The 66,281-nt window shown below is 36.2% G+C and overlaps 5 protein-coding genes across 7 annotated transcripts; 1 reads left to right on the forward strand and 4 right to left on the reverse strand.

Annotated features, from left to right (window-relative positions):
- Positions 1-17,863: 17,863 nt before the first annotated feature.
- LOC140928140 (uncharacterized) lies at positions 17,864-38,682 on the reverse strand. 2 transcript variants are annotated; one of them, XM_073377852.1, is made up of 4 exons: positions 20,254-20,316; positions 19,487-19,618; positions 18,720-19,046; positions 17,864-18,378 (listed from the first exon to the last, which is right to left on the reverse strand). In XM_073377852.1, the coding sequence occupies exons 2-4, from the start codon at positions 19,589-19,591 to the stop codon at positions 18,151-18,153; spliced, it is 660 nt and encodes a 219-aa protein (XP_073233953.1). In that variant the 5' UTR covers positions 19,592-19,618; positions 20,254-20,316; the 3' UTR covers positions 17,864-18,150. The 2 variants fall into 2 exon arrangements, with proteins under 2 accessions (XP_073233953.1, XP_073233954.1); XM_073377853.1 differs by lacking the exons at positions 18,720-19,046; positions 19,487-19,618; positions 20,254-20,316 and adding exons at positions 38,006-38,332; positions 38,419-38,682.
- Positions 30,219-31,655, reverse strand: LOC140927894 (uncharacterized). Its single transcript, XM_073377594.1, has one exon. It carries the CDS (start codon positions 31,653-31,655, stop codon positions 30,219-30,221), a length of 1,437 nt encoding a protein of 478 aa, XP_073233695.1.
- An 8,571-nt stretch (positions 38,683-47,253) lies between the features above and the next one.
- LOC140927910 (uncharacterized) lies at positions 47,254-49,680 on the forward strand. Its single transcript, XM_073377614.1, has 2 exons — positions 47,254-48,488; positions 48,626-49,680. The coding sequence occupies exons 1-2, from the start codon at positions 47,321-47,323 to the stop codon at positions 49,678-49,680; spliced, it is 2,223 nt and encodes a 740-aa protein (XP_073233715.1). The 5' UTR covers positions 47,254-47,320.
- Positions 49,681-53,476: 3,796 nt separating this feature from the next.
- LOC140928139 (collagen triple helix repeat-containing protein 1-like) lies at positions 53,477-60,561 on the reverse strand. Of its 2 annotated transcripts, none has more exons than XM_073377850.1 (4): positions 60,520-60,561; positions 54,842-54,973; positions 54,006-54,335; positions 53,477-53,893 (listed from the first exon to the last, which is right to left on the reverse strand). In XM_073377850.1, the coding sequence occupies exons 2-4, from the start codon at positions 54,929-54,931 to the stop codon at positions 53,546-53,548; spliced, it is 768 nt and encodes a 255-aa protein (XP_073233951.1). In that variant the 5' UTR covers positions 54,932-54,973; positions 60,520-60,561; the 3' UTR covers positions 53,477-53,545. The 2 variants fall into 2 exon arrangements, with proteins under 2 accessions (XP_073233951.1, XP_073233952.1); XM_073377851.1 differs by lacking the exon at positions 60,520-60,561 and adding an exon at positions 59,740-59,885.
- Positions 60,562-63,152: 2,591 nt separating this feature from the next.
- Positions 63,153-64,220, reverse strand: LOC140928141 (collagen triple helix repeat-containing protein 1-like). Its single transcript, XM_073377854.1, has 2 exons — positions 63,898-64,220; positions 63,153-63,547 (listed from the first exon to the last, which is right to left on the reverse strand). Exons 1-2 carry the CDS (start codon positions 64,177-64,179, stop codon positions 63,191-63,193), a joined length of 639 nt encoding a protein of 212 aa, XP_073233955.1. The 5' UTR covers positions 64,180-64,220; the 3' UTR covers positions 63,153-63,190.
- Positions 64,221-66,281: the final 2,061 nt, after the last annotated feature.

A 66,281-nucleotide genomic window follows, 5' to 3' on the forward strand; every position in this document is an offset into this window, starting at 1 on the left:
GATGTGCTATTTGAGAAAACTCGGGTATTACACCATTATTTCCAGCAAGAATTGAACCACCTAGTAATTCAAGTCTGTCTAGAAGTTGAAGTGGGTTGTTAAAGTAAATCATTCCTTCTCCCATTTGATACTCAAGCGAACCTAAATAAAGTTTAAGAATGTTTTTGTATTTATGTAGAAAATCTTTTTGCATTTTAATCCTTTCTATTTCTTCTTTATCTTCTTCTGTTTTATGTTTTTTTCTATTCAAACCAGCTATTTCTCCTGTAAAAACTTTTACATCATTTTTTACTTCATCAAGTATTTCTTTAAGTCTTTCAGGGTTAGTATCAAAAAAATCATTTGGCCTTGGATATTCCACCATTTTTAATATTTCTAAGTCAACATTATCAAGATTTTTTTCAATGTTATAACGTGTAGGTGATTTTGGTTTAGATGATGTTGGTTCTTCATAATCACCTTCCAAAGCTGGTAATTCTCTCATTTCAGCCAATCTTAAATTAGTTTCATTAATTTTTTCCAATCCTGATGTTAATGCAAGTTGATTAGCTTTAAGTTGTGCTATAGTTGCGTTTTGCTGCTCATCAATACTTTTTTTAATGCTATCCTGTGATTTAATAAGTGGTTTAAAAGTTTCTTTAAAACCCTCTCTCATATTTTGTTTTTGCCATTTTGTTATTTTTATGACATCTCTCACTTGTTTAGTCAAAGCATCAGCTTCAATTTTATTTCTTGCAAGTTTTTTGTATTCCTCAACATCCATTTTATTTAATCAGTAGATAAATGGAAATACCAAACTATGATAGTAGTAACAATCCAGATAAAAAATATAAACAGTTATTTTCTTACATGCCATCAGACACATTTCGGATGTTAATCTGTGGAAACAGTGGAAGTGGTAAGACTAATTTGTTGTATCATATGATAATTAAACCACTAATACACTATGATGAGATTTATCTTTACGCGCGTAATATAGAACAGGATAAGTATCAAAAGCTAATTCAAAAAATGAGAGAGTTAAGTCATAAAGTTGGATATGAAATTCTTCATGTGAGTAATGAAGAAATAACCCCAGTGACAGAAATGGATTATGAAGACAATCAAAAACTTGTGATATTCGATGATTATGTTTGTGATAAAAACCAGAGACAACTGATTGATTATTTCATTCAAGGACGACATAAAAATTGTTCGGTGGTGTACCTCAGTCAATCGTTTTATAAAACACCAAAGGATATTCGGCTGAATTGTTCTCATTACTGTTTATATGAATTTCCATCATCTAGGGAATCCAATAGGATATCATCTGAGTTGGGAGTCAGTAAAGAAGATTATAAAGCAGCAACTAAAAAACCGTATTCATTTCTATACGTTGATAAACCAAGAAAACGTATTGCAAAAAACTTTACTGGTAATCTAACCAATAATTAAAATGGGAATATTTAACGAACAATCTCTTGATCATCCCTTTGCTAGGGGAATTCAAGGTGCACCAGGAGTTGGATTTAATCTCACTTCAAGTGGGGATTATGATATGATAAATAAAAAACTAAGAAATGTTGGTGCACCTAGTGCTAATACTGATGCTGCTACAAAGAAATATGTTGATGATAATTCTAGTGGACCAGCTGATGGTAGTGGCTTTTTAAAACAAGATGGGTCAAGAAAAATGACTGGAAATCTAGATATGGACAACAATCGAATATATAATCTTCCTGCTCCAGATGGTCCCAATCAACCAACAATATTAGCTTTCACAGATTTAAAGTATCTTCACGTTGGTGGAACAAATAAAATGACTAATAATCTAAACATGGATAATAAGGGTATAATTCATTTAAAAACGCCAACAAATGACACAGACGGCGCAACCAAAAAGTATGTAGATGACTCAATACCTGATACTAGTTCTTTTATAAAAAAAGATGGAAGTGTATCAATGACTAATAACCTAAATCTTGGAAACAAAAAAATAGTTGGTCTTGCAACTCCAGTGTCAAACACAGACGCCGCAACAAAGAAATATGTGGATGATAACACAGTTGCTCCAGATTTAAGTGATTATTTGAAAAAAGATGGTACCGTCACTATGACTGGAGAACTTAATGTTGGTAATAATAAAATAGTTGGCCTCGCAACTCCAACATCAAATACAGATGCTGCAACCAAAAAATATGTGGATGATAATGCTGGAAGTCCAGATTTGAGTAATTACTTGGAAAAAGATGGTACCATCACTATGACTGGTAACCTTAATCTTGGAAATAATAAAATAGTTGGTCTCGCAACTCCAGTGTCAAACACAGATGCTGCAACCAAAAAGTATGTTGATGATAATGCTGGAAGTCCAGATTTAAGTAATTATTTGAAAAAAGATGGTAGCGTTGCTATGACTAGTAACCTAAATCTTGGAAACAAAAAAATAGTTGATCTCGCTACTCCAACGTTAAATACGGATGCTGCAACCAAAAAGTATGTTGATGATAACACAACTGCCCCAGATTTAAGTGATTACTTGGAAAAAGATGGTAGCGTTGCTATGACTGGAGAACTTAATGGTGGTGGTAATAAAATAATAAATATTGGTAAACCACTCCAAAATAGTGATGCTGCAACCAAAGATTATGTTGATAAACTAGTTCATCATACTGCAGTTCAACCAAGTCATTACAAAAACCAGTTTGCTTTTCTTATGTCAAGTGGGTCTCAATGGACTGATGAAATAGATAGTGGAAATAGTTTTATTTTAAATAGGATAGATGACTTACCACCAAACAAAGGCAACTTTCACGATTATAATCACAAAGTAATTTACTTATATATAGTTAAAAATAAACAACAATATAAGTATAAGATGGGAATTAATTTTTACAGAATACCTGCAAATACTGATTACACGTTGTGTTTGGAAATACTCAACACAGATTATACTCTTTGGAATAAGACTCAAATAAGTGTTGACAAAGGAACTTCAACAGGATTATCAATTGGAAATGTAGGTATAAGAAAACTATCCCATAGGTATACTAATCCAAAAGGGCAAACACAAACTATGTACTACCATAAAATAATAGTTAATTTCCGGAAGTTGTCATCTGGTAATAAGTTCTTTCTTCACATTCTTGTTGATATTTCAAGAAGAGGATATAATATTTATAAATATCCGATAATTTTTCAAGGGGTTTACATCATTGCTTATGGAATTGTGGGTACATTTAGCAATATCGACCCAGATAAAGTTTACGACTATCACACCGCATTTGATATTAAACCAACAGAAGTGACGTATAATGTTGATATTAATGCAAATAATAAAAAAATATTAAACATTAATCTCGATAGAAACAGTAACAATAGTGCTGCAACAGTTGCATTCGTAAAAGATTTAATTCCTTTTACTAAAAATGCTTTGTACAAAAAATACTTTAGTGAATTCTATGACTTTGCTGATGCAGATAATTACGGAATAAATATAGATTCATCTGGAGTTGTTATTAATTCTTTAATTCCTAATATTACATTACCTCCTAATAAAGACCTAAGTGAAATAGGATATAGAGGATTACATGTTAATGGTTATGATGTTACTTTTTCTCCTTCATATTCCCCGATAGATACTTTATGTATTGTTTTTACTCATTGGAGAAATAGGAGTTTTACACTAACTAAATATTTATCAACAAACAATAATATTTTAGTAAAATTGGATTATAATAAATCAAACAATAAAGTAACTTTAACTGTCAATAAAACAACTCAAAATTTTACCATGCTAAGTAGTTTTAATGGAAAAATAATTATTTTATGGCTGGCAGAAGATTTTCATTCAAATGTTACAAAAGTTTCAATAAGTAACTACAGCTCAACATTAACTATACCATCCATTCAATACAATGCTAATCAACGTTGGAAGTTTACAACTGAAGATGGAATAATAAAAAGGTTAATGTATTCTCCAAACTTTTACGACACTGACTCTGAGCAATATCACAAAGCAATGCTTCAAGAAAAGTTAAATGGAAGTTATGTATTATAGGGAACCTATGGTTCCCCCTATGACCCCCTCCCTTGGCTACACCGCACTAATGTAAACAAAAGAATAAATGAAAAGAAATAGTAGTAAAAGAAAAGTATTTTTGAATTTAATCATATAGACAAATATTTATCAGAAGAGCAAAGAGAAACTATAACAAACCTTTATAAACATTACCATAAGAAACAATGGTGTTATAAGAAATCTCATAAATCTTATAAATTTTTAGATAATTTTTTTTTATTTCTAGTTTATCTCTTATTGCTGTTGGCACTATAACAGGAGGACTAACACTCAACCCAATTATTCTTGGAGTAATAAATGGAGCAGGAGTAATTGTGGTTGGAATTACAAAAAAGAAGGATTTTAAGAAAAAAATAGAAACAACAAGGTTAGCTTATACTACTTATGAAAAAGTGCTTGTTGAATTAAGATCAGCACTTAGAGGAGATGAGTGGAATAAACAAGAATTTATAGATCGTATTAAAATATTAGATGAAATGATAATTGATCAATGTCCATCAAGTGCTGATAACTTTGCGGAAAAGTATAAAAATAAATTTAATATGTAGATTAAATACTAATATATAATCTTAATTCCTAATTGTTTATTTTTAAAAGTTTTTTCTATCATTTTTAATAACTAATCTAATTATCTAAATGTGTATTTAGATGTTTTCAATATTTATCTAAATATTGAAAACTAATCTAGGTATCTAAAGGTATACTTATGCCCATTTTTCTTAGATGTCGCTTTTTTAAATTCTCCCTTACAAATTTTAGAAATAAGTGAACTAAAAATATCTAATTCAATTGAGGCATTTTTAATAGAAATAAATCTTTTTTTATCTCCAGTTTCAATACAGATAGAAATTATTGGTTTATTATTTGATTTATTTTTATTTTGGCATGGTGTTAATAATTGTAAATTTTTAATCCGATTATCATTTCTTATCCCGTTTCGGTGATCAATCTCCATTATGCTTGGAATCGTACCTTTAAATACCTCATAAACAAAACGATGTTGATAATAATTCTTTTTTTCTTCTAATTTTTCATTACACAAACAAAAAATTAAATAACCATTACCATTACTTTTCTTTTTACTTAATTTTTTTTTCTTTTTATATTAATTATATTTCCTTTTTTAGAAGCTGCATAATTATCAAACACTGGATGTTTGTAGTATTTTTTCCCATTTATTATAACTTTTCGGGATTGTTTATTATCAAACATTTTATAATATCCATATTTTCTTATAGAAGGTAATACCTTTAAAAAACCCACTCACGAAACATTTTTGCAGCAGGTAATCTAGATCTAAAAACAAGTTCGTAAAAACCTGCTTCATCAATAAAATAAGTCATAGAGCAACCCGTTGAATCGACGGGTTGGTTCAAAATAACTTTTCTTTTGTGAGTGTCTGATACATGTTTTCGAATAGCTTGATTAGTATCTTGATAACCTAAAATAGTAGCTACTTCTTTTGCTTTAAACCAAACACAACACTCTTCATCAATGTAAGAATTAAATTTGATTGCAAGATGACTATTAATAAAAACTTTTTCTATCATCATTTTTTATATTACTTTACTCTTTTCTTTAAACCATAATTAATTTTCTATTTAAATTAAATAGAAAATATTGTAAACCCCATTATTTAATCAAAAATAAAAATATAATTATAATAATTTTAACATAATTTTAATAATTTCTCTTTCAGGTTCTCTTTTTAATCGAGAAACCACATCTTCATTTGTTTTTCCTGTTTTACTATAGATAAATAAAAAAAGTAAAGTATTTAAATTTATATTATATTGATTAAAATATTTTACTTTTCCTACTCTAAATTCATCATCTCTTTTTTTATTATTGTCATATTCTATTTTATAAAGATTATATATTTTTATAATATCTTCTCTTTCTTCCTCCTTAGAAAAATTAGATAAAAAATCATTTATAGAAAGAAGTTTATTTCCCATTACTTTATATCTAAGCATTATATAAAAAAATGATCAAATCAATTGTAGAATATGTTAATCTTTACTTTCCAACTTATAAAACACAATTTTATCCGGATAACTTCATTAAAGTTTGTCTAGTTTATCAGTTTCTCTACGCAAAGTATTTTTCACAAAAACTAGGTATAGACCAAATTATTTACAGGTTGACAGAAGCAAGACACTACCTAAATTCAGATTCAAATATTATTACCAATCATCTAATATTCAGTCTCGCTTTCAAATCTTTCTGGAAACATTATAGAATTGGAAGAGGATGTGTATATACAATCAACACTCCGTTTAAAGAATGTGAAGTACTTGGTTATCTAACTGGAATTATTTACTGGATTTTTCATAAAGGATTAAAATAATATAATCTATAAATAAAATGGCAGCTGTTATTATTAGACAAAAAGATGTAAAACGTCTTGCTAGAACATTACTAAAAGAAATGTTTAGTTTTTTACATGACGAATATATACTCAAAGAATTTAAAGAAATGAAAGAAGTACAAGAAGAATTCCTAAATAATCTTTGTTTTAAAGATATTGAAACATTGCACAAACAGAATAAAATAACAAAAGAGCAAAGAGAATTATTAGTTAAACCATTCCTAGATAATTTATTTATAATTGATGAAAAAAATATTAAAGTTATATATAATTCAAAACTTGTAGAAGATGCTATGAAAGACAATGGAATAGATACAGAAGGAATATATTTTACTCTTAATAACTTAAAATTAGATATGGAAATAGATGAAGATTTGCATTACAAAACAAAGGCATTTTTAGATATTTTTAGAGTATTTTAAAGTGGATATAGTTACTTAGAAGATTAAATTTTATATTTTTACAAAATATAAAACTATTTATTGGGTAAACCTAACAATCTTCTAGCTTCTTCTCTTTTTAATTTGTAAAACTCTTTTTCTAATTCTTTAAGATAATCTTCTTTTGATATACCATCTGGTGGAATAGCATCTTCAAAAAAATATTCAAATAAATCTCCATCATCAATTGAATCAATCAATTGTTTTGCTTCAAATTTAGTCGATCCAACAACTCTCTTACTCATTTTATTTAAACATTTATTTCTTTAAACTATTATATAGATCCCACCACTTTTCATAATTCTCTAAAGTTTGGGGGCTAATCTTTAGATAAACTAGTTTGTACTTTTCACATCCCATTTCTTCCAAAAGTTTTTTAATTAAATAAAAAATGCTTATCATTCTTTTCCGACAAAATTGTTTGTTTAGTATTTCCATTACATGATTATCTATTGCCATTAGTTTACTATATAATTCATACTTTTCATCCTCAGTTAGACGTAGTCTTCTAGAAATTTGATCAACCTTTTTCTCATAGTGATACTTTCTCTGATAAATACTCTTCTTCCGAAAATGAAATCGATCGTATTCTTTCAAGTCAAAATAACCCAAAACATGACCATTAGTTGTACCACAGGAATCGCAAATATTATAACCTGATTCAACTAAGAAACTATTACTTTGACAATTACTACATCTAACTTTTTTACTTACATCCACATTTTTTTTATTATAATTATGTAATATTTCTAAATATTTTTTATTTGATCTTCTGTATATGTCATTTTGATTTTTTATATCTTATTATCTTAAAGCAATAGTTTCTACTTTGTCCTCTAAGACCTCTCTTTTGTCATCTTCACTACTCAAAGCTATTTTATTTACTTCCTTTGAGTAAATGTCATGATTTTCACTTCTTATAATTTTCATAGTTCTCATTTGCTTTTCACCGGTAAATAAGCACTCAACATAATTTTCAAATTCTATTCCCTTTTTTACAACATTCTTCTTTATACCTTTACACTTTTTGGTTAAAACTCCATCCTCTACCTTAAAACTATAAAGCTTCGGACGAAGACCAACAAATCTTGTAATCTGTCTACCAGCTACTTCATCTTTAAACATTCCTATTACTTTTTTGTTTACTCCTGTTAGTATTCCAGATGGATAGTTTGGTGGATAATCAGAAGTGTCAAACTTGTCTTCTATATTGTAAGAAATATCACGATAAAAATCATCCGTATGAATTTGGTATAAAAGTGAGTCAGTATCTGTAAACAATAACTCAGCTTTGTCTTTATATTTCTTTTTAATGTAGTTGTAATGAAAATCAAACATTAATGTTTTTGATAAATCTAGAATTGCTTGACCAACATATACTGGTTTGTTAAAATACACTTCTGTTTTTTTCATATGAACTGCAATAAGATTATGATCAAATATTGTTGCTCTATCAAAGTTTGGTCGACTTGTAAGTTTAGAAGGATTTTTACGATCATCAATAAGAATTATATTCTGTCTTTTTCTTATGTTTTCTATTGTTTTTCCAAAAACAGAATTATTCATTGTTAGCTGCTGTTTTTCGAAGTTCTGTATTTTTTCTTATGTAAGGCTCCATCCAAGAACTTTGATAAAATGATATTCCTCTATGAACAGCAGTAAGCCTCATTCCCATCTCAAGATATTGTCTAAGATTACGATAATGTACAACATAGTTTTTTCGGGGTTTAAAATGGCATATAAGTTTTTCAACACCATTAACAATCATCTTTTCAGGTGCTAAAGGATAGTCATTATGTGATTTCCATAGTTTTTTAGGATATTCCAAATCAACTTCAAATATATATCCTTTTCTTCCACGATTTGACATACTATGATTTGCCTTATCTAAAATATCCATTACTTTTTCTTTTGTAATATTTTTCATCCAAATAAATCCATGTGTAGGAAGCGATTGTGACATTGCCCATCCGTAAAGATTGTTTGCATCAAGATATTGAATATAAGTAGACTCTTTATCAGGATTATAATCTTTCATATATTTGTTATTTGCTTCTGCATATCTTTTTGATATATGGGATATTCCTCCACGAATACCACGCTCAAACATCATTAACTTATCGTAATCATGTAATAACTGTAATTTTTGACCTGTCTCTTTGAGACATGCATCCCAAGTTAGCCCAGGAGATGTGTAATAATGTGCTGGATCTAAGCTGTAATGTTTGAGACAAGTTTTTCTAAAGTTTTCAAATACATCTGCCAAAAGTAGAACATCAGACTTTAGGTAAAGATCATGGTAATCTCTAATTGTTTTACACTCAAAAGTATTCCAAACATTAATAGCGTGTTGATAATCATCATCACTTATATCTTCATCATTCAATTTTGAATAGAATTCCTCTTTTGGTGGAAGTTGTGTTTCAGATAATTTTTCAAGTGATGAAACATAGTCATACGGATAAACTCCCTTACGAGTTAATAATTTTACATCCTTCTTAAATATTTTTTTTGTATTATAAAAATCATCTGGTTGTAAATTTGAAACAAGATTGGCAAGTGATGTTTGAAGAAACTTGAATGAATCTATAAATCTTCTTTCAAAATTTATTGGTAAAATCATTCCAGTATATTTATCTTTATACTCACCAACTTTAATCTTTTTTTGAAAAGGAAATATATTTTTCTTCCGTAGATGGAATACAATTTTTTTAATTCTTTACTACAAATATGACAAATTTCAGCTTTATCAAATGATTTTTGTTCCTCTTTATCTAATCTAAGTGGTTTTGGACAGCGATAAAAATCATTATATATACTATTTGTTACTTCTGCAAGTTTGTTAACAAATATCTCAGCTACATTATCACTATCATTAGTCTTTGTGTAAATAATTGGTTTAAATGATATATTAGGGTCTATCCCTTTAATGTAAAAACAAAATCCTGATGGTTCATGCTTTTGATAGTTGTAACTATAAGATTCTTTTGGATTAGGAATACAAGTATTTATTGGTTTAGTAAAGCATTCAAAATCTGCATAAACTACAAAAGGAATTGGAAGTTGATTGTCGTAATTTTTGAAATATAGCATTGTACCTTCTTCTGGCATTTTTACAGAAACTGTTTCATTATTTGAACAGTATAAGATATGTTTTTGCAATAATTCTTCTTTAGTGTAATGCGTAAAACATCTTTTACAAATAAATATTTTACCATTAAGACTTTTAGTTTTCTGTGACTTAATCAAACGATGAAAATTTTTGATTAGTGTGTAATGCGAAACACCATCTTCTTCATATAAAAATAAATCAATAGTATTTAAACAATCTTTCTCTGCCATTCTCAAAGGATAAAAAATATAATTATCAGCTGAAAAAACATTTATTCCTGGAAGTTCTGGATTAAGTTTTTCAAATTTTGTAATGTCTTTTAATTTCATAGGAAAAGTAATTCCTTTAGTATTAAGAGAATTTTCATACTTTTTCAAATCTTTTAATCGTGAATCATTATCTTCTCTTGGGTGAAGATATCTAAGTATACACCAAAGAAAGCATTTCTCATCTTTGTTTTGAATATTAACAATTGCTTTTTTGTTTGATATCCAATCTGGAAGAGGAATGTAAGATGACCCCTTTGCTGGGTTAAACTCAACAGTATGAATTTCAAGTTGAACTACATGAACAAAATACCATCCACTTCCATTTTCTTGGTAAGCATCTATATCGTTAAGAATATTTTTATAACAAAGATTAATTAATTCTTTTACATCTGTTGATTTTAAATTTTTTCGAATTCCTGATGTAAAGTAAGCCTTACTTTGATTCAATCCTATAACTCCTTTATCTTTACTAAGTAATTGCTGTTCCATTAAACAAACCAAAAGCATATTAAATTTAATGTTTCTGTGATATGTAAAAAATTCTTCTAAAGTACTATAAATTTTATTTAAAAAATCAACTGGAATTAATCCAGGTTCTCCTTTAATAACATATTTGTTAGCAAAGTTTTCCAAAGATGATTTTTCTTTAATAAGTCCTTGATTGTATTCCCTAAGAGCTCTCTCAAGAGCTTCACGTAAATAAGAAGGAGTATCTGGGGGAACTGTTTTATTTTTTATACATTCCTCAAAATACTCTTCAAAAGTTTTTATCTTTTTCTTTTCTTTCTTCTCTCTTTTTTTCATAAATTCTTTTTTTATATCAATACCTTTTTGAACTTTTTCATTAAGTTTATCTATTTTTCTAATATCACGTATTATTTTTTCTTTTTCACTTAATTGTTTATAATTACTACTGAGCTCTTTTTTCTTTTGACTTAAAACATATTTTAATTGTTCCAAAGATAAACTATTATATTCTTTATCTGTTATAAAAGGTTGAGAAACCTTAAAACCATTTGTTTGGTTAGACATGATAGTCTTATAATCTTATTATTAGATTAGAAGAATTTAAGCCATTATTCAATCACTATCAGATAATATAATATCAAGAACATCACTATCAAATCCATCACTATCACTATCACTATCACTATCATCTTCAATATCACTATCACTATAACTACCCAAATAATTACTACTATTTTTAATAATTATTTCTTCTATTTTTAATTTATTCTTAAATTTAGTAAAACTTTCAAAAAACTCTTTATAACCTGTATCATCATTTTCATACTTTTCCTTATCAAACTCATAACTACCTGGAATTAAAAATAAATCACCATAATCATCTAACTCTATTTCTAACCAATCTATAAATTTAACATCTTCTTCTTTTAAATGTAAATGACTAATATCTTTAATTTTACCTCTCTCCTGACACTTTACAAATCTCTTAAAAAAATAAATCATTTTTTTAGCATAAGACGAACTAAATATTTTTTCATCTTCATCTTCAAATTTCTTTACAAATCTTTCACATTCCTTATTAATACCTCTTATATAAAGCCATTCTTTTTTGAAATTTTTTGCATATTCAGGAATTTTATTTGAGTAAGAAATACTTTTTTGGAAATTCGAAAAGTGAGCTAGGACAACCATTTCTATAACTACTCATATAAGGAATAAGTTCCTGGATATATTAGGTCCGGAAATATCTTTGTATAATAATCTGCCCAAAGAAATTCAAGTTTACCCACAATGTGTTTGAAGTCACTGAACTTTGTCGCTCTCGAGCTGATATTTTAAAATTCACGCTCGATCGGGCACTTCTAGCTTCGCAGATCAATAAAACATAAACAAAATCCTCAATGTGGAGGTTTTGACGTTGATATGTGGGCAGAAAAAGAGTTAACCTTTATCTAGTAAATCTTCCCCAAGACCGGTTTCAAAGCAACCATAGTTTTTTAAACTTGATCGTTTCGCGCAGATTAATTTTGCTTTGTCAAGTTGAACATGCATAACACCTGTCAAAAACCTACGCGTAAGTAAGATTTCCTTCAAAAAAAGTTAAAGTTACATTATAGCAAAAACTTCTTTCCAATTATGTATAAGATTTAATTATCGATTGAGGTCACTTTAAGGACCATAGACTCCACTTTAAGCTGGCAAAGAGATACGACAAGCAAAGAACAATTCCATCATGCATCCAGCTTAAGTGAACTAAAAAAAAGCTTCAATAAGGTTGCAAAACAACAAATTTTAATTTAAAAAACGTAAGGCTTAAGGCTCTTATACCTGCTGACAAAGAAGAAGTGAATTTTCTGTACGGAAACAACCTACCTAAAGATCTTGAAAGCAAAAGATCAGTTGCAAGCTTCGCAGCCGAGCCATGATTCCGACTACTTTTAACTGGTCCATGCGAGGGTCTTCATTCAAGAAAATTAAACTCAGCAAACTTAATCATTAGAAAATACAGTAAACTGCACATAAGGACTTGTTTTGCTCGCTTCAGTCAAATCCAGCTCCAGCAATCGTTTACGGGCAAAGAGTCGATTGTTTTGGAGTCACTGCTGGCAGTTGTCGTTCTCCGCTACTTCACAGCGAGTGAAAGGAAAATTTGCGTACAGAAAGATAACAAAACTACGTAATTGAAACTGAAAAAACTAAAGGAAAAAAACTCTTACTATTATTACTTGAGTAAGCTTTTCTTATCGAGTAGGCTTGCTGGCGTTCTAAAGTTCGGAGAAAGTTTTTAAAACTTAAAAACTTAAAAGCGCACAAGGTTGTTCACTCTCATGCGTTGGCCGTTACAGTTCTTTGAGCTTAAATACAGGCGTTTAGTATTTGATTGTAAAACTCCCTGAAGAAGTCTACGTTAGTTAGACGAAACGCGTAGGAGAATAAACAAGTTTTACAGCAACAGTTCGCAGAGTGCTGCTCACTAGTTTAGTTTTAAAAATTTGGTTCATTTGACCTTTAATTTTCTTTCGACGTCCTATTGTTTTGTGTTTTAAGGCTATATCTCAGTGCTCTTACAGATCTACATATTTGCTTTTGTCAACGGTGTTGCCCCTCCCAAACCCACATATTCCGCAGTGCATAGTACTTCGCCATTTAAGGTTGAGGTGAGTGCTCAAAACGGAGCGAAGAATACATTTTGGGCATTTTGTAGGCGCATGCGTCAGTATGGTCTGTTGAAGTGCATCAGACATTTTCCGTGAATTATTTACGTTCAATACCAGTATTTGCAGGCTGTTTTTTGGAGCTGAATGACACATATATGGGGTGCTACGTTCTACAAACGTGTTCTTTAAGGTATCGAGGCATTTCTACGTTGAAAGTGAGTTTATTGTAGCCTCACTGTCACCCTGGAGAGGACAGTCTTTCCTTTCGTAAAATAGCACATCGAAGACAAGATAGCGACTGAATGTTGTTACGACCTTACATTTTGCGCACATTTTTTGAGCAGCATGAAAAGGTTAGTATAATAATTTTTCGCCAAACAATTATCCTATAGATATTTAATTCTTCTTAACAGTATAACTCTAAAATCGAGCTTATTCGTTTCAGGAATACGGTGGCTAATTAAGTGTCCATTTTGCAGTGAAACTGCATTTCACCCTTTCGCTGGCTTGTTTATCTCAAAATCTTGCCTTTCTCCCCACATTAAGTTAATGATAAATGAAACTAAGAATACTTCCGCGAATGAATGGTGCCTTAATGGAGGCTGTGAAAAATCACCTTCTGCAGTAACTTTATTAGCTTTCTTCACCGTTACGTCTTCGTTGACAAATAAAATACTGTGAAAGGTTTGAACCCAGCAGCCAACCTACTTTTGAAATAAAATACTCGCAATTTAACTAAAAATATATAGAGAATAATACATGGTCGCGCGGAGATATGGAATTTATCTTCGAGTGTTCACATCGATATCGAACTAGTGAGCGCAGCGAACGAGTGAGATATCGAATGTGAACACGAGAAGATAAATTCCATATCTCCAAGCGTCCATGTATTATTCTGTTTATTATATAAACATACTGATGACGGCGTTTTTGATGATTTTCCGAAGATTTCCGACCACCTTCCGAAGATCTCCGAAGATTTTTCAAATTGTCCCGAAGACCAGACGAACGTTCCCGAACATTTTCCGAGAATTTCCGAAAATTTCCGAAGATGTCCGAAGATTTCCGATTGCCGAGCACTTTCGAGGAAGACCCGAAGATGTTTCGATGATACACCAACGAATTTAAGTACAATTTAAGAGACAAACCTGATGTCAGTGAAATTATCGATATCTTCACATGTAAAAATATCGTATTTTTACGTGTGTTCAGATACCACATTTCTCGGTGGTAGAAATCCTTGTAAAACACTGCAGTTTATATAATAAAATTCAATATAATGATGCCAGTAAGATTGTGTTTTGAAAATAAGAAAATTCTACTATTTAGTTGTACACAGGAAAAAAATTACAGCAATCGGTATGGAGTCTGATTTTTTCCACCTTATTTTGATGGCACACTGCTTGTTTACATTTCATTATGCAAATAAATATAAAATTTAAGCATCTTAAAGAAAATCTAGCCTAACTCCCCAACCCCAAAATAGCACGAAATAAAACTTGATAAATACACCTTTTAAATAAATCCTGGCTTTGTTACAAAAAAATTGCATTTATTCGTAAATAATACCATTTTGTGGATACTACTTTGTTGATAGGCTAATTTGTGAAACATTTCGATTCATTCACAAAGGATGTTTAGTGAGACCAGATTCTCCTCTGTATTGAACCAAATTCTTGTTTAATGCATCAGTATCTGCTTGATAATTCTTCCCTTAAGGTTCTATGTAGGTTCATCTGGATACTGTAAAACAGACAAATTCACCCATCCATTTGTGTCATGTTTGCTGTCGCATCCCAATTCATTTGGGTCCTTCAGCAGTAGCCTCTCTTTTGAGGACACAGCATTATATGCACCCCTCTAACAAACTTCCCGTGTCTTATGTTTTAACAGGATTTGAAGGTGAACAAACATCGTCAGTAAGATTTATGGAGTGATGCCCATTCTCTGTTTTGAATGCATCACTACCGTCAGATCAAATATAAATTAATAATTAGAAATCGATTGTGGAACACGGTAGCCGTTACTCAAGAGTTGCTTCAAAATAGTTGCTTAGGAAAAATCTCTGTATCTTTTAGAGTTAAAGATGAATAAAAGTATCGTTCGTTTTTGCGGGGTGCATTTGTTTTGTCTGCAAGTGAGCTTATGAAATGCTCAAGTGATAATGTAGTACATAATCACTTGTAATTGTTGCTGTCTCAGACTCAATCCATTCTTCATTTCCTGTAGAATATTTTTTTATGTATTTTTCCTCGAAAACTGTCGAAAAAATGTAAAAAAATACCCATAGATTTCATGTTTTAGTGGCATATATAAACGCGTGTCTCCGCGATCAGTTTAACATGACACATCGCGCTAATAAGTAAACCTCACGTAGTAAATTTTTTTTCGCTTTTCTTAAAGTAGCTGAACATAGCTACGATGCATGTCTTCGTTGATAAGTAAAACCATGAGTTTGGAAATCAAACCATTGAAAAGCATTGTTTTGCCAGTGGAACTCAGATCTGATACACTAACAGGTACAGTGAGTTTTGATGTTGAGTATCGATTGAGTATTTTAAGTCTTTAAAGGTCCAAAAAACCTACCCTAAAAAATCTAAACCTGAAACCCCGCGTAGAAAACGTCCGATTTTTGTCAAGGATAATTTTTTTATAGGGAAGTACGGTATTCAAAGCACCAACGAAATGGCTTTTAAAAGGACTTTAACTTTAAGCGCGAGTTTTTGATTTCCCGCCATCAGATTTGATGCACCCACGCTATCGTCGTTCTGCGGATAAATAAATAAATAAATAAATAAATAACGATTTGCAGGTAGCACATCCATATAGTGGTTCTTCGTCTACCTGATTCCTGGTCGAATTGGAATTTGGAAATGTTGGTTTTTGAGGAGAGGGGAAAACCGGAGTACCCGGAGAAAATGCCCTCCTGTTATAGATGACAACGCTTCTGAGCATACTTCTTGAGTGACTCCTTCGGAAAGCGTATGGACCTTATTAGGAGGCTAATGAAGATAATGATTTGAATTATATGAAAAAAGATCATCGCAGTTATAGACGTAACTTTTGCAGTTTCGAAAAGAAAGCCTGAAAAACAATCAGGCTTGTACCGGACTCGAACCCTTGACCTCTGCGATACTGGTGCAGCGCTCTACCTATTGAGCTTACAAGCCAAGTGGGAGCAGGTCGTTGAATTGGTTCGTTATAAACTCGTGAAAGGATGGTGATGACGTTATGAAAATATGAAAATCATATATGAGAAATGCGGGGTGAAGAATTACATACAATGTATGAAAGAAGATCATCGCATCATATAATTCATATTATCATTCGAAGCAAATTTTTCTTTCTTTTCATTGGCCGACAGCCCACCACGTGACCTGCAAGTAACGGCCTACAAATAATGGTCTGCTTATGTGCAATGCCGTCCAACGGTGTTTGGCTGCAAATAATATTCTGCTTATGCGTGAAGGAAACCTTGCTTTTCTCCTTCTTGCGATCACTCTTGCGTGAAAATGGCAGATCGCTTCGATTCCCAAGGATATTCATTAAAAAAACAAACTCGGTGATCGAATGATAAAACAATTATTGAACTCGTTTACCGCAAAATATCGTGATTTGTCAGTGTGTCTCGCAGATCAATTATTTGCCGAAGCCCAGACAAATCACGATATTTTGCTCAACCTCGTCCAATAATTGTTAAATAATTCTTCACCCCGCAGTTCTCATAAATTATATGATTTCCATATATTCATCACTTCATGATGATTTAAATTGAGGAAGTACAAAAATTTCAAAAATTAACATAATGATCGTAGCAGTTGTGATAGTTCATTTGAAATTGTATTGCTTTAATCTACTGTAGTTGCTATCACAACTGCTACGATTGTACCTTCAATAAAGCCAGGATAACAGCATTTATTTTTCCAGGCCTAAAATATGCTGTGTTCACATTTGAGTGTTGTTTGAAAGGATCCATCATTTTGTGGGCTGCCCTTTATATGAAATAGCAAGGAGCTATGTTACAATTGTTTGGGACTCTTGTAACAGCTTGCATTGAAAAGAAAGAAAACCCTAAAATAACGTCTCAGAACCGGCCTAAAAAATATTAAAGTGGATACCTTTACCTAAATCATTGTACTGTCGAAAAATTAAAGTGGGAAAAATGATAATCATACTTTGTCGTTTTTCCCATGAAAAAATCGCCAGATATACTATGTATATTTTTTAGAGTTCCAAGTATGAGAAAAGAAGTAAAAGATGACCAAGGATACTTAGTTTCAATTTCACCTCATCTATTGACCCGATATAATGGTGGTGGTGACCCTTTAAAGGCTTTAGTTCAGAATCAAAAGCGAAACTTAATGGAATGTTCAGATGGACGAATTAGGGTAGTTAAAGAGAAAGGCAGTTTATAATCCCACTAAAGGTACTGTGTTGTTAAGACTCATTAGGGAAAATGAGTGAGGCAATTATGACATTAAACCAATTGAAAATAACAGTGGATGCTCCTGGACTTTATTTCTAGCTGATACAGACTTGATAACAAACTTTGCTTTACACACCTCATTACCCATGTCAAGACATAACACAAGTCTAACACGCTTCTATTTTAAAAAGTCCAGCTCGGCATCATATGACACGTGCTTACTGCTGAGATTTCGGTACTTCTTCAATGAAGATACGATTAATTGAATGCCAACCAGTGTGGGCGTCAGCAAGCTTATGTCCTGTAACGCATTTTCCAACCAAGAATCCCACTCGCACCTTTCCTTTCTAAATGTTATTGCAGTGACCTTCAATGTGGCGGTGACGGTGAAGATCGTGATTTCTGCCTGTTCGCATGTAGAATGCACCGTCAATAGTTCCAGGAGAGCTGCACTCGGCTCCATTGAAGGTGAAATACCAGCGACTACAGCAGCCGTCACAAAAGGCAACCCTGAGAATACCAGCATAGTAGACATGGAGGGAAGTGTCCGCGTATTTCTTCACAAAGTCACAGTTCTAAAAGAGATATAAAGAAGCAGCATCCGTATTGTATTTCATTTTTGTTTACTCCAGTCTACAAAAAAATAAGACATCAGTTGTACAATATTAATTAATTCAAGGTGTTTCGACAAAAATTAGCGAAAAAATTAATAATAGAGAAGAACACAGTGTAATAAAACCGATTATCGCCCGGCCTTAACACAAAACCACGTAGCTTCAAAAGACGCAGCCATCACCATCGCTAACCGCGCGCTGACCAAAGAATTATAGCAATCAATCATTTCAGTAAAAATTAATTGCTTTGAGCTAATAGAATATTATTTAACTTGGTTAACAAAGTGACGATCCGCACTTACATATATCAGTCCTGAATCTGTGCCGTGTCCCTTTTTCCAAGCGCACTCCTTCCAGTTCAAATGTGAAGCCAGTCGTGGCGTTCCACTGTCGCCTTTATCCCCTCGCTCCCCTTTTTGTCCGGCGGCACCCTGGATCCCAGTCTCTCCCTTTGCTCCTTTCTTTCCGTCAGCACCACGTGGTCCCTGGGTCCCAGTTTTCCCCGGGCTGCCCAGGTCTCCTTTGACTCCATCTTGACCAGGTGCCCCAGGGGCTCCTGGGATACATGTCATGTATGTCCACATCCCGGTTTGTCCACCATTATTACAAGATGGACAAGATTGAACAGGCTGCCAAAGAGAGAAAAAGTCAGTGACAAACTGCTAGTAGCGCTTCGCAATTTCACCTGTACTCTAGCATTTCAATCCAGGCCAGGAAGCAGTTCCTTAATTTTCCAAGTTTTCATTGGGGTTTTTCAATGTAATCGCCAATTGGGATTTTGGAAAAAGAAATCTATTTTCCAGTAAAGAAGCTGTTTTGGTAAAAATGTTAATTTTGATTCTTTAAAACGTTAAAATGTTGTCTTTCTTCTCAAAATAGTGATCGAGGTTGTACAAGTAACCATACCATCTTAATTTTTTGTTTGAATTTGGTAGTCTTCTTAATCAACCTTCAGACTGATTTAGTTAAATTAACATATAATACATCATTCCTGGTTTCCTCTATAAACTAACGTTATTTAACTGTAATAAAAACATGTGTCCTGGCAATATCTGATATATATAGTTACCTTGGTGTCTGGTGGTTTGTTGTCCTTAGCAGAGCAGAAACCAGCCCTGAGCGAAAAAATCAGTACAAACAACATGGTGTTCTCTTTAACTCGTGATCGCATCATCAAGGTCCTCTAACTTGTTCACTAGAACTGAAGTTTGATCATGATATGAAATATCTTAAGTAGGTCAAACGACAACACAATGAACATGATTAAGACTTAGCAATTATTGAATGTGGCTGGGTAGGATCTGAAGAATTATGTAGATCGAGGAGGATGTTATCAACCGAGGATGAAGGCTCTAATCCCCTTGCTCCCCCCCCCCCCCCCCCAATTCTTCATAACCATCTCGCGCTTACCATATTTTGTATATTGGAATAAAGGCTTCTAGGACTAGACCATCATTGCCAAGCTGCCAAGCTGTTTTTTCACGAGTGAACTAAAACAAATGGCGTTTACGGCTAACCAGGGACGAAATAGCTGATTTCTAACTAAATCTCAGTGAACAGAAGTAATACAAGAATGCGCTAAACATATCGCTTGATGAATTTTATGTACTTTCTGAGGAGTATCTGCAACGGACAAACATCTGTTTTTGAAACCGTACCGAGAAATTGGCCAAAGGTTTGAAAAAGTCTACCATGAGGTAATCTTGTTCAGAACTCAAGGATATTTTGAATGAATAATAATATACTTTATGTTTAAGATATGCCTTGGAATGAATGTACCGCTTAAATGCAATGGAATCTCGATGACTGTTACAGCGTCTTTTGAAGTTAACTTACCTTCGTTTTACGATTGCCAAAGCCAAATGATAGCAATGATTATCGTTACGGGTTAATTTATTTCCGCTCTTGCAATAATTACTTACCTTTTCATGTTTTTAAAACAAGTTTTAACGAAATCCGATCCCCCAATCATTACATCTCACGTCTAAAAGACGTCGAGCATTTTGATTGGTTCTTTTGCCTTTACGTGAGAAATTCTTGTTTTGTGTTTTTCAGGAACTGAGTTCCTGTGCATGCAAATCATGCTTTTGTTTCATGGTCGAGAATCTACCAACCACAACATCATTTATTATATTTTATATATATATATATTTTTAAGTGTAAGATCTATCTCTTGGTATAGCTCAATTTTGTCCTTTAACAGCCGGGTATATATTTTGTACCGGTGTTATACCTTCACAAGGATGGCCGTCACCTCATCACCTTTTGGTGCATTGGCAGAAAAATTAAACCGAGAACAATTTGCAAGACTGAATCTTAGCATAATCTGTCGTTGTCTAAATTAGGGTATTTTTATACTATATTACTGTAAACCCAAGCGAAGTACAAGTTATTAGAAGTTACTGAAAAACAAGACAAAAGAAATTACAATAATTATTACAAGTTCTTCCGTCGGTCATTTCCGTATCCAGAATAAAGCACAGAATTTATCCACATCCAAGCTTGAAAATTCTCTCTGCGGAAGTCAACACAACAGTATATCCAAATAAGCAAAGTTGAAATGATTCTGAACTATAATCAGAATTGTTTGATAAAGACGCTTAACATGAATCATGTTTGATACTATCATTGGACTCTGAAAATCCTTTTTTTTTACCATGGTAAATGATTGTTAAATACTGCTTATTAACATTTTACCCGCTTAAATTGTTCTGTGCATTATACATTGAAAAGTCATTCCTAATCTGATCCGTGACAAATTACTATGGGCCGAAGGTGATATAGAAAGCGTGGCGCATATATGATTTACCTTGTTTGCCATATGTTTTCATTCCTCATCTGGTGATCTGTCTTCATGAAGGTTATGAGAACTGGAAGAAAGAAGAAATAAAGAAACATTGAATCAAAAGCATAATTTAAATAAAGCTAGAGAAAAACAAGAAGGCTTCGAGCACTGTACATACCAACACTCTGCTAGGGATTGAATCATAGAATTTTCTTGTTTGAATACGTTTCTCGGCGTCAAAACATGCTCACTAAACAGCCTACGTATGTATTCTAATTTCCATTAAACAAATTCATTTGCCTGCGGAAATATTAGGTTGCTAAGTAACCAATTCACCCGACGAAAGGCCTCTTTTCATAATTTTTGAACTACTGTACACATTTGTTTCTTACAACATCATTTTAACCTACAGTGTACAACTTTTACTAGAAATAAATTGATGTTGTACTTGGATTTTTTTTTAATCCAAGTGCGATTATTCATATATAACCCAAAGTATAACTGTACAATTGAAAGAAAAGTTGCAGTCTGGGATATCGCTAGATGATATCACTCTTATAGAAATTATTTCCCTAAACTGACCTCGAATTGAAAGAGTGGTAAATTGTTGTACTCATTTTCCTTCTTAGTAGCCATTATCCATTCTGGTCCGTTCTTATTCCATCCAGTAATTAATCTTAGTGTAATCAGTTAACTTTAGTGATCTTACACAGTCGCTCGATGATTCACCATTTGTTAAGCACCGCGGTTCATGCTTGACTTTTTTATTTCTTTAGACGCACTAAATAATATAGCGGTCCCCTCAGAAAACAAACAGTTTCTGTATTTTCAAAATCCTTAACTCAAGTATTCTGTTAGTTTTTGCTTGTCTTTGAACAACTTTATGGTCAGTTAAGAAACAAGAGCGGCTTTTTCTTTACGAAGAGTGTGATCTAAACAGGTGCACCCAACGACTGTTTTCTTTAAAGTATCTGTTCGGAGAAGGAAATATTGTCTAGAATGTTCTATTACTTTAGGACGGCTAAAAATTTATAAGTGAACGTTGCATTCATGCACAATTTTCGAAGCTTATCTAATAAATTCCCTACGGCTTTTTTGAAGTTTATTTTTTCACATTTCACTTCCTAGGTTAGGACTTTTTTTCGTAGAAAAAAGGAAACCTAAAACTTTCGGATTAGAAAATGTGATGGAGAGAGGAATCAGAAAAATTATCATTTCGGTCAATGCGTTAAACTGCCTCTAAAATTTTTGGGAAAATAATACTGAAGCCCTTGTAATTTTAAAAAGGTTCAAGTTCCCATACGATGAGCGAACAGATACACAAACTTTCGTAGCCCTGCATAGAATGCAGTACTCTGGATAGCCTAAAAAGTTTTCAGTCTCAATGGATTTAGGAGGAAATCGTCGTTTGGTGCCCCTCTGTGTAAAGAACCATTATAGTTTGTGGAAAATATTAATTAAATTTCCTTTGTAAGCATACGACAAATGATTTAACAAAAAAGTCGATTTTGGTTTTGTAGTTCGATAAATTAACAAGCTTGTCGAACTGTAAAAATGAATAAAGCTTAGTTTCAAATCGCTGTATTACTCTACACGTCACTTTTGATTACGGAGCTTATATATGTCGCTGTGTTGAACACATTTTTTATTATTATTTTATTGGTCGTGTTAATAATTAGTAGTTGTAGATATCAATTATTTTATTGGCCGTGTTAATAATCAGTAATTGTAGATATCAATTTTCTTTAAATTTACTATTTCGAATTTATCATTCACGATCACCATTATAACCGTTTGCCTGATTAACGATACTGTTGGTTTTGTTGGGCCGCAGAGTTTATTATCCTTTTAAAACTATAATTTTATGACTCAAGTTCGCACAGACGGCTCTGACTCGATACGGCGGCGGTGATTCTCACCTGCCCTACCGAATAGTCCTCGATGTTTGAGATGTGTGTCATTTAGCATTACTCGTAAACCTCTACTGTCCATGGTCATACATGTATCTAGCAAACAAAAATTGAACAAAATTTGTGGAAAGGATTATCCATACTGAAGCTAGAGTAGATATACATGTTACTAATATACATGTAAGATGAGATGATTCCAAAGCAGAAAGTTCCAAACGATCCTATAGATCAGATTTGAGTTTGGGATTCTTTTTTCGCCTATTCACTGTTCTTTTATAAATGGTGAAAAACTGGAACTTTTCTCCGATCCTCAGAAAATTCCATGTTCGCTTGGGACAACCATACTAAACATGTTCTTCTTTTGCCTTACTGTTAGCAGAATCATTCTTCGGCACTGGATATATTGACTACTGTTAATTTCTCGCTTACCGTTTGAAATCATGAATGAAAGCCTTAGTTTTGGATTTGGAAAATGACTTCATTTAGTTGCCTATTCATTGTTCGTCTTATTGAATCAACTGTATGAGTTAGCTTTGTAATAGTATTTCACTCTTAATTTTTTAATATTAAGTTCTACAGGTAAACAATTGTGAGAGCTTTAGCACAACGAAAAAAAATATCTCAGTCTGTCTGTATTTTCTTCCAGAAATTGTGTCCTAAAGTAAGGAGCTGTTCATTGAAAGCTAATACGCATAACAGACCGAAATTTTCAAACTTCTAGTGGGAAAGCTATGTTTTTGAATTTTGTAGCCTAAAAAATAATGAGCTCGAAAATTGCTTTGTAAATTCAATCTAACAATTACTGACAGAAATATCTAGACAATTTCATCAGTGTATACTGATTTCGAGCTGTGAAAGTGCTTTCACCGGTAAATTTTTTTCACCGGTAAATTTGAAACCGTGACTCGTAGGCTGAAATTTACTGTCCTTTTATGCTTCCAAATAATTTGGAAGCATAAAATTACAGTAAATTGGTGAGTACACTGAAACCAAAACTATTATGGAAATCGCCTTGGGATTCCACGAAACATTGAATATTCACAGACGATTTACTGAGTTATGTATAGGAACTCTTAGCTTGTTTAATACAGCTGTAACAATATTAACGGGAATCTGGTTAATGTATTTGCGACCAAACTAGAAAAACGTAACCGATTCGACATAAAATATAAAAACATTTTACAGTTCACCCCGAATGGTAAGTACATGTAAATAAAATGATAATTTGAATTTCGCTTTACGGTACATTGTTGAATAAAATTAGAACGGCAAAGATGATAAAGGTATTAGTTTTGTCAAAAAAAAAAATGTTCTTACCTGTAAAGTTGATGTTAGTCGTCTTTTTTGACAGTATAAACCGCAATATCCCATAGAAAATAATTCTTTCATTCATCCAAAATTTTCAGTGGAGTTTTCTTAATTTGTTCTTGTTTTGTCCAGTTTACCTTGATTAATATTCGATATCTTAAACTATAGTGGCTATTGTTAGCTTATTGTTCATCAATGAAACTTTTTTAAATGAAGCTCATCCTCTTAGCAAACAGAAATGCCACTTTTGTTTGTATTTCTTGTGTTCAGGGAAATTTACTAAACAGTGAAGCATTGTTCGCAAATTTAAAATTTGAATTGTTTAATATCATCAATCCTACGCTATTTAGTATCATTCATCCATTCAGATTCTGGTATCTACTCTGTTTACGAATCAATAATAACATTGTTTTGTAAGTGACTACTCCACTGCATTCATTGGTGAGCCTTGGCTTTTTTTAAAGACAAGGCAAATCTAAATGTGGATATTCGTTAACATGATTATGGAAATCGACGTTTGATTAGTTAATAAAAACAGGCCAGTCATATACCGGCGGCCTTCTAGTGTCTCAAAAGTTTCACGTATATCGAGGGAGTCTTTATTACCAATTCTAAACTTAAACGCGTTCATTTGTCCTTATTTCTTACATTTCCGTTATTGACTGACATCTGCTTCAAAAATCGATCGCCAAGTTTTAATTTTCAGTGAAGTGTTCAAGACTTTTTATATTTCTATCAGTACTAGGCGGAAGAATTCTTTCAGTAGAGCCCATCTTTAAACTTCGAAACTTGTCCTTTATTTGGGCTTTATTTGATTCTTGACAAATTTCCGTCTATGAGCTTCAAAGATCCGTCCCTGGTCATCAAATTCAATTATTTCAGTTCCTAATTCTAATGGATAATAAGTATCAGTAACAAAACATTAAAAGTTCGATTCTTTGCTCTTGTGGTAGAAATGGGTCACGCAAAGCAGAAAATGCGCAAACAACACGTGTTAAAAATGTGGATCAGTGATTTGGATTTTTAAACGTTTTTTCTTTCAGTTAAAGTAAAAAAAAAACACATTTTCTCGATGAGTACATCTGTATAGCGACATTTGTAGAAGTTGTGTAAATTTAACTTCAAGTATTCGCTGTAACATCCCTTCACTAGTACGTGTATGGCAGAGCTTGTATATGTAATGGTAGCATGGGAATTTTGATTGTCTAGAGTGAAATCTGGATCATTCTTAGGCGCTACTGTTTGACGAAGAATTATCATCGTTGATGCCAGGTTTAGAGACATAAATAGATTAGTCCTGTTTCGTTTGGTGGAAAAATGAGTACAAGTTTTCGACGAGGAGAGTAGTAAAGCTAAAACTCTGCTGAAAATCAAGAAAGCTGTTGTTAGCTGTGCGCCTTATGATCAAAGGCTCAAGATCACATTGCCCTGAACGAATTAATAGACACACGTCAACATTTGGACATTGGAGTCAAATCTGATATCTTGAACCAAAGCAACCGATATCAAGACATCTTCCTGAATGCGCTTTAAGGGATAAGTTTCGACAAATACTGTTTCTTTATTAAAGGGTATTTAGAGAGCGGGATGACAAGGAGCGGCATCAGTGACATTTCCAGGATGAACGCGGAAGAACAATTTACTGATTTGACGATTTCAAGTTTCTTAAAACTCTCTATTATCTCTTTTATATTTCACGGACATGGTCAAAGCGGAATACTGCAAACTCCTTCAAATGTATAATTTTTTTTTCGGCGGTGATTGTCAAAGAGGAGCAAATCAGTTAAATATATTGTTAGTTTAATATAAGTTTGTAATTCTACCGAAACCGGACTGTGCCTAACTTCTTCTGATCAGTCCTCTGACTGCAGTGTAGTAAGCAACTTGAAACTGTAGTAACTAAGTCTTTCCTTCAGGAATCTTTTTCTACTCTCTAATCGCCTAAACGGGTTTATTTTGTTATATCGATCCAAACTAAATGGATCAAAACGTTGATTTCAAAACATTTTATTAGATAGTAAAGTACCTTATTTCTCGTAAAGGGTACAGGAAAAAAACGGGAAACTAGACTCCAGTTTCTTTTCTCAGCTTAAGTTTGCTCAAAACACCTCTTCTGAGGCAAAAGGAGGACAATGTACCGCTACAGACGAATCAAACAATAAATACAGTACATTTACCATAACATTACATCGGTTACACAAACAGCAATCATGAAAAAATCACTTGCTGTTCAAAAACAGATTGTGTGGTTTCCCTATGGAACACCTGGGAAAGACCCTGGGAAAGAGTTCTTGATACTTGGTCCCAGTGTCCCCTCTGCGCCTGACTGATTTCAACTTGTTCAAAAATCGCGGTCGGCACTTCAATGTGAAGCGTATTCGACATTTTCATCAATGTTGCATTGGCCAGAAAACGTTGTAATACCTTTGGAAGGTGTTCTGGTGGTATTGATGTCCATAATGATTTGAAAACATCTTCAAAGTGGACTGGAATTTCCCAAATTATGAAGAAGGATTCCGACTCTCGTTCTAGTTCTAGTGGAGGCTCATGCTTCCCCGCTACAAAAGAAAACAAAACTACACACTATGCTGCATATTTTACTACCTGCTCTTTAACAGGAACGGAAGGGAAGGTGGTTAGCCCAATACATGTGAGTAATATTTTGAAGAGAACATTCATAATGAAAAAAGAAAAAACTTGCACATTTAGGTATGCTCGTACATTTTGGACAGCAAAATGGGGACATTGACCGTCTGTTAATTTGCCGTGTCAGAATTTAGCTTTGTTGACTTACATGTAAATGCATTTTATAATGAAATATAGTGCATAAATACATGTACACTTAGGTCCAGTTCAAACGTCGATCTTTTCATGTACCTATTTAGGTCGACCCAAATATAATGAAATAAGTTCGATGGTTGATTCGGACGTCGAACTTAATTAGTCGGACTCAATAGACCTTGTCACGGTTTTCGACGCCATTTTGACGAGTAGGCAAGGAAATTTTGGCGCGGCTACCAAGCTTCATACAAATCTCTTAAAATTTTTGTCACGCGCCCGACTCACCGGCAATTCTCAGCGTTTTTTTCGTACTTTGTCGCACTAAGAGATTTTTCCTTTTCGGGATCTTGAAGGTAAGTAGATTTTCTAGCTCTGTGGTAAAAACTATTCCGATCGCTCATCAAATAAGTCCGTTTTGGCACAAAAAGCACAGAAGCGCGTGGATCGTACGATGCGTGCAAAACAAAACAAACATGGCATAATGTAGGCTTTTCAAGATCGACTAAAAACACATTTATTTCGTCTATCGATACAAAGGTCCCCTCTAAGCTTTTCTGAAAAGTCACTGAAATCAATTTAGTGCCTTAGAAAATCGCATCTCATTGCGTTTTAAATATATATTTTTTAACTTAAAGTGATTAACTCTGATGTCATAGTCAGGTTGTAGTTCGTGGATCGTGTTTTACTGTGCTATAAACATTGTCCTAATTGCGTTCAATGCTTCATTCAGATGGAAGTGTATGAAGATTTTCTGGATTTGTCCATGGGAAACCTCAAGGACTATCTAAGTTTAAGGGGATTGTCGACAACTGGCCGGAAGGTAGAAGTAGTCGCAAGAGCTTTTTCTGCCTTTGAAATGAAGCTTCCAGTCCAAGTTTCCCAAGAGCAACACTTGGCCAGTTTGCAAAGGGAATTCCAGGACAGACTACGCAAGTACGATCTATCAGATCCTAAATCCAGTGACACTACATGGGTGGATGACATGACAAAATGGCCACCAGTCGACCTTGGCAAGATATTTGCTTATATTCTGTCAAACGAAGAGTTTGACTCAGATTACATTGGGAAATATAAGGATGAAAAAGCTTATTCCTACTGGAAAAGTAACTTTGTGGGTACCATCCTCTTTGCAGACAACAAGGATGGAAAGTGTGTGTTGCAATGCAAGGTAACTCCATCGCAGCGCATCAGAGAGGACCCAAGAGAAGTCTGGGTAGCCCTCAAGAAAGATGGAACTGTCTTGTGTGGTTGGTGCACATGCATTGCTGGCACGAGTGCAACATGCAGCCACATAATTGCATCGCTTTACAAGATGGAATATGCATTCACCCATGGTTATACAGATCCATCATGTACATCAGTCCCTTGCGGATGGAATGTATCAACCAGGAGAGATGTGCAGCCAGGAAAGATAATGGACATGCGAATCAGAAAAGACAAGAGAACAACTGAAAATGAAGAAAATGAAGGAATTATTATAAATGAATGGAGACATTTTGATCCAAGGAAAGAGGGGGAAAGGAATGTGACTGATGAGCAGAAAAAGGGATTCTTGGATGGGTACAAACAGATCAGGCCCAATGCACAAATTTTCAAAAGTGTAGAGTCAGAAAAGCACAATCAAATGGACAGACCTTTAGAACTGACTAAATTTGCAGAGAATTTTACTGCATCATTAGATGGTAGTGAGAGTGATCAGGACATTGTAAATAAATTTTTGGAAGCTATCCCCTTAAGTGCAATGGAGGTTTCCCAAATTGAGCGAGAAACCAAGGGCCAAAGTGACTCATTTTCTTGGATCAGGCACAGAAAAGGACGGATAACTGCATCGAACTTTAAAGATGTATGCACAAAAGTTGACTCCCTTGCAAAAGCTCGAGGTTCCGTCAAACCACCAACAACTCCTCTTGTTTCAAAACTAGTTCTTGGATCGCAGAACATTGACCACATCCCATCAGTCAGGTGGGGCAAAGAAAAAGAAAACGAGGCATATAATGAATTTTATGCGCGGGCTCTTTCACAGCACCAAAACTGCAAGTTAACAAAGAGTGGACTTTGTGTTCTTAAAGACAAACCCTACATTGGGGCCAGTCCTGATGGGATTATGACATGTTCATGCTGTGGTACAACTGCATTGGAAATTAAGTGCCCATATTCCATTCGGGACTTGTGTGTCAGTGAGGCCTGGGAACAAACAGATTTCCTGGAGCAGAGGGATGGAGTGATTCAGCTGAAAAGAAGTCACAAGTATTTCTTTCAAGTGACTGGTGTTATGGCTGCCAAATCGTTATCAAAGTTGAACTTCGTTGTGTGGACAACAAAGGAACTACATGTAGAACTGATACATTTTGATGATTCATTTTGGGACAACATCATTCTAAAGCTTGATGTATTTTTTAAGTCTTACATGGCCAAGGTCCTATTAGGCTTGAGGAATATATATTTTTGCCCCAAATGTGAGAAAGTCATTTTAGAGGGAGAGGAGCTCCCAGAGAATTCCCCTGACAATAGCATATGCTGTGACCATTGTGGAGCATGGTTCCATTTTGTGTGTGCACAGATCACTCACATCGAGGATGATCCAGAGTGGTTTTGCCAAGCTTGCCTTTTAGATTTTGTGGATAGGGAGCTTGATCTAACCTCTCTTGTGGATCCTTGATGACCTATTAGCATTCATTTTCATGGTTACCAGGGACATTTAGGCAGATGCTCACCTTAATGTTTCACATTAGATAGTAGACTAGCCTAACAACTCCACACCATGATTTACCTTTACTTGATCTTTAAGATAAAAGTCATTTAATTCTGTTGAGGGCAGAAAACAGTAGCATCAATAGTTGCGTTTGGCCTAGAAAATGGACACTAACCCTAAAATTGATTTTACTGTATCTTAATTCTTGCCATGTTGTTAAAGTTGTATGGCTTTGTCACCGAGTTTTAACTAAAAATACCACAAGGGTATTAAACAAGATGAACTAATTCTCAGTGTCTTTTACAGTACATGTATCACAGCCCACTCACACACACAGTGGGTCTTGTAAGCATGTAAGTGCACAAACAACTTGCACTAAGTCATCACATAATGGGAGACAGTTGATTGGGAGTTCATTCTTGAGGATATTGAACCTTTTCAATCGCCCAATTGCCTGCTCAACATATATCCTAACATTGGCTATCCTAGATGTTTCCTGTACTTCTCTTGGGACCATTTGTGAACCAGCTTTGGTACTGGGTGGAATGCAAAGGTAAGCATTGCGCATCAACAGTTCATCTTTTATCTTGAAACCCCTATCAGCCATAATCTGGTCATATGGTTCCACAAAATTTAAGAAACCACAGTCTTTAACAATAAATTTATCAGTTGCCCTTCCTCCGTAGCATGGTGACACATAGCACGGTGCTCCGTTTGGAGTGACTGCAACCAGAAACTTCATTGTTGAATGATGTTTATAATCAGACCAGAGTGTAGCTTGGATGTCAAGAGCACTTGGGGTTTCTGTAAAAACTTCAGTGCAATCAATAATGCACCGAACTTTGGGATAGATTTTTCGAAAGGCCTCTGGAAGCTCCAACTGAATTTGTCCTCTGCTTGGCCACATAATCATCCAGTTTAGCTCTCGTGACATAAACCTAACCCAGGTAGAAAAAATTTGAGTGACTAAGGAATGAGAAACCTTGAATCTAACGGCCAAATCTTCAACAAAAAGTCCAAGTCTGAGCCTCATTAAAGTCAAAAGAAGTTCCTCTTCTAACTGAAGCTTCCTCTTTGGTCCTCTCTTTACAGAGGGTGTCTCCTCACCAGCTCTCTTAAATTCATCAAACATAGCTGCAAGAGACCTGGCAGCATTGTTACTTTGCCTCTCTTTTCGGACCTGAGCTTCACCTTTCCAGTAATTCATATTTTTTGCCTTTGGTCTAAGATAATCATAGAGCAACTCAAAAGTCCTCGAGTCTGGAAGTCCTGTATAAAAACTGACCATTCCCTCTGTCGCAACAATTTCAAACGTAAAATCTGGATGTGCAGTTTCAGGCTCTGATTCAGAACCTTCAGATAAGTAATGGAAATCCAGATCAGAAAGCTCCTCTTCTGATTGAAATGTCTCTGAAGCTGGAGTTGTCCTCTCAGCTGGTTTTTTCCTTTTCTTTGGTGTGCTTCCATGTTCATTTGACAGTTTTGTCATAAATTCTGTTGGATGAGGATTTTCAGGAGTTGGCTTACCATCTTTAAAATGATTTGCACAAATGAAAGTTCCAGGTTTGGGATCAAAAAAGTCTAGTCGACCTTTTTGAACATTCCTTATCCATATAACTCGTTTTGAAGCAGATGTGGTAAAATTGAAAAACTCCATAGTTGTCACATGTGAGTGATACTTATAGTTATCAGGATACCGGTCATCATTATTACATCCTCCAACACAGCAATGGGCTTTCTTGGGTTTCTTTCCTTTTGGCATACTCTTGGACGAAAGAAAGGCTGTATTAGGAAACATTAAGGGTAGAATAACAGCTGGGAACATCACAAGAGATCACTTCAAAAGCGACAAAACGAAAAATTCCTATTCAGTTTTCAATATACAGAATTCTATCGATTTGAGAAACAACTTTTTTTTTGCGTTATTTGGTTTGTATAAACTTTACTGAAAGATAATCAAAACACGGCACGATGATCAGACCCTTTTTTAGGCCAATTTAATAATCATCACCTAAATTATGCCAAGTTTGTTTTGTTTGCACGCATCGTACGATCCACGCGCTTCTGTGCTTTTTGTGCCAAAACGGACTTATTTGATGAGCGATCGGGATAGTTTTTACCACAGAGCTAGAAAATCTACTTACCTTCAAGATCCCGAAAAGGAAAAATCTCTTAGTGCAACGAAGTACGAAAAAAACGCTGAGAATTGCCGGTGAGTCGGGCGCGTGACAAAAATTTTAAGAGATTTGTATGAAGCTTGGTAGCCGCGCCAAAATTTCCTTGCCTACTCGTCAAAATGGCGTCGAAAACCGTGACAAGGTCTATTCAGTTTCACGATGTTCAATGGTCTAATATGGGGGGCGAGTCTCCCCTCGTTTTTTTTTTTGTGAATTTTTCTCTCGCGCCCTACTATCTGAATGCCTGGAACAGGCTAGTAAACTGCAGCTTATAAGCCCTCGGCTTAAAAAATCTTTGCAAGGGGTGATGTTCTAAGGGCTGAGTAACTAGAACAGAAAAAAACAGCTTTAAAACAAGCTACAGGTATAGCAGTGCTGATCAAAATACTTTTACTTTTTATATATTTATTTTTTGTTTACAGAGAGGTGGGCCTATGGCTTGGGGGGGGGGGGGGTAGGGGGCGGTTTATCAGTGTGGGAGCTTGGAAATCTTAGAAGCATCTGTTTACGTTAAGTGGCCTATTTTATTTTCTGCATTCAATATGATGAGTGATTGAATCAGCTGGTTCAATTTCACTGAGGGTGTTAAAGGCTTTCACTGTTGATTTTTGATGATTGTCTTCCATGGACTTGCTGGCATTTCTTTACTGAGTTTTGCAACCGCTATGACAAGCCAAAGTGTAACAGTGTTCACTATTTACATAATTCAGTAGCCAATTTAGTCCTCATTTTAGTAAATTCTCTTTTATTGTATTTATTCAATTTAGTCCAGCTATGTTCATTCAGTTCAATCCATGAAAAGTCGGGCAACCCTAAAATGTGGAATCTGCAAATCAAATCCAGAATCTGAATTATGAAAACAGGATTGGAAATGGAAACCAGAATAAAACAGAACTGTTCCTCAAAGGTAAAGATAATAAGAACACTAAGTTCAGGCACCATTTGTGTTCTGTGTGTGTGTGTGTGTGTGTGTTTTTTTTTTGCCGTAAATCTTCACCTCTATATCTGTGCTTTGCAATAAGCATTTCACTAGGGTCAAACAAGAGAGATTTTACTTTTTAAACCTAGGAAAATGATGTTGAAGAAAAGATTACATTGGACCTTTAAAATATTGACATATTTTCCACTATGCTGTTAATTTGTTTAACTTTTAGAGAGTTTCTTATAGAGTTTTTCACTGTCATTGCTGTTTTCGAGCATAATTTTGTTCTGCATGAAGCGTTTCCCGAAGCTTTTGGTTCAACTCAAGAGAGCTAAGGTTGGTCGCACTGACTTAGGAATCCTTTACTTTAGTTGTAATAAATCAGTTATGGACTATGAGGTACCGGTCTTTCACTACAGTTTTCCTAAATATTTAATGCAAGCATTAGAACGTGTACAGAAGAGAGCAATGGCCATCATCTTCCCTGGTCATAGCTGTCATGAGGCCCTCGATATTACTGTCAACCTTTAAGGAATTAGCCACCCATCATAACGAAATATGTGAGACACTTTTTGACACAATGATTGAGATTGACACCGTTTTAAGAATAATTTTATTATTTATGTCTTAAAGCGAACACAGTTTAGAGTATCAATATTAGTATTGATACTATACGGTATTAGTTTCTTAACTTGTTTCTTTTTAATAATTTTTTGAGCATTTTTATCATTTTTAATTGAATACACAGATTAAAATTAAGCAATAGAAAACGTTTTCCGTGTTTTTATAGCCTGATATATTAAAACACGAGAGGGGTTGGGAGAATTCGAGACAGTTATGCAAACCCGAGACGAAGTCGAGGGTTTGCATAACCGTCGAGAATTCTCCTAACCCCTCTCGTGTTTTAATACATCAGGCTATGCAAACACAGGGAAAAAGTTTTCTATTGCTTTTATAAAATAACTTTTCGAGAAAAAACGCAAAAATCTTTGTATGGCACTGATTAAAAGAGAAATTCTTACCAGTCGGAAAGTCTTGTCCACGAAGTCTTGCACGCGTAATCAGTTCTTGTTTTGCAAAAAGATGCTTCCCAAAATACTGATTTTCTTAGCTTAAAATGTCACCTTAAGCGAAAAAAAATTGACACACCTTCTTTGTAACGATTTTCTAAGTTTCAGCCAACGACGGAATGGGCAAATAAAGTAAACTTGTCGAGTTTTGAACTCGAAAACTTTTTCAAATTTGGTGCTTGTATGATTAGCGCGCGAAAAGCAAAACATCTTGACGCCACAACCATGTTTACATACTCTCATGCAAACACTCCCCTCGGCCAATCAGAGCGCGCGTACTATCTTAGTTATTTTATAATAGTTAATAGCTAGACCTGTGTAACTTTATTTATGTAACGTACATACGCAATACAGTTCTCGAACTGCTATGTATTTATGAATATATAAACTTCAAACTTTTCAAACTCATGACTTTGATACTTAAATTAAAAATATGTAAAATTAAGCCCATGTTTGGAACTAACTAATGGTAAATGAAATACCTTTAAAAAAGAAAAAGGAAAATGCCTCAGTTTTAGCATGGTATAATAATATAAAACTCTGGCCAGGAAAATTTCTTTATTATTTTACAATATACTTCTCTTTTTCTCTACTTTATTCTAAACAATATTTCCTCAGAAGCCTCTTTCAAGGATTACGGATTCCCTTTCAGTTTCCTTGATTCTGTTTCTGTGATTCCATGTTATAGGGCTGTCCTGAAAAAAACATTCAAAGTTAGATTCAATAGGCCATTTCCGAGTTCCAAAAAAACTCACTTTCAAAGCGAGGCTAAGTGCGAAGCCATTGATGTAAAAATGATTTTTAATTATGATGAAATAAATCTCATTTTCACAACAAAGGTTTCGCACTTAACCTCGTTTTGAAAGTGAGAGTTTTTGGAACTCGGAAATGGCCAATTCAATTTTCTCTTAATCATTCCGCAGCTATTTATTCAATGGTTGCATTCATTATTTGTTGAATCTTGGTAATGGGACAAAGATTAAAATTTTGGGGCACATATTTTCCAACAAGGCTCGTGGAATTTTATACGGCGACTGCAGTGCATTCAAACTGTTCAAGAAATATTTCAATTCATTCAGAAAAAATCAGTCTTTTATCATCTAAAGGTAATAAAATCAGTGGCATTTGTGACTATCCTTACCACTTGAGCGGGAACTCTTTAAAATTATGGTTCTCCCCAGCAAATCAACATGGTTATGGTGTATAATGTTCAGTGACGATTGCGTTTTGATCAAGAACTTTTAAAACTTGAAGATCCCTCTTCATCCCTTTAACGGGTTGAGATGAACTCAACAAATTGACCTGCGTATGGGTCTTCATAGCTCAAATGGCAGAACACTTTAGTGCTTTAGGCAAGGTTGCTAATGTCTACTGGGCTTTTACATAAGCGCAGCCAACTCGTTCAGGCTCATGTGTTCGAAGCGGTGTGGTGAGTTCCTTGGCCGTTTGTCCCGGATACGCCACTAACAACTGCACGGTTATTTCGTGCAACTAGAGTGTACTTCGTCCTTAATAATGGTGTTATACAGGATACAGCTAAGGGGTTGAAGGAGGCGGGCAGGAGAGGGGTGGGGGGGGGGGGTACAAACAGGTTAGCGCTTCAGTTATTCATGTCCTTTACATATTTCCTTTTTTTCCTTTTTACTCTACGAAATAGATTAAAAATCAACAAATGAGCCAAAATTATTATTCAGGCATATAGAAATATGTACGATGTAAGGTCAACATTAATTTTCTTTCGACGTCCTATTGTTTTGTGCTCTAAGGTTATTTCTTTTAAATGCTTCTGTTACAGATCTACATGATTGCTTTTGTCACAGCGTTTGCCTCTCCCAAACCCACATATTCCACAGTAAATAGTACTTCGCCATTAAAGGTTGAGGTGCGAGCTCAAAACGTAGCGAAAAATACATTTAGTCTATAGATGACAACGCTTCTGAGCATACTTGTTGGGTGACTCCTTCGGAAAGCGTATGGACCTTATAAGGATTCCAATGAAGATAATGATTTGAATTATATAAAAGAAGATTATCGCAGTAATAGACGCAACTTATGCAGTTGCAAAAAGAAAGCCTGAAAAAAAAAAAATTAGGCTTGTACGGGATTCGAACCCTTGACCTTTGTGATACTTGTGCAGCGCTCTGGAAGCAGGTCGTTGAATTGGTTCGTTATAAACCAGTGAAAGGATGATGATGACGTTATGAATATATGAAAATCGTACATGAGAACTGCGGGGTGAAGAATTATATGAAAGAAAATCATCGCATCATATAATTCATATAATTCTTCACCCCGCAGTTGTCTCTCATATTTGATTTTCATATATTCATAACTTCGTGATGATTTAAATTGAAGAAGTTCAAAAATTTTAAAAATGAACAAAATGATCGTCGCAGTTGTGATAGGTCATTTGAAATTGCATTCCTTTAATCTACTGTAGTTGCTATCACAACTGCTACGATCACACCTTTAATAAAGCCAGAAAACAGCCTATTTTTCCAGACCCGATATATGCTGTGGTCACATTTGAGTGTTGTTTGAAAGGATCCATCATTTTGTGGGCTGCCCTTTAGGTGGTTTCTGAATTTAAGAAATTTCAAGAAGCTATGTTACAATTGTTTGAGACTCTAGGAACAGCGTGCACTGAAAAAAAAAAAAACCCTGAAATAACGGTTCAGAACCGGCCTCAAAAATATTTTAATATTTAAAAAGTGGATAACAGACGCTTTACCTAAATTATTGTTCTGTCGAAAAATTAAAGAGGCATTCTTTCCCCCCCGACAAATTCGCTAGATATATCATATATTTTTTAGAGTTCCAATTATGAGGAAAAAAGTAAAAGATGACCAAGGATACTTTGTTTCAATTTCACCTCATCTATTGACCCGATAAAATTGTGGTGGTGACCCCTAAAATGTTTTAGTTCAGAATTGAGAGCGAAACGTAATGACCGGATGTTCAGATGGACGAGTTAAGGGAGTTGAAGAGAAAGGCAGCTTATAATGTTACGAAACTTACTGTGTTGTTAAGACTCAATAGAGAAAATGAGTGAGGCAAGTATAACATTAAACAAATTGAAGACAACAGTGGATGCTCCTGGACTTTATTTTTAGCTAGTACAGACTTGATGGCAAACTTTGCTCTACACACCTCATTACCCAGTCAAGACATAACACAAGTCTAACACGCTTCTATTTTAAAAAGTCCAGCTCATCATATGACGCGTGCTTACTGCTGAGCTTTCGGTACTTCTTCAATGAAGATACGATTCATTGAATGCCAACCAGTGTAGGCGTCAGCAAGCTTATGGCCTGTGACGCACTTTCCAACCCAGAATCCCACTCGCACCTTTCCTTTCTGAATGTTATTGCAGTGACCTTCAATGTGGCGGTGACGGTGAAGATGGTGGTTTCTGCCTGTATGCATGTAGAATGCTCCGTCAATAGTTCCAGGAGAGCTGCGCTCGGCTCCATTGAAGTTGAAATACCATCGACTACAGCATCGGTCACATCCGCCAACTCTGAGGTTACCAGTATAGTAGACATGGAGGGAAGAGTCAGTGTATTTCTTTACAAAGTCACAGTTCTAAACGAGAAATAAAGAAACAGCATCCATGTTGTATTGTATTTGTATTTACTCCATTCTATAAAAAAAATACATCAGTTGAACGATATTAATTAATGTAAGGTGTTTGGACACAAAAAAAATCTGCATGTTCATAAGGTTAGCAAAGAAATTAAGAATAAAGAAAGGCACAGTATAATAAAACTAAAAATGGCCGCACTTTTAACACAAAACTACGTAGTTTCAAAAGACGCGGCCTTCATTATCGCTGACTGCTGACCAAAGCATTATGGCAGTCAATCGTTTTAGTGAAAATTACTTGCTTTGAGCTAACGGAGTATTATTTAACTCGGTTAACAAAGTGACGATCCGCACTTACATATATCAATCCTGAATCTGTGCCGTATTCCTTTTTCCAAGCGCACTCCTTCCAGTTCATGTGTGAAGCCAGTCGTGGCTTTCCATTGTCACCTTTGTCCCCTCGCTGTACTTTTGGTCCGGCGGAACCCTGGATCCCAGGCTCTCCCTTTGCTCCTTTCTTTCCGTCAGGACCACGTGGTCCCTGGGTCCCAGTTTTCCCCGGGTTGCCCAGTTCTCCTTTGGCTCCATCTCGACCCGGTGCCCCAGGGGCTCCTGGGATACATGTCATGTATGTCCACATCCCGGTTTGTCCACCATGATTACAAGATGGACAAGATTGAACAGGCTGCCAAAAATAGTTTTCTCTATAAACTAGCGTTATTTAACTGTAATAAAAAAAATGTGTAGTGGCAATATCTGATATATAGTTACCTTGGTGTCTGGTGATTTGTTGTTCTTAGCAGAGCAGAAACCAGCCGTGAGCGAAAAAATTAGTACAAACAACATGGTGTTCTCTTTAACTCGTGATCGCATCATCAAGGTCCTCTAACTTGTGCACTAGAACTGAAGTTTAATCATGATATGAAATATCTTGAGTAGGTCAAACGAAAACCCAATGAACGTGATTAACACTTAGCAATTATTGAATGTGGCTGGGTAGGATCTGAAGAATTATGCAGATCGAGGCTGAAGGCTCTAATCCCCCCTGAACAACTGATGTTGTTCGCGGATATTTTTAATCCAAGTGCGATTATTCATATATAACCCAGGGTCTGAGACATCGCGAGATGATATCACTCTTATAGAAATTATTTCCCTAAACTGACCTCGAATTGAAAGAGTGGTACATTGTTATCCTCATTTTCCGTCCCAGTTGCCATTTTCCTTTCTTTTCTATTTTAATTCCATCCAGTAAATAATCTTAGTGTAACCAGTTAACTTAAGTGGTCTTACACAGTCTTACACAGTGGCTTGTAGCACCGGTTCATGCTTCGGGCTTGTTCATGGTCAAGAATTTGCTTGACTTTTTTATTTCTGCAGACGCACTAAATAATATAGCTGTCCTCTCAGAAAACAAACAGTTTCTTTATTTTCAAAATCCTCAACTCAAGTATTCTGTCAGTTTTTGCTTGTCTTTGAACAACTGTATGGTCGGTTAAGAAACAAGTGCGGCTTTTTTCTGTACGAAGAGTGTGATCTAAACAGGGGCATCCAACGACTGTTTTCTTTAAAATATCTGTTTGGAGAAGCAAATATTGCCTAGAATTTTGTATAACTTGAGGACGGCTAAAATGTTTTACTCGTGCACAATTTTTAAAGCTTATCTAATAAATTTCCTACGGTTTTCTGAAGTTTAATTTTTCACATTTCACTTCCTAGGTTAGGCTATTTTTCGTAGAAAAAGGAAACCTAAAATTTTCAGATTGAAAATATGATGGAGATCGCAATTAGAAAAATTCCATTTTTGAAATACGTTAAATTGCCTCTAAAATTTTCGGGAAAATAATACTGAAGCCCTTGTAATTTCAAAAAGACTCAAGTTCCCCCACGACGATGAGCGAACAGATACATAAATTTTTATAGCCCGCTTAGAATGCAGTACTCTGGATAACCTTAAACGTGTTCAGTTTCAATGTAGTTAGGAAGAAACCGTCGTTGGGTGCCAATGTATTAAGAACCATTATATTTGTGGAACATATTTGTTAAGTTTCATCTGTAAGTAAGCGAGAAATGATTTTGAAAAGTAGAGTTTGGTTTTGTAGCTCGATAATTAACAAGCTTGTCGAGCTGTAAAAATAAATAAAGCTTGGTATCAAATCCCTGTGTTACTCCACACTTCACTTACTTTTGATTACGGAGCTTACATGTACATGTGTGACTGTGTTGAACACAATTTTTTATTATTATTTTATTGGTCGTGTTAATAATCAGTAGTTGTAGATATCAATTTTCTTTAAATTGACTACTTAGAATTTATCAGTCACGACCACCATTATAACCGTTTGCCTGATTAACGATACTCACCTGTTGGTTCTGTTGGTCCGCAGAGTTTAATATCCTATTAAAACTATAATTTTATGACTCACGTTCGGTTAATTCGCTCTGGCTCGATACGGCGGCGGTGATTCGATCTCTACTTGCCCTGCAAACTAGTCCTTGACGTTTGCAAAGTGTTTGATTTAGCCTAGCTCGTAAACCTCTTCTGTCCATGGTCATACATGTATCTAGCAAACAAAAATTGAACAAAATTTGTGAAAAGGATTATCCATTAGCTAGAGTAGACATACATGCTTCCTATACATGCAAGATGAGATTATTCTAAAGAAGGGAATTCGAAACGATCCTGTTTATCATATTTGAGTTTGGGATTTCTTTTTCGCCTATTCACTGTTCTTTAATAAATACTGAAAAGTCTCAATTTCATGGAATTTTTCTTCGATCTTCCAAAAATCGAGGTTCGCTTGAAAACATGAAAAGAAAGATGGCAAAAAAATCATGTTCTCTTGCCAAACTGTGAGCAGAATCTTTCTTCGGAAGATTTTTCCACTGGATGTATAGTACTGTTTTAACGATAAGAAAGAAATTAAAATTTCTCGCTTACCGTTTGAAATCATGAATAAAAGCGTTCACTTTTGGATTTGGGAAATGACTTAATTCAGTTGGCTATTCATTGTTCTTCTTATTGAATTAACTGTCAGTTAGCTTTGTAATAGTATTTCGCTCTTGTTTGATATTAAACCTTACTATTTTTTTCTACAGCTAATCAATTTTGAGAGCTTTAACACAACGAAATATCTCTGTATTTTCTTCGAGAAATTGTGCCCTAATTTGAAGAGCTCTTCATTGAAAGTTTACGCATAAGAGACTGAAATTTTGGCAAAATTTGAACAAGTTTACGTTTTCGCGCATTAGGTCGCCAATTAGGCTTGGGATTTTAATTAGTGCAGAAGCTATCCTTTGAAATTATGTAGCCTAAAAAAATAATGAGTTTGAAAATTGCTTACTAAATTCAATCTAACAAGCAAATACTGAAATATCTAGAAAATTTCATCACTGTATACTGATTTCGAGCTGTGAAAGTGTTTTCACGGGTAAAATTTGAAACCGTGACTCGCCGTAGGCGGAAATTTACGATAGAACGAGTCAGAACTATTTTGGAAATCGCCTTGGGATTCCACGAGACATCGAATGTTCACACACGATTTACTGAGTTATGTATAGAAACTCTTAGCTTGTTTAATCTGAGTAACAATATCAACGTGAGTCTGGCTAATGTATTAGCGACCAAATCAGAAAAACTTTTTATTACCGATTCGACATATAAAAACATTTTGCAGTTCACCCCAAATGGTAAGTAAATAAAATGATAATTTGAATTTTGGTCTACGCTACTTTGTTGAATAAAATTAGAACGGCAATGATGATAAAGATATCAGTTTTGTCAAAAAAAATGTTCTTACCGGTAAAATTGATGTCAGTCGTCTTTTTGACGGTATTAACCGCAATATTTCATAGAAAATAATTATTTGGTTCATCCAAAATTTTCAGTGGAGTTTCCTTAATTTGTTCTTGTTTTGTCCAGTTTACCTTGATTAATGTTCGATATCTTAAAATGGCTATTGTTAGCTTTTAATATTGTTCATCAATGACACTTTTGTAAATGAAGCTCATCCTCTTAACAAACAGAAATGTCACTTTTCTTTGTCTTTCTTGTGTTCTCTCAGATTTACTAAACAGTAATTAAAAGCTTTTTTCGCAGATTTAAAATTTGAATTGTTTAATATCATCAATCCTACGCTGTTTTAGTATCATCAGTTACTTCTGGTATCTACTCTGTTTATGAATCATGTTTAGTTGACACATGATTATGGAAACCAATCGTTATCATTACTTAGTAAAAACTGAACGAGTCAGTCAAACGGCCTTTGAGTGTCTTGAAAGTTTCACGTATATCGAGGGGGTCTTTATTACCAATACTAAACTTGAACGCGTTCAATTGTCCTTATTTCATACATTTCTGTTATTGACTGACTTAGCTTCAAAAATCAATCACCAAGTTCAATTTTCAGGTAAGTATTATGACTCTTTATTTTTCTGTCAGTACCAGGCGGAAGGAGTCTTTCAGTAGAGGCCATTCTGATTTTTAAACTTCGAAACTTATCCTTTATTTCGGCTTTATTTGATTCTTGACAAATTTCCGTCTTTAAGCTCCACAGATCCGTCCCTGGTCGTCAAATTGAATTATTTCAATTCCTAATTCTAATGAACAATAAGTATCTGAAGTATCAGTAACACTAAACATTAAAACTTCGATTCTTTGCTCTTGTGGTAGAAATGGGTCACGCAAAGCGAAAACTGCGCAAACAGCACGTGTTAAAAATGTGGATCAGTGCTTTGGGTTTTTAATAAAATGTTATTTCTTTCAGTTAAAGTAGAAAACATGTTCTCGATGAGTACATCTGTATGGAGACATTCGTAGAAGCTAATTCCCTCTAACGTCCCTCCACTAGTACTTGTTTAGCGGAGCTTGTATATGTAATGGTAACATGGGAATTTTGATTGTTTCGAGCTAAATCTGGATCATTCTTCGGCGCTAATGTTTGACGAAGAGTTATCATCGTTGATGCCGGGTTTAGAGACATGAATAGATTAGTCCTGTTTTGTTTGGTGGGAAAATGAGTACAAGTTTTCGAAGAGGAGAGGAGTAAAGCTAAAAATCTGCTGAAAATTAAGAAAGCTGTTGTTAGCTGTGCACGTGAGGATCAAACAGGATCAAAGGCTCAAGATCAAATTGCCTTGAACTGACAAAGAAATCGACATACGTCAGGATTGGATACTGGTTTCAAATCTGATGTCTTGAACCAAAGTAACCGATATCAAAACATTTTCCTAGATGCGCTTTAAGGGATAAGTTTCGACAAATACTGTTTCTTTATTGAGGGTATTTAGAGAGGGGAAAGACAAGGAGCGGCATTGACATTTCCAGGATTGAACACAGAAGAAAAATTTATGCATTTGACGATTTCAAGTTTCTTATAACTCTTTATTATACTTCACGGACATCGTCAAAGCGGAATACTGCAAAGTCCTTCAAATATATGATTTTTATCCGGTTGATTGTCAAAAAGGAGCAAATCAGTTAATTTATTATAACTTTGCAATTCTACTGAAACCCGGACCCCAGGGGCCCCGGACTGTGTATAACTTCTTCAGTTATTTTCCTAACCAACTTGAAACTGGAATAACCGAGTCTTTCCTTCTGGAATCTTTTTCTACTCTCTCATCGCCTAAACGGGTTATTTTTGTTATATTGATCTAAAATGGATCAAAGTTTGATTTCAAAACATTTTATCAGATAGTGAAGTACCTTATTTCTCGTAAAGGGCACAGGAAAAAAAACGGGAAACGAGACTCATCATGCTCTTCTTAGCGGAAGTAGTAGAGTGTTTTCAGTGTCCCGCAATGAAAAAATAAATTTGAAACCCAACAGCGAAAGAAGCCAAGAAAAGGAAATGTTACAGATAGGAGAACAGTCATGACCTGCAGTGGAGGCGTATTTTGGACGAGCGAAAGCTGCTTGTTTATGTTTGTTATAACCGCCATCTTTGATTTTATGACGGAGGAAGATTAGGGAGAGTAAAAATAGTAACCCTTAGGGTAGGTGCTAATTTAAAGCATTTTCACCTCTCTTCGGTAGTTTCAACATGGCGTTTTCGCGCGCAAAAACATTGGCGCGCCGGAAGGAAACGCCTGCACAGCAGGCTATAGGAGAGTCATAAATATACAACGAATCCAAGTCTCTCGTCTGTGCGGCCCATCGTTGTCTGTTATCGTCCGAAACGTTTCGCGCAATTTTCAAGCTTTGTATGGAGTGTACCAACATGGGATGCGCAGAAATACTTTTTGTACAGCTTGAAATATTAAGCTGCTGAAAATCATAAGGAGAGAGCTTTTCTTTAACCAGACATCACTGCCGAGGCAACCACGTGTTGTTGCGTGTTGTCAGGAACTGCGAAAATTAGGAACTTCAAAATTAGGAGACTCCTACAAAGATTTATTTCTCGGGTGCCTTTAACCTGGTGTAAATCAAAATTCAAAAGGCCTCGCTGTTTTGATTTTAGAGTTTCAAAAGTTTGATGACCTTCTGGTGAACACATGGGGACGAAGAACAACTGGGAACGAGTTCTTTGTACTTTGTCCCAGTGCCCCTCTGCGCCTGACTGATTTCAACTTGTTCAAGATCAACAGCAATGTGAAGCATATTTGACATTTTCATCAAAGTTGCAATGCCCAGAAAACATTGTAATACCTTTGGAAGGTGTTCTGATGATATCGATGTCCATAATGATTTCGAAACATCTTCAAAGTGGACTGGAATTTACCATGAAGAAAGATTCCGACCTTCATTCTAGTTGACGCTTATTATATTTCCCCGCAACGAAAGAGGAACATTAACTACACACTATGCTGTATATTTTATTACCTGCACTTTATCATGTAAGTAATATTTTGAAGAGAACTTTGGAATACTTGGCCATTCATAGTTAATTTCTCATTGTGATATCCTTAAAATGAAACTTGTACATTTAGGTATGCTCGTACATTTTGGACAGCAAAATGGGGACAGACGGTCTGTTACTTTGCCGTGTCTTCATTTAGCTTTATTGACTTACATGTAAATGCATTTTATAATGAAATATAGTGTATAAATACATCTACAGTCACAGATAAAAGTTATGTACATTTTAAAGCAAAGTCCCATTCATGTCAAATGGCATTAAAATCCCGTAAACTTCAGCTTATAGCTAGAGAGTTTTCACTCAAGTGGCCAGCATCTTTGCAAATTAATTGGAACAAAAGAAAACATTTACAAAAGAAAATAATTCAAATCCTACAGGACTGGTTTGGGACACCAACATGGCCGCCGTTTTATTGTTTTGAGACACCAATATGGCTGCCGTGACGTCATGTGAAAACACTCCATATAAAGCCTTGGGCCTACACATCTTCAAAAGGGGTGTTAAAAGGGCTTATTAAAAAAGGGGTCCATATCCGAGGGGCCTTATAACTAGAATAGAAAAAAAGAGCTTTGGAACAAGCTACAGGTATGGCAATGCTGATCAAAATTCTTTTTGCATTTACTGGTGAGCCTCAAAATCTCATAAATCAAATTCATTTCAATACATTTGGAGGGAGTTCATATCCAGGGAAGCGTATAATCAGATATTTATTTTTTTGTTTACCAGTAAACAAAAAGGGTGTTTTAGCAGAGGTAGTTTATGTTAAGTGGCCTAATTTATTTTCTGCATTCAATATGATGAGTGATTGGATCCGCTGGTTCAGTTTCACCGAGGGTGTTAGAGGCTTTTGCTGTTGATTTTTAATGATGATCTTCCATGGACTTGCTTGCATTTCTTTATTGAGTTTTGCAACTGCCATGGCAAGCCCAAATGTAACAGTGCTCACTATTTACATAATTTAATGAGACATTTACCAGCGGGTAAATGCAGTTAATGGAGCATGAAGCCCCAGGGGGGGTAGGCCGAGAAAGCCTGTCCCGTCTTAGGCTCGGTGATATCTTAAAAGCCTGATTCATTAAATGAAAGAACTCTATTCTTTAAGCAGAAAACAAAAGCTTTTCATGGCTAGAACCTCACTAATTTGTCGCATGTTTGTCATCGTGTATTTTCTTAGCTTCGCAAAGATTGGTCCCTGTTTTCAAAGCCCTATTCAGAGCTATTCATGGCTAGACCTTAATCATGATAAGTTGAGATAGTTTATAGTACAACTGTGCCTATTGGCCGTATTTTGAGACACTGTCTGACTATAAAGCTTTGCCAATGCCACTCCTAGTCATTATTTGGTTAGCTTGCACGAAAGCGACATCGCGTCAAAGTACTGACCTTTCGAAGCTTTCCAGCGAAGTCCTACGGCTTCGCTTGCAGCAAATGAATCTTCCCGTCACGGGAAACCACGCTCGCCTAGTGGAAAGGCTCCGTTCCGCGAATGGAACCCGCCAGCTCTCTGCAACAACGCGAAACAAAAGGGCAGATGGTCGAGTGGCCAAGAGGTCATCCACCTCGTCGAAGCGCTCACAACAGGCCGCACGGAGTCTCAATCGTCAATCCGCCACGTCCAATTTGGCTTCCGAACCTCACGATTTAGATCAAGTCTTGGACCACTTCCCCGAGGAGGAGGAGTCCGCCACAGGCGACCTTTTGGTGGATTTAGACGCAGAACCAATGGAGTCCATGGAGTCAAGCGATGCCGTTTTTACCCCGGCTCAACTAGCGGCGATCCAGGACACTGTTTCGTCGACCGTTCAAGCAGCGTTTTAATCGCTCCCACACAACGACGTTATCCCGCCTGCTCCTGCGTTTTTCAGCACTCCAAGTCCTCGTGTTTCTTCTGTGGCGCCTCCGAACGGCCTCAATCGTCCCTTGGACAAAGCCCTCGAGGATAAAATACTCCGCGGTGAGTACGTAGATTTCTCTTTGCTTTTGCCAGAAACACTGTACCAGACCCAGACCCCCGCCCTACAATTGCGTTATGAGGACTCGCCCCCAGGCCACTTGGGCTCCCCGCTTACTGTTGTCAAACGCAAGAAACCAGTTGTAGACTCTTTCCAAAAGTGGTTGGACGCGTTCATGGCGTATATGCTTGTAATCGTCACGGCCTACCCCAACCGGGCGGTGGAGCTCATCAAGTATCAGCAAATCATTAGCCGCGCAGTAACTAAGTTCAAGGACTTAGCGTGGTACACATACGATGAGCATTTTAGACGCCGCGCGGATCGCGATCTTACCATCGCGTGGGATAGGATAGATATTGAACTTTGGACGGTGACCTTTACGGGTACCGCTAAGCACCATTGTTCTATATGCTCTAGCCCCTACCACCAATCCGATGACTACCCCCACCAAGAACCCAGCAAAAAGCCTCGCCAGTCTGCCCTCGTTTGCTTCGATTTCAACAAACCCTCAGGGTGTCAGCGTCGTACCTGTCACTTCTCCCACAATTGCCGCCGCTGTGGATCCAGCAGTCACGCACTCTTCAATTGCCCCAGCTCCAAACCGCACGCCACAAGCACCAAATCAGCAACCCCGGGCGATCGCAGCAAAAAATAAAGTGGAACAGCGCCAGCAGAAGCAGAGACCAACAGTATCCACCCCTCTTGATGTAGATAAATTAGCGCTTGAATTAGTTAATCACCCTAATCGATCTTTTGTTGACTCGCATCGGTTACCTTGGCCCTCAAAAATTCCGGGTATCCAATAACTTGATCTCCGCTTCTCAACACCCCGAGGTTATCTCCGCGAATTTAAGCAAGGAAATGTCGTTGGGTAGGGTCGCAGGCCCCTTTTTCTCGCCCCCACTCCCCAATTTCCAGTGCCACCCTATCGGCGTGGTGCCAAAAAAGCACTCTACGGAATGGCGCACTATCTATCACCTATCCTATCCCCCGGGTGACAGCGTAAATGATCATATTCCAAAGGACCCTTACTCTCTTCAGTATGTACGGGTAGACGACGCAATAAGCATTTTGAAGTCCTTGGGTCCCGGGGCGTACATGGCTAAAACCGACCTTAAATCGGCGTTCCGCATTATGCCTATTCACCCGGATGACTGGAACCTGTTGGGTATTTATTGGCAATCACGTTACTATGTAGATCTGTACCTCCCCTTTGGGCTCCGCAGTTCACCCTTCCTCTTTAATCAAATTTCTGAGGCCTTAGAATGGATCTTAAAACACAACTACGGCCTGGGTCATGTTTTCCACATCCTGGACGACTTCTTTATCGCAGAGTCTTCTAAGCTGGCCTGCTTGGAGAACTTTAGTACCCTTCTAAAAGTGTTCACGTCCCTTCGGGTACCAATAGTAGCAGCCAAAACCCTGGGCCCCTCCCAAGTCTTGGAATTTATGGGGATTGTGCTTGATAGTACCCGCATAGAAGCTAGGTTGCCGGAAGATAAGCTAGCTCGGATTAGTAAGCTCCTTGATTCCTTTAGTGCCCGCCGCTCAGCCCGACTAGTGGACCTCCAGTCCCTTATCGGCACGTTGCAATTTGCCTGTAAAGTAGTGGTCCCCGGGCGAACCTTTCTCCAACGCATGTTCAATCTCACCAGGGGTGTTCCCAGCCGTTTTCACCATATCCGCTTAAACAAGCAATTCCAACGGGATATTACCATGTGGAAAGTTTTTCTCACCCAATGGAACGGGCGGTCCTTTTTCCTTGATTCCTTTGTTACCTCCTCCCCTGACCTTGAATTGTACACAGATGCAGCTAGCACCATTGGGTTCGGGGGGTATTTTAATGGGAAATGGTTCCAAGGGCACTGGCCGCCTCACCTCCTTATCAACAAGAAGACGGGGATTAGCATTGAATGGCAAGAATTTTTCCCTATTGTTATCACTTGCGCCCTCTGGTACCCCCATTTTGCGGGTAAACGCCTTCAATTTTGGTGCGACAATGAAAGCGTTGTGGCTATTATCAACTCTGGCCACTCAAAAGCTCCCCGGGTGATGGACCTGGTCCGTTTTTTGGTTCTCATTTCCATGAAACACAACTTCTTGGTACGGGCCCGCCATGTTCCGGGGGTAAATAACGGAATTGCTGACGCCCTCTCACGTTTCCAGGTCAAACGCTTCAGGGATCTCGCGCCCAATGCCGACCGGACCCGTTGTTTCATCCCTCCTTCATTCATGACCCTCTGAAGGATGAAGTTTTAAGGTATGCTAACTGGGCCTTATCATGGAACACCAAACGCACCTATACATCTGGAGAAAAGCGTTTTATCTCATTTTGCCTTATGAACAGACTTACATCTCCAACAGGCGATATTTTACCTGCCTCGGCGGGGACACTTATTTATTTTGCATCTTATTTAGCTCGCACAGTTCGTCATTGCACAATCAAAATATACTTAGCAGCCGTCAGGAATCTACATATAGTTTCCGGTTACAATGACCCCTTACAGGGCAAGCTGCTTTTAAAAAAGATCTTAAGGGGTATTCTTCGTTACCAGGGTTGTCCTCGTATAAGTCGTCAGCCGGTCACCCCCTGGGTCCTGTTAGCTATCCGTCCCGTCCTTGAGAGCTGGTTGGATGTTCGGGATTTTTCCATGATCTGGGCTGCATTTACGCTAGCCTTTTTCGCCTTTCTTCGTTGTAGCGAGTTTACGTACCCGAGGGCACGTAATTTTAATTCTCAGTTTAACCTCACCACTGATTGCGTGACTTTCTCACCAAGTCTGGCTCGCCCGCAGCACATGCTTCTCAAACTTAAATCGTCTAAAACTGACAGTTTTAGACAGGGGCAATCTCTCGTGGTAGCTCGGTGCTCTTCTTTATTGTGCCCCGTTTCCGCTATGCAACGGTATTTTATGCTTGCCCAGCCTCGGCCTGGACCCCTTTTTTACTTTCAGTCGGGTCGGCTTCTCACTCGGTCTTCTGTTACGCATTTACTTCAGGATTCTGCTCGCTGTGCGGGACTCCCATACGAGAGTCTAAAAGGTCACAGTTTTCGTATAGGCGCCGCGTCCGCTGCGGCCGCTGCGGGCTTACCAGACTGGTTAATAAAAGTTTTAGGTCGTTGGTCCTCGGACTGTTATCAACTGTATATTCGCACTCCCGAAACAGTCTTGCCTTCTGCTGTTCCCAAAATGGCTCGTGTGTCAGGGAACTTTATTTAGTTTTTTTTTGTTGTTGCTTGGGGGATGCATTGCATGCATCTGTAGCGGTTAAGTCTGCGTTGTGACTTCCCCCAAGCTTTTGGCATTGCTTGTGTCTTGCCATCTTTTGAGCTATTCCTTTGCCTTAATCTTGTCCGATCCAGCCCGTGCGGCGCTGGGGAGATAAGAAAGGCTCTGCCCAGATTCTTGTCCTACCCCACGGTAGTAGGGCGATAAGTAAGGCTTGTGTTATTTTGTGCGCATAACCCGAAGTCGCTATAACCTGCCACAGGGCTGTGTCCCCCCCTTATTACGCCATCATGTAGTTGTTGTTTATTTAGCCTGCGTGCGTCATTTACTTGCGTGACGTTTGCATGCGTATCTTACAAGCGGAATAGTGACATTAATGAGACATTTACCAGCGGGTAAATGCAGTTAATGGAGCATGAAGCCCCAGGGGGGGTAGGCCGAGAAAGCCTGCCCCGTCTTAGGCTCGGTGATATCTTAAAAGCCTGATTCATTAAATGAAAGAACTCTATTCTTTAAGCAGAAAACAAAAGCTTTTCATGGCTAGAACCTCACTAATTTGTCGCATGTTTGTCATCGTGTATTTTCTTAGCTTCGCAAAGATTGGTCCCTGTTTTCAAAGCCCTATTCAGAGCTATTCATGGCTAGACCTTAATCATGATAAGTTGAGATAGTTTATAGTACAACTGTGCCTATTGGCCGTATTTTGAGACACTGTCTGACTATAAAGCTTTGCCAATGCCACTCCTAGTCATTATTTGGTTAGCTTGCACGAAAGCAATCATTTAAAGTAGTTTTGTTACCCGCCCTCCCTCCCTTTGGAAGAGTTGTTGTTTTGTTATGTCTCAATAAATTTTGGTGGGTCACTCCCTGTGGTGCGGTTAAGTCTGCGTTGCGACTTCCCCCAAGCTTTTGGCATTGCTTGTGTCTTGCCATCTTTTGAGCTATTCCTTTGCCTTAATCTTGTCCGATCCAGCCCGTGCGGCGCTGAGGAGATAAGAAAGGCTCTGCCAAGATTCTTGTCCTACCCCACGGTAGTGGGGCGATAAGTAAGGCTTGTGTTATTTTGTGCGCATAACCCGAAGTCGCTATAACCTGCCACAGGGCTATGTCCCCCCTTTATTACACCATCATGTAGTTGTTGTTTATTTAGCCTGCGTGCGTCATTTACTTGCGTGACGTTTGCATGCGTATCTTACAAGCGGAATAGTGACATTAAAAGTCCATTAAGTCCTCATTTTAGTAAATTCGCTTTTATTGTATTTATTCAATTCAGTCTAGCTATGTTCATTCAGTTCAATATAAAAAATAGGCAGCCCTAAAATGTGGAATATGCAAATGGCATCCAGAATCTGAAGCCTGAAAAGGGGATTAAAAATGGAATCCAGAATCAAACAGGACTGTTCCTCAAAGGCAAAGATAAAAAGAATACTAAGTTTAGACTCTATTTTAATTTTCTTTGAGTTGTTTGCTTCGAACTGTCACCTCTGTGCTTAACAATAAGCATTTTAGAAGGTTAAACAAGAGAAATTAAACCTGGGAAATTATGTCCTTGAAGAAATGATTGCCTACAACCATGAAAATGTTCATATATTTCCACTATGCTGTTGATTTACTCAACTTTTAGAGACATTTTAGAGACTTTTTCACTGTCATTGCTATTTCCAGCATAATTTTGTTTTGCACAGAGCATTTCCCAAAGCTCATAAATTTTTCAATGGTAAATGAAATGCCTTTTAAAAATCAAATGAAAAATGCCTCAGTTTGAGCATGATGTAATATAAAACTCTGGCCAGGAAAATGTCTTTGTTCTTTTTTCTCTTTTTCTCATCTTCATTTTAAACAATATTTCCTCAGAAATTCATCATTCATGATTCCATGTTATAGTGCTGCCCTAAAAAAATCACTATCCTAGATTCAATTCAGTTTTCTGATATTCATTTCAGCAGGTATCCATCCAATGCTTGCACTCATTTATTGAATCTTGGAAATTGGGTCAAAGTTTAAAATTTTGGGGTACATATTTTCCAACAAAGCTCAGTAGACTTACAATTTGCAGTGCATTTGCACTATTGTAGAAATATCTTAATTTATTTAGAAATCATATTTCTTTTATCATCTAAAGGTAATCAAATCAGTGGCATTTGTGATTGTCCTTGCCAATTAAGCAGGTAATCTTTATATTGTTCTCCCCAGTGCATCAACCTGGTCATGGTGTATGATGTTCAGTGGCGATTGAGTTCTGATCAAGTACTTCTGGAACTGTTTCACACATGCTTAATTGACGAAGAAACTCGTAATTTTCTAAATTGTCACAAGTTTTACCTCTACCCCAATTACCATATTATAAATTCTACCATTTTTTTGAAATACCTAGTACCCCACGAATATTTAATCCTAAAAATTAAAAAAAGTATTGAAGATCATAAAAACTAAGCAAAAAAGGAAAATGAAGAAAAAACAAGAACAACAACGACAGCAAATTAGGAACAGAAGGCAAAAACTGTGTAGTTGCCCAAGTGACTTTTTGTGCAAACAAAAACAATGTTTTTCTGTCGATTGAAGGCATTTGGGGTAGTCCATATTAAATCTCTGCTTCATAGTAACCGGCATTTCAGATTCTTACAGGGACCTAAATGTATGCTTGCTCTTTTATGGGTGTTACATGTATTTTCTTATCGGTTCCAGCTTCTTTTTCGCTTCTTTCTCTTTGTGGTTCTTGATGTTTGAGATTTTGAGACAAAAAGTCTATTTTACTGCCGAGTGTTGAAGTGGCTGTTTTTTTTTAAGAGAAAGGGTGCTCGCTCAGACTCCCCTAACAAACGCAAGATCAGTTTTCCTGTGAACGAGCACCTTTTTTTTTTAGGTAAATGCAACCGGAGTTCCCTTCTGACAACCACTTGGTTATTCTTTATTCATCGATACATGCAGTAGTTTCGTTTCTCCTTGAACACAAATGAGTAGTTCTTGTAAAATTATGTTCTTTTGGTGGTGTGAAAAACAAACAAATCATGCTAGGACGTCACCGCCCCTCTTTTACATCTTCCACTTTTTTTCCTGTGGCGTTGATTTACTCGTTACTGTGTCTCTCGCTCTCTCTCTCTCTCTCTCTCTCTCTCTCTCTCTCTCTCTCTCTCTCTCTCTCTCTCTCTCTCTCTCTCTCTCTCTCTCTCTCTCTCTCTCTCTTTTTTTGCCTTTCTTCTGTATAAAAAATTATGTAGTTTATGCCCACTTTATCGTCTTTTTTTGCATGAAATTGCGCCTGGCTAACTTTTTAGAAAAGGGACAACTTTAATCTTTAACGAGGGTAGGTAAACAGCGAAATTGACAGTCGATTTTTTCCCAAAACGTTACCCTTAATTGTAAGTGTAACTCTGTTAGGATTGGTCAGAAAATATCCAAAACTGGGTATCGGTGGAAAGATCTATATTTGATGACGTTGTTGTTTACCATTTCTTAAGCTAAAACTGGCTTAAACTGAGAGATAAAGGGGTCCGGGAAGGAAAATATGCATCGTTCCATCTGGAACGAAAACGACCAAAGCAGTATTCAAAAGGTTAAACAGTGGAATTGTGACTAATCGTTCTTCTTGGGCAAAGCAGCTTGTAACAAAGTGTGACCTCAAGAAATCAAAATTTCTTATGAAGTCTCAGTAGGAAAATCATGTTTGACGTTGTGAGGATGATATGCTCGGCCAGGATATTGGAGAAAAGTATATCAAGTATCCGTAAATGTTTCTGGACTTTATTTTATTTTGTTTTACCTGATACAGATTTAACAGCAAACCGTTGCTATATGCGCTTAATTACTAACACCGTTTCTCAGTTTTATTCAAGTCCAGTTAAACAAATAAACGAGCTTACTGCTGTGGTTTTGGCACTTCCTCAATGAAGATACGACTCATTGAATGCCAACCAGTAAGGGAGTCTGCAAGCTTGTGGCCGGTGACGCACTTTCCAACTGAGAGTCCAACTCGCACTGTTCCCTTCTTTATGTTATGACAGTGGCCTTCAATGTGTCTGTGACGGTGATTTGTTGCTGTTTGCTGGTAGAATGCACCGTCAATAGTTCCAGGAGAGCTACACTCATTGCCATTGAAGGTGAAATACAACCGACTACAGCAGCCGCTACACGATGTCGTTTTAAAGTTACCAGCAAAGTAAACATGGAGAGCAGTGCCTGTGTACTTCTTCATGAAGGTACAGTGCTGTGTGAAAAAGAAAGAAAAATTATTCACCATATTCTGAGGGGAAAAAAATTGTGCTTCGTTCGGAGTTCGTAAAAAAAATGTCTTCACGGACTAAAATGACTTGACTTACATAAATTTCTCCTGAATCCTTGTCGTCTCGTCTTTTCCAGACACACTCCTTCCAGTTCATGTATGAAGCCAGTCGAGCAGATCCATTGTCGCCTTTGTCCCCCTGGTCTCCCTTTTGGCCTGCAGGACCCTGGATCCCAGGTTCTCCCTTCACCCCTTTCATTCCATTTGCACCAGGTGGTCCCTGGGGCCCAGTCTTCCCTGAGTTGCCCTGGTCTCCTTTGACTCCATCTCGTCCATCACGGCCGGGTGCACCAGCAGATCCCGGCATGCCATGCATACCTGGTAGTCCATTTGTGCCGGGATGGCCTCCAAAGCAAAATGGCTGAAACTGGGTTGAAAAGGAAGAAGATGCAGAACTTTTTATTCAATTTGTATGAAGAAAACGTTCTTAATATCATTACTTAGTTACTTTTGTTTAACTTGATTACAGAGCCACTTTCCTGAAAGAATTTCCTGTTAGATCAGAGTTGCGTGACCCGTTAATGATAACGTGGAGCTTCGAGCGTTACTTATCAGGTATTTGTTTTGTGGTCGCCGTTTACATTTGCGATTTACATTTCTTTTGTCAAAATTCGATTTACATTTTTTACATTTCTTTTGCTCAAAACTGGAACTGCTTTTGAGCCTCACATACCTCATTGAGGACGCAAAGAAAGAAGGCAAAGACACTCAGATATTTTGTTCAGAAAGTTTTAAGGTTGACCATATATAACAGATCCCCAGAAGAAATATTAATAATCACCAAAACAAACTTTTAATAGACTTTACAAGACATATTTCATATATCAAATATCTTTTTCTCCATGAGCTACTATTGTAAAATGATGAAATCACCTTGTCACGTGATTTGCTGCTATCGTTGTTGGCTGTCGTAGAGCACAAAGTGATAAAGGATAAAATCAATACGTAAATCATGGCTGCCATCAGAGATTATTCACAGGAGATTTGCGTTCACTAATTTTGAACCTGTGAAAATAAGAACACCACGAAAGCGTAAATAGTCTACGACGCTTAGCTCATTCTCCACGAAAGAATCGAAAGATATTAGCCGGCCTGTAGGCCTCTCGGTCTTGAATATTTTGCTCTTTTAATCAGGGCCATTGCCACTTTTGCTAGCGTCTCCTAGTCTGATATCAGGTACGATAACAAATGCACTGCCCTTGTAAGACTTGTCCTTGAGTTAGCACTTACCCGTCAGGTTTGGCTACCAAAGGAAATAATATTATTGCAAGTTTGGCAGCTCTTTTTATGTGTTCTCTGCATGAGAGTCTGGTTCAAACAAGTTAATAAACTGATATCGCGTACATATTAAAATAGGATGAATTACCCTATTGGTCATTTGAATCATGTTAGTAGTTTTAACTGACCAATAATATGTTCTGTTACATAAATGTTTTATTTCCATCCGAGACAAGTTAAAACGAGTATACAAGTTACGTTTCCTTAACTAAGCGTTTGAAAATTGCTTGCTATTCTGAAAAGCTGCTCTGTATTTTGCATATTTTTTGCATTGTCGGTTATAAATCCGGCATTGATAAATAGTGTCTTGCTGAAAATGTAACTTTTGTGTAAGTCCTGTAACATATCGGAGTCAAGAGCAGAGTCAACGATAAACAGTTGCTAATTAGTCTAACATAAAATTTATTCTCTGTTTCACTGTATTTTTGCTCTCTGTTAGTTTAATATTTACTACTTGCGTAGATCTATGCATAACTACGCTCTAACATAAAACATAAAACAGTGCATGAATTTAGAAACTCGTGAACTGAAGCATCCCCCACCCTCTAAAATTAAAACATGACTAGTGCCGTTGTTGAAGAAGGATTAATCGACATTTTGATTAAAAGTTCAGCTTCCTTATGTGAATCAATGCACGATCATGACTCGTAAAAGCATTTTTTCTTTCAGCGAAAATGGTTTTTAAATCTTTCCTTCCTTAACAAATAGAGCTGTAAAAGAAATTTAAGACGTTTCGCTTTCAGTGATTCACTTGCATCTCCAATCATTCACAGATTTAGAACGTCCTTTCTCATCGAACGGCATCTGCTAAGTTGGTTGTTATTTTATTCGAAGCAAAATTAAATGATAATAAAAAATATGAAATAAATAAAAAAATCTAAAATGACGAAATCATTTTACACAACAGACAGACGCTTTGGATGACGGATTTTAACTCATAGTTTCTTCGGTTTTGCTTTATGGCAACTACAGTAGAAACCCACATGTACGAACCTAGAATTTTCGAGGTCAAGCTGAACAGGTTCTTATATTTTAGGGTAGTTTTTCACAATTTAGGCTTATTAGGTTTTTTAAACGTTCTTATTTTTCAGAGGTTATCATAGTGTAACCATTGGCAGAAATATTGTACTACAGACTATGGCAAACAGTCAAGGTCCTAGAAGATCATCAATACATTTCAATCTATATTTTTTAAATAAGATATTAAAATTTTGAATCGTCTGTATTGCACGGTAGCTTTATGGAAAACAAGTGAAAATCCAAACAAAATTCAAAGAAAACATACACAATAACTTTTTGTCTAAAGTTTCTCACAAAATTAGAATCAAGAATTTTGACCATCAAAATCGGAGTGATTTTTTTGTATAAGAACCTATTTTTCTTTGCCAGGCTGAACAGGTTCTTATAGTTATGGATATTTAAATGCCAAACTTCAGCCTGTTAGGTTCTTAAATCACTAGGTTCTTATATGCGGGTTTTTACTGTATGCCAAACGCTTGTTCGTCTTGAGTGTTTTCTGGCGTGAGCGTCTTCTGTTATCAAATGTTATTTTTTATTGCTAAAACACCACAGTACTTGAGGAATTGAATTGTTCATTTTGACTTTGATCTCAGTATATTCCTGGAGCAATGTACTCAGTTCTCAGTTTTATCGATCTTTTGAGAGTTTTTACTGCAAGGAAACCTCGACATAGTTTTATCATCTTAAGAACTCACCTTTTGGTTTTTTGGTCTATGTTGTGGTAGCGATAACCGGCGGCGTGTGCAAAGGTCCTAAACGATAAAAAAAGAAGGATTTAAAATATTTACAAGTTTAAAGTCACCTATTCTTTGCAAAAAAAAACTTAGACTTCAGCCTCCATTTTCATTAAAAGCAAAAAAAAAAAAAAAAAAAAAAAAGAAAGAATTAAAAAGAAGAGAAATTGGAAGAAGTAAGTTACTAAGAGCTTCTTTTCATGGCCACTTTAATTTCCAATCGTTCCGAATATAGGTTGATGTTTTTTTTTTTCATAAAAAAAGAATCAGTAACGGTCGAGAAAGACCGGTATTAACTTAACAGTTTCTAGCTGGTCCAGTTTTAGTATATGCCTTTAGTTCTTGGATAAAGATATGTAGCACTTATACTAATTTCAAGTAGGTTTACTGAGGAACGAATAGTGAGAGTTCGGATTGAGAAATACTAGGTTTTCCTTCGTGAACTGTTAAGTAGCAGTGATTCTAGTTCAGTTATTAGACTCGCGTACATGGTAGAAATCTCTGCGTCCGCCTTCCTCATCATGTTGTCAATTAAATGAGCATTTTAAAAAACAACAACAGGCAAATCGATATATCAAATTATTTTGCTTGACAAATGATTTAATTTTTTTTTCAAATTATTTCGATTAGGCAATGATGTAAAAATAATTCAATATAAGTCAAATTTGTCTTGTAGTTGAGTGTGTTTCAAATAGATTGAATAATAGGAAAAATTGTTGAATCAAAAGCGCATGTTGGCATTAATGCTACTTTAGATAGAACGCGAATGTTATCTTACGCGTTTACGATAGTAAACGAAAATGAACCAAATATGGATAGTTTTACTTACCTAGAGGAGTCCTTTTGACGCATGATTGTTTATCGCTGAATTCGAATAAGTTTCTGTTGCAAGCATGACCGACAGTTCGGAATCGTTTTTGCCAAAATCAACAAAAAATATTATTTATCCTCTCTACAACTAATTTTTCAACGAGAGCGTGAGGTCACAGCAGCAAAACGGTTACTGGCAGAAATTTTATCATAGTCTAAACCTCCCTCCAAGGTTTATAGTTCACACAGAACAGGGAAGAAAAGAAAATGTCTGAACACGCGCGGCTTCTAACCCAAACTATCGAGAAATGTATAACGCTCTTTTAAAACAAAACTCTTAATTTAAAGGCAATTTGCCTTGTTTGAAATAACCTTAGTATTTCGAAAAAAATTAGCTTATTGCTCATTAATGACGCATTTGTAAATGAAGCTCATCCTCTTAACAAACAGAAATGTCACTTGTCTTTCTCTTTCTTGTGTTCAGTCAAATTTAAGCGGCTTTGTTCGCAGATTTAACATTTGAATTGTTTAATATCATCAAATCTACGCTGTCTATATTAGTATCACTACTCCTGGTATCTACTCTGTTTATGAATCATGTTTTGAAAGTGACTACAGTACTGCATTCAACGGTGAGCCTTGGCTTTTTTTAAAGACAAGACAAATCCAAATGTGGATATTAGTTAACATGATCATGATCAATGTTTGATTATTTAATAAAAAACGGAACAAGTCAGTCAAATTGCCTTTTAGTGTCTTGAAAGTCTCACTTAGATGGAGGGAGTTTTGTACTAATACTAAACTTGAACGCGTCCAATTGTCCTTATTTCATACATTTCTCTTATTGACTGCATGATTTCAGCTTCAAAAATCCATCGCCAAGTTAAATTTTTCAGGCAAGTATTTAAGACTTTTATTTTTTTGTCAGTACCACGCGGAAGGAGCCTTTGAGTAGAGGGAAATTTAATTTCAAACTTCGAAACTTGTCCTTCATTTCGGCCCCATTTGATTCTTGACAAATTTCCGACTTTGAGCTCCACAGATCCGTCCTGGTCGTGAAATTGAATCATTTCAGCTCGAAATTCTAATGAAGGATCAGTAACAAAACTTTAAAACTTCGATTCTTTGCTCTTGTGGTAGAAACGGGTCACGCAAAGCAGAAAATGTGCAAACAACACAGGTTAAAAATGTGGATCAGTGCTTCGGGTTTTGAAATGCCATTTCTTTCAGTTAAAATAGAAAACATTTTCTCGATTATTACATCTTTATAGCGACATTCGTGGAAGTTGTGTCAATTTACCTTCTCAAACTCATTAATAATCCATTAAGAAAATACAAAGGAAATTAATGTTTAATGAGTGTTTGGAAATCGGATGAAACACTGCTTAGTATTTGCATCCTTAATTTCTCCTTCAAAAATGATTTTGTTTGAGAAGAAATATCAAACATTCGACACAGTGTTTCATCACCAGATGAAACACCTCGAAGTTCGTCAAAAATACTCCGCTGCGCGTCGTATTTTCAACTCTCTTCTCGGTGTTTCATCTGGTGATGAAACACTGCATCTCATGTTTGATATATTACTTCAAATATTCCCGTCCCTGTCCACTAGTACGTGCATAGCAGAGCTTGTTTGTAATACCTAATGGTAGCATGAGAATTTTGATTGTCTCGAGCTAAATCCGGATCACTCTTACTCTAGGTGGTACTGTTTGACGAAGGGTAATTTGGGCTGGGTATTTGAAGCCGCTTCCTCTAATACTAAAATTATATTTTTGCAGCTTACTTCGTGACTATCAGATGTTCCGGCTAAATAACAAATTGCTTTAAATTAAACTATTTCGAATTCACGTACCGATACCATGCAGTGACGACCACCATTGTAATCGTTGTTCAGAGATGATTCTATAGAAACTGTTTATGACTTACTTCTCGAGGAATAGCTGTTTATATTATACTCGATCCAGCGGCGTTGATTTTCTACTTGTTTCCTTCTTGGCTGTCTCCTCTCAGTCCAAATCTTCTCTCACGAAATCTTCACACAAACATTGCGAGGACATGAAAACAACAATTGACTGACATTGTAGTTCTCAATGTTTGCACGGTGGTGCAGGCCTACATTGTAAACCCTATAATTTATCCATGACCATATCTACCGGATTCATGAAAAAAAAAAAGCTTAAACAAATTTTGTGCAAGGAAGCTATAGAGTACTGTTGTACATGTACGTTAAATACAGAATATTGACAAAATATTTACACGGAGCACTTGCAAATTTTTTGCGGGGAATTCTAGCTTTTCACAAGAACGATAAATCGTTTGCTGGCGATTTATATCAGTCGAATTTAAGCGACAAAACAAGAAAGACATAACCAAATAAACATAATATTAACTCACTGCCAGCTAAATAAAGTTAAAAATGTGACTGTCTGTTCTATTGTTGAAGAAAACAAGAAATTTGATAAAATTGAACGGCATCGATGAAAAAGGCGTCCTTACCCGTAAAATTGATATCAAAAGTTTAGTCATTAATTCACAACGTTAACAGCATTAGTCCATCGAAGATAACTTAGTGTGCATGTATTTAATTTAAGCAAAATTTTGTCCTCAGTTTACCCTGATTACATGATTGTTTATCAATAAAAAAAACTAATTATTAATGGAATTACACTATTTTCGCGGTTTTAAAAGCAAGGCGAAATAGCTAACCGTTTGACGATGTTTCTTTTGTCTAGGTATGGGGGTTCTGGGCTGAAGAAAATGTGTAAAAATAAATCAAGTGTTACATGGTAATGAAATCAAGTATTCACTAAACATTTTAACAGAGAACATAATAAAATACATGAGATATTTACAATTTGTCCTGGTTTCCAACCACTGTTTAGTTAGTCTACCCACTGAAAACTGGATTGAAAAAAAAAATTTTCTTGGAGGTACAACTTTTTTTTAACAGACGTAGCTTCCTATCTGCTATAAATTTGATAATTAAATTCTGTCTGCTGTTTGGTCTCAATCAATGTTCACGTCCGAACAGGTTTGAAGAATTCGAACAGAGCGTATACATTTTAATAGGTTTCTCAGTTTCTAATACAGCTTGTTATTCGCTATCTCAGATGCCTTGTTATATTCTGATTTGTCCAATAGCAGAAAGCCATATATCTTGAAATAGTATAGTCACGTTTTCGTTCTTGGGAGATTTATTTGCGTCACCAAGATGAAGCAGAGAGCGGGGATATTTACCGTACTCATAAGTTAGTGTATTTTTTAGACCACAGGCCTCCCAAGCTCACACGTTACGAGTGTGGAATGTACTTATGTTGTCAACGTACACTCTGTTGAGTGTGGTAAGATTGTTTCTGTAAAATATAAAACCCCACACGTTTGTATGACGTAATCAGCACTGATTAATAGGCACAGCAGACTGCACAAAACCGAGAACCAAATTAATGGTTTATAACTCGGTCGGATATCATTCTGTTTGTTATATCTTCTTGTTTACTATACCTTCAGCTTTATATAAGGCAAAGCAACAAAATATACATATAAAAAGCGTCGCTCCATTAGTGTCACGGCAAAATTTTCTTATTGAATATTTTAAAATCATACTGGTACATGACACTACTGGAGTGACCAACCGAGCGAAACAGTTGACAGACTTGACACATATTGTTATGAGTTTCCCCTAGGGGCAAATTGATCGTAATGTTACTTTAAACAATGTAAATTCATCATTTGCTTCACTCGATTTCGCCTGTCTAGAACTTCTTTTGTTGATTTCAATTGGTTTTCACTATACTTTCACTATATGGTGAGGATATTAGTAAACAAATGCGCTGAAAATTAAGGAAATTAATTGATTTTATAGTTGTGAACTGAAGACTGTTAGTGTTCAAGATGGATCTAGTTTAAAAGAAAAAAGAGGAAATTTACCGCTAGAAAGCAACGGGAGCATTAAATTAAATCTTATCATTTTTGTAAATACATCTAAGGAATGAGAAAGTATCATACAGATCATACGGAGAAGAATTTCAGCATGACTTTTTAATTGACTAAAATTAAACTTCTGGGGTTTTACGGTAGTGATTTGAAAGATACCAATGAAGGGCAAGGTGTCTTCTGGCCTTATAACAAAGCGCGGCCAATTCGCTCAGGGTTATGTGTTGCTAGCGGTGTGTTATTTCGTCCCAGACAAAAAGCGTAGGGAAGAGTGCATTTAGACTGGACAGTGCTACTGAGCAGTCTTCTTGAGAAACTCATTAGGAAAGTCCATGGACCGTATGGGGATACTAATGAAGATGATGATTTGAATTGCGGAAATACAAAAACCTAAATGCAAATACGATCATTGCAGTTATGATGGTTAATTTGAAACTGCTTTTCAGTTCAGCTATCACAACTGCAATGATCATACCGTCAATTAAGTTATCGAATAATATAACCAGGATAAAAGCATTAATTTTTCCGGACATGAAATATGTTGTAATTACACGTGGGGTCGTTTGAAAAGTCCAGGAGCCGCAAGAAGTAAAATTTCTGATGCCGAGCAAAAATATCACCGCTTGCGGCTCCTCGTGTCAACATTTTGTGGGCTGCCCTTTTCATAGTTTTTGAAATTTATTAATTCAGTCAAGGAACTATACCACAATTGTTTGGAACCCTATAGGAACGGCTTGCATTAGGAAAAATAACCCTAAAATATAATGGTTCAGAGCCGGCCTAAACAATAAGTGGATACCTTACATTACCTTTCTATAGACCGTTTTCACTCACGTGGTCAGCAGCTATGCTTATTTCTTGGGACAAAAGAAAGTTTTTAAAATAGAAAAGAGTTCAACTCCCACAGGAATTGTTTCTGTTCACCAATATGGCCCGCGTGACGTCATATGAAAACGATTTATAGTTTAAATTTTGCTTACGACCTTTTCCATGTATGAAATATAGATAAAATCTACAAACGACCGAAAATTTTGATTCAGGTGTAGGAATATGTACGATGTAAGATCAACATTTTCATTTCGTTGTTGTGTTGTTTTGTCTTTTAAGGTTATTTGTCAATGCTCTTGTTACAGATCAACACTGTACACATTTGCATTTGTCAACAGCGTTTGCGCTTCCCAAACCCACATATTCGTGAATATTGCTATGTCATTTAACGTTGAGGTACGAGCTTAAAACGTAGCAAAGAAAGCAGGTGACAACGCTACTGAACAAAACTTCCTCCATATAAGTGAGACTTTCAAGACACTAAAAGGCAATTTGACTGACTTGTTCAGTTTTTTATTAAGTAATCAAACATTGATCATGATTACCTTACCCAGTCATTACATATCTGCTAACAACCTTATGTTTTAAAACGTCCAGATAATCACATGACTCGTAGTTACTGCTGGGCTTTTGGCACTTCTTCAATGAAGATACGACTCAGTGAATGCCAACCAGTCTGGGCGTCAGCAAGCTTATGGCCTGAGACGCACTTTCCAACCCAGAATCCCACTCTAACCTTTACTTTCTGAACGTTATTGCAGTGACCTTCAATGTGGCGGTGAAGATGAAGATTGTGGTTTCGGCCTGTTTCCAAGTAGAATGCACCGTCAATAGTTCCTGGAGAGCTGCACTCGGCTCCATTGAAGGTGAAATACCAGCGACTACAACAGTTGTCACATTTGGCATACCTGAGGTTACCAGCATAGTAGACATGGAGGGAAGAGCCCGCGTATTTCTTTACAAAGTCACAGTTCTGAAGAACATATAAAGAAAGTAAACAGCATCTGTATTGTATTGTATTTTTATTTATGTATCTATTTAGACTAATTTAATAATACAAGGTGTTTTGACAAAAAAAAAAAAAAACTACACGTACTACATAGGGTTAGCAAAGAAATTAAGAATGAAGAAGGGCACAGTATAATAAAACTAAAAATGGCCCTTTAACAAAAAACTACGTAGCTTCAAAAGACGCGGCCATTATCTTCGCTGACCGCTGACCAAAGCGGCATTTTGGCAATCAATCATTTCAGTAAAAATTAGTTTCTTTGAGCTAATAGAATATTATTTAACTTGGGTAACAAAGTGACGATCCGCACTTACATATATCAATCCTGAATCTGTGTCGTCTCCCTTTTTCCAAGCGCACTCCTTCCAGTTCATGTGTGAAGCCAGTCGTGTCGTTCCACTGTCACCTTTGTCTCCTCGCTGTCCTTTTTGTCCGGCGGAACCCTGGATCCCAGGTTCTCCCTTTGCTCCTTTTTTTCCATCAGCACCACGTGGTCCCTGGGTCCCAGTTTTCCCCGGGCTGCCCAGGTCTCCTTTGGCTCCATCTCGACCAGGTGCCCCAGGGGCTCCTGGGACACATGTCATGTATGTCCACATCCCGGTTTGTCCACCATTATTACAAGATGGGCAAGATTGAACAGGCTGCCAAAAATAGAAAAAGTCAATGATAAACTGCTACTGTAGTAGCTCCTCACAATTTTACCTGTCATCTAGTGTTTCAATCCAGGCCAGGAAGTAGTTTCTTAATTTTTCAAGTTTTAATTTGGGTTTTTTAATGTAATCGCTAATTGTGATTGCGATATAATACGTCATTCCTAGTTTTCTCTATAACGTTATTTAACTGTAATAACAAAAATGTGTAGTGGCAATATCTGATATATAGTTACCTTCTTGGTGTCCGGTGGTTTGTTGTCCTTAGCAAAGCAGAAACCAGCCGTGAGCGAAAAAATCAGTATAAACAATATGGTGGTCACTTTAACTCGTGATCGCATCATCAAGGTCTTCTAACTTGTGCACTAGAATTGAAGTTTGATCATGATATGAAATATCTTGAGTAGGTCAAACGAAAACACAACGAACATGATTAACACTTAGCAGATATTGAATGTGGCTGTGTAGGATCTGAAGAATTATACAGATCGAGGAGGATGTTATCCACCGAGGCTGAAGGCTCTAATCCCCCCCCCCCCCCCCTCTTAAATTCTTCATAACCAACTGGCGCTTACCATATTTGGTCAGGTAATGGGCTCCTGAGTTGGTGTATCGGAAAAAAAGGCCGCTAGGGCTAGACCATCGCCAAGCCACCAAGCGGTACATTCACGAGTGAACTAAAACAACTGGCGTTCACGGCTATCCATAGACAAAGTAGCTTATTTCTGACTAAATTGAACGGAAGAAATACAAGAATGCGCTAAACATATCGCTCGATGAATTTCATCTTCATCAAGGAGTATCTGCAAGGACAAACGAACATCTGTTTTTGAAACCGTACCGAGAAATAGGCCAAAGGTTTGAAGAAAGTCTACCAGGAGGTAATCTTGTTCAGAACTCAGAAATATTGTAAATGATTAATATTACACTTTATATTTAAGGTATGCCTTGGAAAAAGGAACGGTTTAAAAAATGCATCTATGACTGTTACAGCGTCTTTTGAAGTTAACTTACCTTCGTTTTACGATTGCCAAAGCCAAATGATAGCAATGATTATCGTTACCGGTTAATTTATTTCCGCTCTTGCAATAATTACTTAACTTTTCATGTTGTTAAAACAAGTTTGAACGAAATCCGATCCCCCAATCATTACATGTCACGTCTAACAGACTTCGAGCATTTTGATTGGTTCTTTTGGCTTAACAAGAGAAATTCGTGTTTTGTGTTTTTTAGGAACTGAGTTCCTGTGCATGTGCAAATCATGGTTTTGTTCCAAGGTCAAAAATCTATCAGCCACAACATCATTTATTACATTTATTAAAATTTTATTACGTGTAAGATCTATTCCTTGGTATATAGCTCAATAGTCGGGCAATCTTCTGTACCGGTGATGCAGCTTCACGAGGATGCATGACCGTCTGCTCGTCACCTTTTTGGGCAGTGGGAAAGAAATTAAACCGGTGACAGGTTGCAAGACTCAGTCTAAGCATAATCTGTCGTTCTTTAGATTGGGATTTCTTTTATACAATATTACTGTAAACCCAAGCGAAGTACAATTAGAAGTTGCTGAAAAACAAGAGCAAAAGAAATTACAATTAAAGTTCTTCTGTCGTTCATTTCTGTATCCAGAATAAAGCACAGAATTTATCCAAAAACAAATTTGAAAAGTTCTCTTTGTGAAGGTCAACACAACAGTATATCCTGTTAAGAAATGTTGCAATCATTCTGTAGTATTTAAGAATTGTTCGATGCAGACGCTTAACATGAATCATGTTTTATAGTATCACTGGACTCTGAAAATCCTTTCCTTTTTTACCATGTTAAGTTATTGTTAAAAACTGCTTATTAACATTGTACCCGCTTAAATTGTTCTGTACATTTACATTGAAAAGTCATTCCTAATCTAATCCGTGACAAATTACTATGGGCCGGAGGAGATATAGAACGCTTGGCGCATATATGATTTACCTTGTTTGCCATATGTTTTCGTTCCTCATCTGGTCATCTGTCTTCATGAAAGTTATGAGAACGGGAAGAGAAGAAATAGG

The sequence above is a fragment of the Porites lutea genome, chromosome 2, assembly GCF_958299795.1.
Source record: "Porites lutea chromosome 2, jaPorLute2.1, whole genome shotgun sequence".
In the NCBI taxonomy this organism is placed as follows: domain Eukaryota; kingdom Metazoa; phylum Cnidaria; class Anthozoa; order Scleractinia; family Poritidae; genus Porites; species Porites lutea.

Coding starts and splice junctions, on each gene's coding strand:
- LOC140928139 (XM_073377850.1), bottom strand. CDS start 54,931: ATGGCAGCCATGATTTACGTATTGATTTTATCCTTTATCACTTTGTGC. Junction 54,336..54,841: donor GCAGCAAATCACGTGACAAG/GTGATTTCATCA, acceptor TTTTCAACCCAG/TTTCAGCCATTTTGCTTTGG. Junction 53,894..54,005: donor AGGATTCAGGAGAAATTTAT/GTAAGTCAAGTC, acceptor TTTTTCACACAG/CACTGTACCTTCATGAAGAA.
- LOC140927894 (XM_073377594.1), bottom strand. CDS start 31,655: ATGCCAAAAGGAAAGAAACCCAAGAAAGCCCATTGCTGTGTTGGAGGA.
- LOC140927910 (XM_073377614.1), top strand. CDS start 47,321: ATGTCGTTGGGTAGGGTCGCAGGCCCCTTTTTCTCGCCCCCACTCCCC. Junction 48,489..48,625: donor TGTGGCTATTATCAACTCTG/GCCACTCAAAAG, acceptor TCACGTTTCCAG/GTCAAACGCTTCAGGGATCT.
- LOC140928140 (XM_073377853.1), bottom strand. CDS start 38,523: ATGATGCGATCACGAGTTAAAGAGAACACCATGTTGTTTGTACTAATT. Junction 38,333..38,418: donor ACAAATCACCAGACACCAAG/GTAACTATATAT, acceptor TATTTTTGGCAG/CCTGTTCAATCTTGTCCATC. Junction 18,379..38,005: donor CAGATTCAGGATTGATATAT/GTAAGTGCGGAT, acceptor TATCTCTTTTAG/AACTGTGACTTTGTGAAGAA.
- LOC140928141 (XM_073377854.1), bottom strand. CDS start 64,179: ATGTGGACATACATGACATGTGTCCCAGGAGCCCCTGGGGCACCTGGT. Junction 63,548..63,897: donor CAGATTCAGGATTGATATAT/GTAAGTGCGGAT, acceptor TATGTTCTTCAG/AACTGTGACTTTGTAAAGAA.